Below are 64,777 nucleotides of genomic sequence, written 5' to 3' on the forward strand. Positions count from 1 at the left end.
GTGGACCACTTTCAGTTTGTCATGGTGTATTTGCAATATATGTAGAACTTTTAATTTGATGGTATGGATTATTAATGATTTTTTTTTCTTTTTCTGATGTACATAATGCATATGATTTTTATTTTTATAGAAAATGAGTTGACGACTTAGAAGCAGCCCAGCAGCCCAACTATAAAAAGGTTTGAAGAGAAGGGTATAAGCGTTATTCATGAAGTCAAGTGCAAGCTTTGTTATGCAAAGTTTCATGTACCAAATTTTGCTCGTTATCAAGAAAAGGTTTTGAAGTATTCCATGCCTCGTTGAAGACAAAATGTATCTTGAATTGAGCAACTTTAAAATTCAATTTTAGTAAAGATTCACATTTGATATATTCTAGCTTGTAGGACAACTTGGAGTCTTGGACTATTATTTGCATATTTTGTATCAAGTTTTTGGATAGTTTTTGTAGTTGGCTTTCGAAGATACTCAAATATGTTGGTTTTCATATGTACATATTTTTAGCAGTCCTTACTTGTGTATAACAGTGCTGATGCACTTTTACATTAACATTCAAAGCTATTAAATCACCCTTTTACATTAATATTCAAAGCTTTTAAATCATTGCAACTGGTGCATACTTGTGTATAACATATTTTCCTATTTTTGTGTTGTATTAAAGAAACCATAAACCAAAGGAATATGTAACGTTCACATCACTATGAATTCATAAGGCATCATCAACAATAAAGTAAATTGCTTCAAGTTGAATAATTGATGGTCCATTACAATCAAAATTTGATCCAAAAAAGAACAAATTTTATTAAAATGTACATTTTGATTACAAAAGCCATAATAACAAGAGTTCTATTGAAATAAACACTTTGATAACAATGTCAGCCACTTCCACACTCGGCGTGTCTCTTGCTTCTTGACCATACATTCCCCCCACAGTCTGCAATTTTCAGTCTTAGCTTGATCACTTTAACTTGTCTTGTGTTATACAGTTTGCCCCGGTATGAAGGCTCTTCATTATTAAGTTTTTTGTACCAAAGCTCTAGAAACCCAGGTTTCTCAACATATGAAATGCAATCGCCTAGAGTACCTTGCACTTTGAGAGTCTTTCCCCTCAAGTTATTGATGATTCAAAATAATGCAAGAAAGTATACCAAGCAGGGATTGATGAAACCTACAGGCAATATCCAATAAATGCCAATCATTCATATTGTAAACTTCTCTATTTTCCAACAGGTTTAACTATTATGATTTAAGTAAAACACTAATGTTAAACTGTAGCATCTCTGTCTACCCATTTACAAAAAATATCACAGAAGATATGATTAGCAATTATAATAATCGACTCTGATGAACCAATTGTGTAGTCAAAGAAACCAATTAAGAGAGAAATAACCCCAACACCAAAGATAGCATAGAAATTATTCATCATCATGGTTTAATTGATACTATGATTAGAATGGTCCACCAAAATCCAAATGATCATATCATAAATCTTGACCTCAACTGTGCTCTAGTACTCCTACTGCACTAGATAGTGGAAACTGCATCGTAATAATCATATCATAAATCTTGACCTCAAATTTTCTGAAATAAACATAGAATAAGAGAAGCAGCACCAACGCAAGACCCCTTAACTCTTCCTCCCAAAATGGAAAGAAAGTATTACAATGTAAAAAACCAAAAGAAGAAAAAAAAGATTCTGCAGGTGGGATATAACTGAACACAAACTGATAAATTAGAGTACTAGACATACTAGAACACACATACTACACCTTTAGAGAGAACTAATTAAGGCAAAGAAACCAATTGAGCCACTTGATTAAAAGCCAAACCACCAAAACCCCAACACCAAAAAACTAAAACCCAATTAAAATTAACCTTTATCAGACACCCCAGATGATCACAGATACCAAAAGCACAGAAATTTACATCTAAAAATCAATCAAAACCAAAACTGCCAACATAATCATTCAAATCAGAGATAAGTAGCCAAAACTGCATTCATTGAGAATAAAAAAAATTACACAACCTCAAACTAAGTCTACAAAAATTAGGTCTACAAATTGCACAATACAGATCCAATCTACATACAAGTTTAGAAAATTTAGGTTTACAAGCACAATTCAAATCAAAACCCTATCATTTGCCCAGAATTTCCCAAGCAAACCATAAACCTTGCAAAGCTTAAACACCCACCAACTGTTTTTTTTTCAAACAATCCCAAAGCTCAAAACCCAAAAAAAAAAAAAAAAAAAACACTCAGAGAATAGAAACCAAACTCAACATGACGAAATCAAGTTCGAACTTGACCTGATGGATACAAACGGATCCTATACACTGCGATTGGCACTTGCAACTGCCCATATGTCTGAATTACAAGTATGGACCTTCAAGATTATTGTTCATTATACTAATTTGTTTTCCTTTGTTTTCCAAGCAACCAAACAGAGCTTATAAAAAAGAAATAAGATTGAGAAAATTTACCGAGCAGTGGGTTCGGTGATGTTAGGCTGGTGTGAGACACGGTCGAAGAAACAATGGTGGCTTGGCACACGTTGGTGATTGTGGCAGCGGCGACAGCAAGGTTGAGAGAGAGAGCAAAGAACGGCGATGGAGAAGAGAGATTGAGAGAGAGCGAGATGGGTTTGCTGAGTTAACCCTTTTTTTAACCATAGTTGAGCTTCAAGAGTTAAGTGTTTTAAATTTTAATTGACTTGGCAGTTTTTACACTCTTGATTTATTTTAGATGCATCCGGACCCTTAACTGGACACTCTCCATTTCAAAGGGAAATGGAGAGGATCCGGATCCGTTGGATTTAGGGAGGCACTGAATTAACCTAACCTCTGGATATCTAGATTTTAGATAATATCCACCTTGTTTCTTTAAGTAATGAAGGTTACAAACCCAGTTCACATCATGATGAGTGAGTCTTGGGTTCATCTTTTCATTCAAGGCATCTATGGAACCTAGCATCCTAAAAATGTTTGGGTCGCACTTGATAGGAGTTAATCTAAACGCCCTAAGGTAATCCTTGGCAACGATTCCTATTGGGATTTTCATCCCTCCTTCTATGAATGCTATCATCGAGATTACTACCTCTCCCGTTTCCCTTTTTTCATACCATTCCCCTTTCGAACAGTATTTGACAGATACCGTCGGTGGAATTTTGTACCTAGCCTTAAATTGTTCTATTTTTTTCGCTTGAATCTACTAGCGATGCAAATCTGCCAATGTTTAGGAGCGAGGTGTGGGTATAAGGGAAGAACTAAGGAATTATATGAGCTGAGGAAAAGTAAACACCATAGAGAGAAAAAGAGAAATAATGAAAGATGGAGTCTGGGAAACTTACTTTAAGTACGACAGAGTCACCTCGGCCTAGTTCTTGGTAAATGTGAGGGCGTGTAGATTGCAAAAAATTGGCAGATATGCTGAGCAGGTGTTGTAATGTGTGAAATGGTTTGAATTGTTGGTTTTTATACCAGTTGAAATCGTGAAGGCATGAAATTTCCCGCCTATGTCTATATGTCATCCTCAACCGTTGGATGCGCATCATGTCATTAAGCGTGGGGGATAGAAAGACATCAGAATTTAATTTAGGGACGCTTCGCATACCGATACGTCAAGAATGTGCTAAAGGGCAGTTCAAACATCATTATCCCTGTCAGCAAAGATGTATGGTGTACACAAGCTGAACAGTGACAGATGTCGAGATCCTCTTTTCCTCCCGAGGTAACAAAATGAGAATCTCGAGGGGCTATTGTATGGTCATTGAGCCCAGAAATATATGTGGGTTGGCCCAAGAGTATTCTTCAGGCTAGGAGCCGAGTCCGAGGATACAGGATGGTCCGAGGCTGTATGAATGTTAACTCATAGGAAAATACTATATAAAGAAAAGATAATGTCTAGATAAATATGTCCGAGGAAGATTGTATCCTCGGCTAGGTGAAGCCGAGGTAGGAGAAGGGTTGTTTGGTATCCACAGGCTATGTTCTAGAAATTCCTATATGTTAGGGAAGACACGGTACACGTGGAGGATTAGAAGAAGGGTGGTGGAATATCTAAGATAAAGCTATTACCACCGCCCCCGCATTGAATGCTCTGCAACTGATATTCTGGCCACATTAATGGGAAAATGAGACCTGAACATCAGGTTTGAAACTTGGCTCCTATCTCTAGAGACTTCAGGGAAGATGGATGGAATAAGTATCTAAACCAACGGTCTAACCATGAGGTGGAGGATGAAAAAGGCGATAAGGAGGGAGTATAAAAGAGAGAAGGGACCTTCAGTAAAAGGGGGGGAATTTTTGGAGATGAAAAGAAAATGTACATTGTAAATTTGACTATCTACAATTGTAATCTATCTTGAGAAGCAGTACTATAAATTATCCTCGGATTGTGTCCGAAGAGAAGTTTTCATTCATATTCATATAAACAACTCCTTATAAGTGTTATTGTGACCAAAGCCTATCATTCTTTGTTATTTAAACATTATTAGAACCTAGATTTCAAGCCCACTCTCTATAAATTTTATTGTAAAAGGGCTTTTTAGGCCCACTCCCTTCTGATTGTGGGTCCGAGCTCGAATTGTGTCCTTACAACCTTGTTTCTCAACAAAAAAAAAAAAAAAGGGTTATATCATAACCTCCTCCTATCTAATGCATACAAAATATATGTAGGGGTATTGGGCCCAGTAATTTATGAAGGACGGCCCAACGAAGTCTTTTGGGCTAGAAACCCAAATCCGAAAACATCAAAATGATCGTGGAGTATTTAAATGTCCCAAAACGTCCGAGGAGTAGATTTATCCTCGGAATGTTAAGCCGAGGACATAGGAAGAGAAATTTAGTGTCCCCGAGTTAGGTTATAAAGAGTCCTACAACTATAGGGATACACAGTATACGTGGAGGACAATAAGAAAGAGCGGTGGAATGTCTAAAGTAAAGCTGCTACCACCGCCCATACATTAAAAGCTCTGTAATTGATACGCCGATCTGTATAGATGGAAGGATGGAACCTGAGCATAGAGCTTGGAACTTGGTCCCTAATCCCAGCGGGCTTTAGGGAAGAATGGATGAGACAAGTATCCAAAAATCAGGATTGCAACCAGAAAGTGGAAGATGATGAAGAGAAGGAAAAGAATATAAATAGAAGGGAAGGCATACGAAGAAAATGGAGGCTTTTGAAGAAAGAAAAAGTGTATGATAATCAATATTTGTATCCAAACTTGAGAAATACTATTATAAACTATCCTCGGAAACAGTCCGAGGAGGAATTCTCAGTCTTACTCTCTGCAAACGATTCTTTGTTTTGTTCCATTGGGCCCAAAGCCCGTTCTTTTTGTAATTGTCTAAACCATCCTTGAAATCTAGATTACAAACCCATCCTCTACAAATTCATTGTGAAGAAAGGCCTTTCAAGCCCATTTCCTCCCAGTCGTGGTTCGGGAATTTGAATTGTGTCCTTACAATTGGCGCCGTCTGTGGGGATTTAGTCTTTAAGGAAGTTTAGGACATCATGGTAGGATCAAGACCACAACGCAGCGCGGAGTCCGTGGGCTCTCAGCGTGAGGATCACTCCTTGCATCCTGATCATGGAGAGAACCGAGAAGGAAGTGTACATACTACACACACCATCAGAAGTGCAAGTCATTCGCAAGGAGGAAGCAGAGTTCCTTATGAAAGAAATGCCAGGGCCATGCAGAAGGAGATTGACGGCCTAAAGAGGAGATTGCGCCACGAAAGGCGAAAGAGAACTCCTCCGGTCTCTGACCCCTCTTCAGAAGGATCCGAGGATGACAATTACGGGCAGAGATCCAGAACTCCCCCAGGTGAATATGTCTCTTCCGAAGAAGACAATCTGCATGGGAGGCGTGGCGAAGACTACCCCCTAGGGGCTTAGGAAATGACGCAATGGGAAGAGCGTTACACCAAATCTCCGGGTCACCCTTCACGCGCATTGGAAGAAGGGAGGTTGCCTCGGCGCTTCACACAACCGGCCTTCACTCTTTACAATGGTCGGACGGATCCTGTGGAGCACGTAAGCCATTTCAGCTAGAGAATGGCAGTGCATTCCAGGAATGAAACTTTGTTATGCAAGATTTTTCCTTCTAGCCTAGGGCCCGTAGCCATGAGATGGTTTGATGGCTTAAGGGCAGGCTCCATTGATTCTTTCAAAGAGCTTACTAGAACATTTGGTTCTCGCTTTATCACGTGCAGTAGAGTTCCTCGTCCATTGGATTCTTTACTATCCATGGCCATGAGGGAAGGGGAAACCACCGAAAACGTATTCGGACCCGGTATTGGGAAATGTTCAACGAAATTGACGGAGACTTTGACGATGTAGCAATAAGGACCTTCAAGGTCGGCCTACCAACGGAGCATGACTTGAGGAAATCCTTAACGAAGAAACCTATCAGAAGCGTACGTCGACTGATGGATCGCATCGACGAGTACAAAAGGGTTGAGGAAGATCAAGAATGTGGAAAAGGCAAGGCGAAGGTTATCCCACAAGAAAGGAGGGATTTCGGGTCGGACGGATACAACAACAATAGGCTGCACACGCGGGATTTTTCCAGCAGGTGCTGGTCACATACCCCCACAAGTGGTCAACACCGTCTTCGGGGGAGCCGGTAGCAATGTTGGAAAATAAGGCATGAGCCTTTTTCAAATGGCCAAATAAAATGGCGGGGACCCTTTGAGACGCAACCAAAATCTCCACTGCCATTATCACCAGGAGAGAGGTCATACCACCGAAGATTGTCGCACTTTGTGGAATCATCTGGAACAATTGGTTAAGGAGGGAAAGCTGAAGCAGTTTCTGTACCAACCGAACGGGCGAGGAAACCAATCAGAGTGGCAAACCACGACGGTCCTTCATCCGGACCTCCTGCGATGTACTATCAATGTCATTTTTGAAGATCTGGTAGTGATCGGCTCGGGCCTTTTCGGCAATGTCGATGGCTCGAACATTGGCCGAAGAGTCACGAGATCGGCCAAAGAGGATTAAGGCAAGTATCCCGCGTCCTAAGTTTCTGCGAAGAGGACAAGATGGGGACCATCCGGCCTCATGATGATGCCTTAGTGGTAACCCTCGAGAATAGGGAACTATGATGTAAAGAGGGTAATGGTTGATCAAGGCGATTAGCGCGAGATATCATGTACCCCGACCTATTTAAAGGCTTGAAATTAAGAGTTGAAGATCTCATGTACCATATGACTCACCCTTGATAAGCTTCGAAGGGGAGAGTCAGTCGTTCCGAAGGGACAATTAGGATCGCCCGTGCAATCGTGGTCCGGAGGTGGTAGACGTAGATTTCATCGTGGTCGATGCTTATTCTCCCTATACGGCTATTGTGGCGAGACCTTGGCTGCATGCGTTAGGGGCTGTTTCCTCAACCTTGCATGTCAAAGTCAAATTTCATTCGGGAGACCAGTGGTGGAGTTACTTGGGAGTCGGTCCGTGGCTCGACGGTGTGTCACGCGGTGCAATTCTGCGTCGACTCGAATCCGGACTCCTCGGCCTCGGCTAACGGAGAAGCATAGCAATCAAAGTCTCTTCCCACAGCCGAGGTAGATGAAGCGGTATGTGAAGAATTGGAGAAAATTCTCATAGACAATGATCCTGAGAAGTTCTTTTAGGTTGGAGTTCAATTGCCGCAGGAAGAGAAGACAGAACTGATTTTATTTTTAAAGAAAAATATGGATGTATTTGCTTGGAACGCGTATGAGGCCCCTGGGGTTGATCCGAACTTCATATGTCATCATTTAAAGGTCAATCCAACTATAGTACCGAGGAGGCAACCACCTCGGAGGTCCTCCAAAGAACATTCTGAATCCGTAAAAGAGGAAGTGCTCAAACTCAAAGAGGCAGGTGCTATCAAAGAAGTGTTTTATCCTGAATGGTTAGCCCATACGGTGGTGGTGAAAAAGAAGAATAGGAAGTGGAGAGTTTGTGTAGACTTCACAGATTTAAACAAAGCTCGCCCGAAGGACTCATTCCCAATGCCTCGGATTGATCAATTGGTTGACGCTACTGTTGGACATCCTCGGATGAGTTTTCTTGATGCTTTCCAAGGTTATCACCAGATACCTTTAGCCGTTGAGGACAAGTAGAAGACTGCATTCGTCACTCCGACAGGAAATTATTATTATAAGGTAATGCCCTTTGGTTTGAAAAACGCAAGGGCTACCTACCAAAGGATGATGACGAGAATGTTTGAGGCCCAGCTAGGAAAAACTATTGAGGTATACGTGGATGATATGGTGGTAAAGAGTAAAGAAGTTTACGCATCCGGAAGATCTAAGCAACACTTTTCGAAGGCGAGAGAGTATAAATTGCGGCTCAATGCCTCTAAATGCTCTTTTCGGTGTGGGATCGGCAAGTTTCTAGGATATATGGTGACTCACCGGGAATTGAAGTGAATCCTGCTCGTGTTAAGGCAATAAACGACTTTTACACCCACCTCGGAATCCTAAAGAAGTGCAAAGGCCGATTATGACCGTCGCTCTCAACCGATTTATATCTCGGTCCGCGACACGGATGCGTACCTTTCTTTCAATTATTGAATAAATGGAAAGGTTTTGAATGGACCGAGGAATGCGCAAAGTGGCTTTCCAACAACTAAAAGAATATCTCTCACGACCACTGCTATGTCTCGACCGAAGTTGATGAAATTCTCATGTTTGCATATATTGCGGTGGCCAACCATGCGCTTAGTTTGGTTCTTATCCGAGATGACAATAACATCCAGACCGGTTTATTATGTAAGCAAATCTACGCACGAGGCCGAGCCGAGTTATTTGCCATCGGAGAAAGCTATCTTGGCGGTGGTACATGCTACACGAAGACTTCCCCATTACTTCCGGTCATACGAGTTGTTGTTCTTACACAACTCCCTCTTTAAATCAATTCTCGCGAAGTGCGATTATATGGGAAGAATTGCCAAATGGGGAACTGTCCTAGGAGCTTTCGATATCAAGTATATGCCTCGCACCTCTATAAAGGGACAGGTCATCGCGGACCTTGTGGCGGAATTTGCTGAGCCTTCGTTAGAAGACTATCAAGAAGGCATGGGTAAAAAATCAGTAGGCATGATTTCGTGTGAAGGACCTCCATTATGGAAAGTCCATGCTGATGGAGTAGCAAATCAGAGGGGATCGGGTATAGGACTAGTTTTGATATCCCCAGAGGGAATTACTTTTGAGAAATCTTTGAGATTAGGATTCTCGGCCACCAACAACGAAGCAGAGTATGAGGCCGCCCTCGCAGGGATGAACATGGTTCATAAAATGGGAGGAAAGACGGTGCAAATGTTCTCGGATTCACTATTGGTGGTAGGCCAAGTAGAAGGAAAGCTAGAAGCAAGGGATTCCAGAATGCGAGAATACCTAACCCAGGTCAGGTATATGCAATCTAAATTTGAGTCTTTTTTACTATTGCATGTATCCAGATGTGGCAATACCCATGCCGACTCATTAGCCACGCTCGCAACGTCCTCGGCACAAAGTCTACCATGAGTTATCCTCGTTGAAGATCTATTGAAACCCACTGGGACGGATGGTAACTCCATTCAAATTCTTCAAATTAGGACAGGGCCTAGTTGGATGGATCAAATAGTAACATTTCTCAGAAATGACATCCTGCCTGGAGAAAAAGCTGAAGCAGATAGAGTTCGCAGGAAAGCCACTCGTTTCTGGTTATCCGAGGACCAAAAATTGTACAAACGTTCCTTTTCGGGACCATATTTGTTATGCATACACCCCGAGGCAACAGAGCTACTTTTGGAAGAGTTACACGAAGGGATTTGCGGAAGTCACATAAGAGGAAGGTCTTTAGCTCACAGAGCCCTTACTCAGGGCTATTGGTGGCCAAATATGCAGAGAGAAGCGCAAGATTATGCAAGGAAGTGTGACCAATGTCAAAGGTTCGCTCCAAATATACATTAACCAGGTGGAGTCCTGAATCCTCTATCTAGCCCATGGCCTTTTGCTCAATGGGGCTTGGACATTGTTGGACCCTTCCCCAAAGCAACAGGAAACAGACGGTGGCTTCTCGTGGGAACAGATTATTTCACCAAATGGGTTGAAGCTGAGCCATTATCAAATATCAGAGACATGGAAGCAAAAAAGTTTGTGTGGAAGAATATCGTTACCAGGTTCGGCATCCCTCATACTCTCATTTCAGATAACGGTTTACAATTTGATAGCAAAGCCTTTCGGAAATACTGCGCCGTGATCCGGGCATTACGAATAGATATTCCACTCCGGCTTATCCCCAAGGAAATGGGCAAGCCAATGCCGTCAACAAAGTAATAGTGAAAGCGAGACTCAAAAAGAGGTTGGGTGACGCCAAGGGGAGGTGGGTGGAAGAAGCTGCCACATGTCTTGTGGACGTATCGAACTACACCACGAAGATCCACGGAGTGAAACACCCTTCGCCATGACTTATGGAGCCGAGGCAAGTAATACCCTTAGAAACTGGGTTCCCAACCCTGAAGAAAAGCTACTTTATTCCAGATAGCAATGATGATCTATTAATGAGAAACTTAGACTTAGTTGAGGAACGGCGAGAAAACGCCATGGTTCAACTAGCTTATTATCAACATAAGCTCAAGCGGGGGTATGATTCTCATGTGAAACTTCGACCTCTTGGACCCGGGTGACTTAGTATTAAGGAAAGTTTTGGGCACGACGAAGAATCCCGCGTGGGGAAAATTGGGGCCCAACTAGGAAGGACCTTATCGTATTACTTCGGTCGCGGGGAATAGGGCCTACAATGCGGAAGATTTAGACGAACGTGTTGTACCACGTCCCCGGAATGTAAATAATCTACGAAGGTACTATTACTAAATAAAAGGCACTTCGGCCGTTTTTTGTTGTAAACTACATTACATTCATTATCTTCGTTTGTCTAAGTATCAAGCCGAAGTTTGGTATGCACAGATCCTCGACCACATACCTCGTCTAAATTGATATTCTTTACTAGGTGTTAAACGGAACCTAAGTTACGTCTCGATCCTCGGATCATCTACTTTGGGAAAATTAACATTTCAATTTATTCATCTAAGTATCAAGGTCAAGCTTGGTATGCACAGGATCCTCGGACCACATACCTCGTCTAAATTGATATTCTTTACTAAGTGTTAAATGTAACCTAAGTTACGTCTCGATCCTCGGATCATCTACTTTGGAAAAATTAACATTTCAATTTATTCGTCTAAGTATCAAGCCGAAACTTGGTATGCCTGGATCCTCGTACCACATACCTCGTCTAAATTGATATTCTTTACTAAGTGTTAAAGAACCTAAGTTACGTCGATCCTCGGATCATCTACTTTGGGAAAATTAACATTTCAATTTATTCGTCTAAGTATCAAGCCGAAGCTTGGTATGCTGGATCCTCGGACCACATACCTCGTCTAAATTGATATTCTTTACTAAGTGTTAAAATGTAACCTAAGTTACGTCCGATCTCGGATCATCTACTTTGGGAAAATTAACATTTCAATTTATTCGTCTAAGTATCAAGCCGAAGCTTGGTATGCCCGGATCCTCGGACCACATACCTCGTCTAAATTGATATTTTTTACTAAGTGTTAAAAAGAACCTAAGTTACGTCCGGTCCTCGCATCATCTACTTTGGGAAAATTAACATTTCAAATTTATTTATCTAAGTATCAAGGCGAAGCTTGGTATGCACAGATCCTCGGACCACATACCTCGTCTAAATTAATATTCTTTACCAAGTGTTAAACAAAACCTAAGTTAGGCCTGGACCTCAGATCATTTACTTGGGAAAAATTAAACACTTCTTTTCTTTTTGTCAAAAACATCAGATCTTTGCATGTCTAAATCAAAAGACTATATGCCTTATTTTTACATAGTTCAACTAGAGATCCAAAATGAAGAATCAAATACTTAAATGCATCATTTAATGCAGTTCCCGGCATAATTAAACCTTCCTGGATTATCAATTTCAATTCAAGTTGTTGCTATTAACTTTGGTAAAGAACAAAAAGATGGTATTTATGGAATGATATGATCAAAACAAAGCAAAAAAGTAAGAATCATCTAAACAAACATTCGTGCTTATATTAGATTCCAAATAGTACTTTTTCAATCACACTTAGAAATTACACTTAAAGATAAAATAAAATAAAAATAAAATAGAGAAAGGCAGCAAGCATTCATTGTTTTAGCTTGATCTTCAGAGGGCCTTTGGGGTCTTTAGGAGATGGAAGCTGAACCGAGGACTCAACGGCAATTCCTTTGCCTTTGGGATCATCTATCAAGGTTATTGGATTAGCTTGATCACCCAACTCATCCTTCGAAGATTCCTGAAGGTCACTTGAGGGTTGTACGTCTTCAAGCGCCTTTTCTTGTACTGGATCAACTTGCTTAGGAGCATCTTCGGGGAAGAGTTGAATCTCCACCAAATCACCCCCTTATCCTCGCATGATCCCCTGGGCGGCCTTCTTGCGGCTTCGGGAATGGTAGAGGCTCGAATTGCCGGAGGATAGTAGACACTCTCCGGCTTTCCAAAGAATGGAAGAAGCATCAACCCCAGCTTGGGAAAGTGCCTCATTCCACACTTGGAGGCGTAATGCCTACATACCTCGGGAACCCGAGCCTTGAAAGTTTCGGTGACCTCCTTCACACCTATATCATAACCGTCTTGTTCGGCTTGGTCCCTTGAGATCTCGGCCTCTTCTTTTGCTTTATCAGCCTTTTCTTCTCCTCATGGCTTCCTTTGCCCTTGATGGCCTCCTCTTTGGCCATCTCGGACTGCGTTCGCATCTTTCTTAAGATCCTCAACGAGCCTTCGTCTGTCGAGAGGTTATCATCGGCTTGACGAAGCATTAGACAACGATCCTCGGCTTGTTTAGTCGTTGTTTTCGCATCGCCTTCTAAGCCCGCCTTATCACTCTCGGCCTTAGCCAATTTTGCCGTGACCTCTGCCGCAGCTTTCTTCTTGTGAAGGTCCGAGATCTTTTGGGCGGTTTCACGCACGCTTCCTCGCCCTCGGAGACTTGTAGGAACTGATGGCAATCTCTTCTGCCCTATGGGCAGATTGAACGGCCTACGAACAAAACATATAAAATTTAGACACGTATATATATATAGGAAATAAAAACAAAAGCCAAGGTTTTAGAGAAAGAAAACTCACCATTGCAAGCTCCTTCTTCAAAGTCATGAAGACGGTGTGGTCCCTTTTCTTTCTAAGCTCAACCATATCCTCGGGGAGTAATGCGCTCGCTCCAATGCATCTGCGACGCATGCAGCTGTCCCTTCATCGGAATTTCTAATGGACGCATCCACGGTAATGACCTCGTCGTCCATAGACATGTCAGGAAGCCATACAGGGGCGCGCATGGCCACCTGTTGGTCGGTTCTTCTTTCCGACCTAGTCTGCATGGTACGGGCCTGCTTTCCACCCTTTTCCACCTCGGGCTCCTTGGAAACAGAGCCCTTTCCTACTTCCACCACTTCCTTCCCTTTCGACTGATCCCTTTTTCTTTTGAGATCAGCTATGTTGGTGCGTTGAGTTTGGGAGGATGGGGGAGGAGGAGGAAGCCTAGTTTCAGGGCCTTTGTCAGCACCCTTTTCTTGAGTCCGAGGGCGCACCTCTTTTGAAGGTTCTTGGACTCTAGGGCCCTTGTCAGCGCCCTCAAGGACATCTTTTAGGTTGGGCTTAATCTTTCGTTGGATGCCCATATTGTCAAGTTCTTCAGTAGTAACCTTTGAGATTTGGGTAGAAGTGCCGAGGATGGAAGTTGAATCTTCAGGAGAGTAGGGTTGATTAAAAACTTCAAACTCGTCCTCGGAATCTGGTACCTCAACTATTTCTTCTTCTTCTTCCTTTACAGTAGAGTGGGAAGACGCAGCTTCACCAGAGGTTAATTTTGTGGAGAAGGGAACTGTGGGAATCCCAACTGGAACGAATTGTGGTGGTTGGATTGGTTGGGTGACCAAAGTACCTTGAGGAATGGTAGTCCCCTCCGGTAACAAGAAACCCTCCACGGCAACGCTAATCCGAGGAAGACGAGGATCGTGGGCTTTAATCACGCACTTCGGCGCCTGAAAAGCTTTAGATATCGGAGTGTAGCCGAGGATCAGATGAGCCGCACGGAGTTGGCCGTCGGTATGCACGAAGATCTCGGCTTGTAGGATCCTATCCAACCGCCCGAAATCAACAAGGTTAGGATGACGATCCGCTGCGTGTGGATCTGCAGAGTTATCCAAGTAAAAGTGGGTAAGAATAAGTAAAAAGACGAAAGATAATAGTATGTAAAAGAAACTTCACCTGGAGTCCCTTCCCTTGTCGGACAGGGGAGGCCGTCGTGCCAATTTCCTGATACGATCAGGAAGTCGTTTTTTAGGCCCTTATTTGATTCAGGCAGACATTGAATTAGCCTAACTTCTGGGTATCTAGACTTTAGGTAGTATTCATCTTTTTTGCTTAGGTAATGGAGGTTATAAACCCAATTCACGTCGTGGTGAGTGAGCCCTAGGTTCATCTTCTCATTTAAAGCATCTATGGAACCTAGGATCCTAAAGACATTTGGGGCACACTGGGTGGGAGCCAATCTAAAGGCCCTAAGATAATCCCTAGTAACAGTTCCCATGGGGATTTTCATTCCCCCTTCGATGAACGCAATCATCGGGATTACAACTTCCCCCGTTTTTCTTTTTGTATAATACTCTTCCTCGTTACAGTACCTAATGGATACATCCGAGGGAATTTTGTACTTAACCTTAAACTGCTCTATTTTTTCGTTTGAATCCACCAGGGACGCAAATCTACCCATTCTTTTTGAAAAAAGGGGGTGTGAAGAAAACTAACTACGCCGAGGATGAAAGATACAGTGAAAAAGAGAAGATGGGAAGGAAAAGAAACAAAAGAAACAAAAAGCTGATAAGGAGGGGAAAGAGTATTGAAGAACTTACTTTTAAAAAAAGAAGAAAGCACGGTCACCTCGGACAGGGTACTTGATAGACAGAGAGAGAGTACGGGGAGATGGAAAGTGTGGCAGGTACGTTATGAGGTTTCTGTAGTGTGAAGGATTTTGAAGAAAATTAGTATTTATATGTCAAAAGGTGTTTTGAAGCGGGCGAATTCCCGCCTCAACACAGGAATCGCTCTCGACCGTTGGATATGTGTCATATCAATGAAACGTGGGGGACATAGAAGCGCCAATAATTAATTCGGGGGCGTTTCGCATACCGAAGTATCGGGAACACGCGATGGGTAATTCAGAAGTTATTTCCGTCAGCAATACTCCAGGATTCTGCAGGGTAAAAAGGTCTTTTAAGTCGAGATCCTATTTTCTTCCCGAGGTGAAAAAAATAAAGAATCTCGAGGGGCTATTGTAGGGGTATTGGGCCCAGTAATTTATGAAGGACGGCCCAACGAAGTCTTTTGGGCTAGAAACCCAAATCCGAAAACATCAAAATGATCGTGGAGTATTTAAATGTCCCAAAACGTCCGAGGAGTAGATTTGTCCTCGGAATGTTAAGCCGAGGACATAGGAAGAGAAATTTAGTGTCCCCGAGTTAGGTTATAAAGAGTCCTACAACTATGGGGATACACAGTATACGTGGAGGACAATAAGAAAGAGCGGTGGAATGTCTAAAGTAAAGCTGCTACCACCGCCCATACATTAAAAGCTCTGTAATTGATACGCTGACTGTATAGATGAAAGGATGTGACCTGAGCATAGAGCTTGGAACTTGGTCCCTAATCCCAGCGGGCTTTAGGGAAGAATGGATGGGACAAGTATCCAAAAATTAGGATTGCAACCAGAAAGTGGAAGATGATGAAGAGAATGAAAAGAATATAAATAGAAGGGAAGGCATACGAAGAAAATGGAGGCTTTTGAAGAAAGAAAAAGTGTATGATAATCAATATTTGTATCCAAACTTGAGAAATACTATTATAAATTATCCTCGGAAACAGTCCGAGGAGGAATTCTCAGTCTTACTCTCTGCAAACGATTCTTTGTTTTGTTCCATTGGGCCCAAAGCCCGTTCTTTTTGCAATTGTCTAAACCATCCTTGAAATCTAGATTACAAACCCATCCTCTACAAATTCATTGTGAAGAAAGGTCTTTCAAGCCCATTTCCTCCCAGTCGTGGTTCGGGAATTTGAATTGTGTCCTTACAATATATTATCACAAATCCTGGTCTTATGCATTTACAATATTTTAATGTGAGTGGTTCACTGGTTTTACCTTTTACCCACATGAACCAGCCTTATTTTCAACTTTTTGAGAATTCAAAATTTGATTAGGTGAACAATATATTATTCGACAGAAGTTTAGGTTAATTAACTAATTGAATTAGGATTGAGTTTGATTTTTTCCCCTCATATTTTAATGATTATTTTGTTGATAAGGGAAAGGATAAGTATCTTTTTGATTTTTTTGTGAAATTAATACAGGATATTTGTTAGTGAAGATTTTATTTTCACAAATCTGAAGATAGTATCGATGATGTTTATTCAAAATCAATTCATATAATTCATCATTTACTTTTAGAAAGAGTTTGAATTTGTTAAATCAAGTATAAGCTAGACAAGTTTGAGATTAGATTGCTAAAATCTAATAATTGAAAGGAGTTTGAGACATATGGATTATATTGACTCTTTAGAGTTCTTTTAATAACTTTCTTGTGAAGTTCTTAAAAAATTATCTCTTCACAATGAAATAAGTGGATTGGATTTCGGGATCGGATGTGGGCGAAATTCCCGCCAATAAAATAAGTGGATTAAATTTTGTCACGTCGAATAAGGCTATTGATCAATTGATTTATCAGTTTTCAGATTTGATAGAAAACGGATAAGTAGGAAAATTTTGGCAATTCATAATTAGTATAGTATATATATAATAGCTATTAGGAAAAGTGCATTGGAGTCTTTGACTTGATAAAAAGTTAGAAACAATTCAATTTTTCTAGCATCTTCTCAATCTGTGTTGTCTCCTTCACTCTGCTTGCATAGAGCCATTGAATTTTATGCTCAATGCCAAATCTAATAGCTTGGTGGTGCCTATGAAAGTTTGATTGGATTCCTCCGAATCTTGATTGATTAAGTTGAATATGGATGCTGAGTTTTAGGGACTAGTTTGGTGGTAGAATTAGATGCTCTGAGGTGGTATCCTTCCTAATTTAAGTGGTTTGGTGGAAATCAACTTTGGTCGTAGTTGATATATGAAGGAGAACAAAGTTTGGTTCCAAAATCCAAACTAGTTTGGACGTATTTTTTTTCTCATTCATCTCGTGGTAATTTATAAAACCTTCAATATGTACTATTTAATCAAGTCATACAATTCATTGAAAGAAGATAACTCCTAACCAGTTTATAACAAATATTTTTTCTATGATAAAAAAATTAATAGAAAAGCTATGAAATAGAGTATAGCTTTTCCTCCATCGACACACGTTGGGGAAACACTGCACCCAAAAAACATCCACAAAAAATTTAGACGAAAAGTCCATTTTCAAAACAAGTAGGCATCAATGTTTGCAGACATACCTACTAAATAGACAGACTCCCATACTTAACTCTAATTGTATTTGATCATTGATTTGGACAAATGCTTAATCCTGCAAAAGGTTCCAATATACGGCATATATATATGCATGTACCACAACCATCTTAATTTTGACTACTTAAAAATAATTAGCGTATACATTATCCAATTATTGCGTTGGTTTGATAAAATCAAAAAAAGTTACGCATTCCCTAGGTTTGTTTAACAATGAATGTGGTTTATTTATGAAATATTTTTGTACGGGCCCTACCCCCTGACAAGCCCAATTGTCCTAAGGCCCGTAAGGACTAACTCTTATAGGGGTCCCTTGCCGACCACACGTTGTAATGCTCGTGCTGTCCAAGAGGTCCGATCTAGGAGCGTTCAAAGCAGCCTGCGGCGTGTCCTGCCAAGCATACACTTACCTACGGAGTTGGTCCCAGCGCCACTATCATTTTCTCCTTCCCACCACCCGGCGTCCACTTAGATGAAACGGTATTGGACCTCTTTTCCATTGCCTAGGGAACGCCCGTGCTAAGTATCAAACCCAGCGGTGGAGCCAGTTCCAATGCCACTCATTTTCTCCCACTCCCAACTAAACCCCCAACTAAACCCCCACTTAAGGGTAATAGTATTGGACACCTCCCTTCACCCATCAGGAGAATAATCATGACCATTCCACTAAATTTGGCTATAAATAGACGAAGAAGAATCAGTGATAAGGGTTGGCAATTTCAGAGAAAGAAAAGACTTGGGACCGAGAGTAGTGTTAGTTCCCCCTGAGGAAAAGAAGGGAGAGACAGTGTGCAAGCCTAGTACACGGGCCTGCCGGGCATAACATCACCCTTTGTAGGAAATTCAAAAACCCACTATACAAATAAATTGTGAGCCCAAATCCCTGCGAGGCCCACGAGCCCAATTTTGGGACGCACAATTTTTTTAAAACTTTTTATGGAAAATGAAGAAGTAATTGATATTTTGACACTTTTATATTTTTTTTTATAAAAATGATATCAAAATTATCCTAAAATTGTTGATTAATTGATGTTCTAAAGATACCCGTTAAGGCTTTAACTGAACATTTTAATAAATAAGAAACTTCATTAAAAATGGAAGGGGAAGAAGCTTCCCCCATTTATCTCCCAAGAACATACCAAAAAGTTGTGTAATTACAATGGAAACGGTACCTTGTACATGACAAATAGAAACTCAACTAACAATTATGTGAGTCGCTTGATGAGTATATCTAAGATTAAGAACTTGATAAAAATGCCAATCGTATGGCGAAACACAAAAACTGACATAATATCCTCTATAATAGATACAATAGATATTGAGGAAGAGAAGCTGGTCAGAGAATGAGTTAGATAACATGGAGAGCATCTCCTTCAAAAATAATATTAGCAAGCCCAAAAAACTAGCTTTGGACACTGCCAACAATATGGCCCTTGCTTGTTGACCTAAATAAGAATGAATTTCTCAATTTTAAAGCAAATGGAGATGGTTCATTTCATTAAGAGGGTTTGATTTTTACAATTTCAACATGGTGCCAATTGTCACGTTATTTAAAGTGAATTTTTTTTTTTCCTGTGTGATAAAAAGATGAGAACATGGGGTTAGTCACTTCCCACCTACGATATAAACATTGGCATCAGTGTCATGAATGACCTTGCGACCTTAGGAAATTGTAACTCGAGCAATCGAATTTAAACGCATTAAGCAAGATGAAGAAGTTCAACCACTGTATCCCTCACCCGGGTTTATTTAAAATATCATTTTAGAGAAAGATAGAGAGAGATTCATAATGATGTAGCATTATTTATTTGCCTTTAGGGAGTAAACAAGCTAAACTAAAAATAAAACCAGTAAGGTTGTGTTTGGTTCGATGTAAAATGTTTTCCGAGTATAAAATATTTTCAGGTGAAAATATTTTTCGAAAAAGAAAATATTTTTAGGTGTTTGGTGGCATTTTAAAAAATACTTTGAAAAATATTTTTGGGTGTTTGGTTGTATTCTTGAAAATACTATAGAAAACACATTTTCTACTTGTTGCTCACATTTTCTCACATTTTCTCAGCTTCCAAACAAATATATAATATCATTTTTTAACAGATAAACACAAAACAAACAAAACCTAACAAAAAAAAAAAATCATCAAATCCGGTCAAATTGAGAGAAGAAGGAAGAGAGACCGGTGCGATTGGGTTCGATCTCGCAACGGAGGGGACTGGGTTTGATCTTGCGGCGGAGGCAACTGGGTTCAATCTCGCGGAGTGGTGGGTTCGTCGGAGTGGTGGGTTTGACGAATGGGTTTGTCGGAGTGGTGGGTTCGTCAGAGTGGGTTTGAGGAATGGGTTTTCTGGGTTTCAGGGATGGGTGTGGTGGGATGCAACCAGACTTCCAGCGAGGGTGGGTTTGAACAAATGGGCTTACAAGAACAATGACGAGAACGAGAACAATGGCCCCGATGAGCTTTGGGTCGAGAACGAGATCGGTCTTGGGTGGTGACGATCGGTCTGGGGTGCGATCTCGGTGGGGTTGGGGGCAGTGGTGCGATCGACGCTTCAGCTTTTGGTGCGATCTCTTCTTGCTGTTTCTCTCTCTCTCTTCTATTTTCCTGTGGTGGAAATCATTTGAAGGTAAAATAGAAACTGAAATTCATTTCCAGCTGGAAAGGTTATTTTACGGTCAACGTAGAAATTAATTTCTGTTTGACCCAATTTTTAGTGCTTACCAAACTCATAGGCCGGTGTAAAAGGATTTCCTGAAATCCTTTTCAGCCAAAACAAACGCAGCCTCAATTTGTTTTTAAAAAAATTTTAAAACTTGATAGGCCAGCCAAGCCTAAATAAACGAGGTCCGATCCAGTTAACAACCCACCAAATCGCCAATATTGGGCTGGGCTTTGCTGGGCTGGTATCACCAAGTGAGACGTCATCCAAATAGACACGTGGAGCCAAAAGCTTTCCATTCATCACAATTCCCGCTTTCAAAACCCACGCGCCACTCAAAACGTGCTGACACCTCATAAAAAATAACCGTCCGATTAATCAACTCAATGATCACGTGCCTCACAAAGATCCACGCACAATTAGAAACCGCCAAATAAAACAGTGTGAATCCCGAGTCTGCGAAAAAACATGAATTGCCGAGTCACACCGATTCCAACCGAGTCAACGCGGAACCTGTGCGAATCGGTGGCCATTTTTCGCGTTCTTCTTCAGTATCAAACTCTCTCAGCCTCTCTGTATCGCTATATTCTAACAACAACAATGTCGTCCTCAGCTTCTGCTTCGTCCGATAGCGACGAAGAAACTCTTCGCCGAAACCGAATTCTCAAAAGCAAGCTCTACTTCGATGTTCCTCTCTCCAAGGTAAAACCCTATACATTCATATATTTAATATTCCTAGAATCCTATGTGTGTGTTTTATTGGACTAAGGTTGTTTGATCACAGGTTCCTGTGATTTACGCGGCGTCGTATGATATAGCATTTCTCGGCATAGAAAAGCTGTAAGAACAAAGAAGCTCTTTGGATTTTTCATTTTTGTGAGATTTTTTGTTTAGTATTTGATATTTGCTGATTTAGTGTTTTTTTTTTATCTAAATTTTATATTTTTATGATAATGAATTTTAGGTAGTATGACACCACTTCTTATGCTCAATTTGAAAATTGAAAACTGGGGCTATTAGCTTAGTAGTGGGAGTTCTGTTTTGGGTTCAGTTCAATCTTTATTTCTGGTTGGGATGGAGATGGGAAATGCACAAATTCTGAATCTATTGAAAAAAAAAAAATGGAATCTTTGAGGCAAAGGTTTGGCATTTGTGAGCTCTTGAAATTGGTTGAGATGATACAGAATGAGTAAGTCTAATGACAAAACAAATTTCACAGCTTCTAAGATGGCAAGTTGTGATGGGTGTACCATAAAAGTAACAACAATGCTAAAGACGCAACAAAAATTTCAGCATTTGTGAAATTTTTGTGAAAAAATTTGCATCCATATCACTTGAAAGTAGGGAATTTTTTTATACAGTATGGAATTAGTTCTACACTTGAAAGCATTAGTCTTTGGTGCTTCATGCCAATGATTTTCTCGGCCCGTTTATTTTCTGGAGAATGACTGCAAGTCCTATTATAGCAGTTTATAGATCGTCGGCAGAAAACCAACTGTGTTGGGTTCTAAAATATTGGTCATTTGGTGTGCATCAGATTGGAAACTAAGTCATCTTATTCTAAGAAAATGACCTCTGTTGTTTTTGGTAATGATTGAGTGGCCCCAAGAGGATGGGCGATTAAGAGATTTGACCAATAATTTGACAAGTTTACTTAAAATCTTTTTAGTATGTCAACTGTGGGCTTAAAACCGTGTGCATAATACTTTATAATCAGCAGTACACTGTTCCTTTATATGTTAAATAGTTGTTGCTAAACTTTATTAATTGTTGCCCTAGCTGTAGAAATAGTATGGCATGCTTTATTGCATAATTTTTACGTGAATATGAGTTGATCATTTGTGGCCTAATTTGGTCATTGAAAAAAAAAATAAAATCTTCATAGCTTTGTTCTTAAGTGTGGATCTGAGTTGTTAATTATAATCTTGGCCTTGTTTCTACATTTAATTTATGTAGGCACCCGTTTGATTCAACTAAATGGGGTCGCATATGTCGATTCCTTGTCTCTGATGGTGCTTTGCACAGAAGTTGTATTGTTGAGCCTCTGGAAGCTTCAAAGGATGATCTCCTTGTGGTAATTTCCTTGTTAGCATGGACATTGGGAATTTGGGATTGGACCTACCAAATACTTCAAAGCATGCTATTGTTTATTGTATTTCATGATCTTTTAAACTAATGGTATAACTTGAGATGTACAACTTGAGTAAAAAGAAGTTTTTGGGATGCCCATTAGTGTAAGATGAGTAGTATGCATTATTTCTAGTATCTGTATGTTAACTGATCAGTTCTTGTTGAACAGGTGCATTCCGAATCATACTTGAATAGTCTAAAGAGTAGTGCAAATGTAGCCATGATAATTGAGGTAATATGTAGTATCCACCCTTGTCTAATTTGTTATCTATAAATACTTTCTTATGAGTGCTAATTTGTTTTATTGAAGATTGTATGCTTTTCCTAAATTTTATTAATGATCAAAAAACGTGATTTTTTTGGAGATGACTTCTATGAACTTGTTAAAAAGATAACACTGATTTAGTGCTAGGTGAAAGAATACAAATAGTTTTGGTTCCGCATGACAGTGGTTTTATGACATCCATGACCTCCCAATTAAAGTCTTGATGTTTTTTTTTTAATGATTTATTGGTTTAAGTTGGGGTTTCGTAGTTGCAAACTATTTTGTTATTTGCTCAGATCACCGGTTTATCTGAACTACCATACTATAGGTCCCTCCTGTTGCACTATTTCCCAACTGTCTTGTGCAGCAGAAAGTTCTTCACCCATTTCGCAATCAGGTAAAGTCATCATCCACCTGGGATTTAATTTTATAGTTCATGTTATTGTTTCCTGCAGAATTGGGTTATGTAGATCATTGCTGCAGGTGGGAGGGACTATTTTGGCAGCAAAGCTTGCAAAAGAACGAGGATGGGCCATCAATGTAGGAGGGGGGTTTCATCACTGTTGTGGAGAAAAAGGAGGTGGATTTTGTGCCTATGCAGACATTTCTCTTTGCATACACTATGCCTTTGTTCAGTTAAACATATCAAGGTACCAAGAGTTGCAGTTCAGATGAAATAGTTGCAGCCCTTGTAATTATAAGTTGGGAATTTTAATTCAAATTTGAAATTAAATTGGAGCTGGGATTTTCTCCTTGTTGTTGCTATTTCTACAGGGTGATGATAATTGATCTTGATGCACATCAAGGAAATGGCCACGAACTGGATTTTGCCAATGACAGTATGGTTACTTATTTTTCCTCATGGTGGTTCAGTTTCACTGTCTTTTGGAATATTGATGATAGAATTTTTACTAACAGGACGAGTCTATATACTGGATATGTACAATCCTGGCATATATCCATTTGTAAGTTGCCTTCTGTAAATTTTACTAGAGTTTTTGGATCAAACCTCTGTTTCCTCTCTATTTTCTCCTTTAAAATATTGATCTCATTTGTTTACTATATGGTGCCAGCTACCCTGCTGGAACATTGTTTAGCAGATGTTCAAGGGTAGGGAGAAATAGTGTACCCTACCTTTGTGTAGTCCATTGCCTTGGGACTAGAGAATAAAGCATGAGATCTTTTCTTTTCTTTTTCTATTCAAACTTATTTATTGGTCTCTGTGATTAATTTTCGGCTCCATCTGTTCCTATATTACTATTTGTGGATTATGTATTAATTTTAGTTAAACATATACTGATAACTCCTACATCATTTCTTTCCTCTAAATCTTTTTGTTCATTAGGATTATGAGGCAAGGAGATACATTGATCAGAAGGTTGAAGTAGCGGTAAGCAGTCATGATCTCATGGTAAAATTAGATTGTAGTTGCTTTTGTTCTTGACCTACTGTAATTGTTTCTTTTACTGAATGTGAATAGAGTGGGACCACAACAAATGAGTACTTGAAGAAATTAGATGAAGCACTGGAGGTATATATATTCCCATTTCTGTCTTCAACATGCCCTCTTCTGTCTTCGTATGTAACACTATGAGGAGATATTGGCCTATCAGTGTGTGCTACGTTAAAGCTTCCCATTATTAATGACCTAGAGCCTCCTGGATTACATTTCTTGCATCTTTGAGGTTTTTTAATGTGGATATTAGGTTGCTGGGCATACATTTGATCCTGAGTTGGTGGTTTACAACGCTGGAACTGATATTCTAGATGGAGATCCTTTAGGCAGATTGAAGGTAATTTTTCCTTGGATCCGTTTGGTCAGCACAAAGTTGATATCTCCCTTAAGTGTGTATAAAAAACAAGAATAGGTCCTTAATATGTATATGCATACAGAGTTGTTACATTCACCGATTTCCTATAGATTGTAAGTTTGCTTCTTTGTGCAGATCAGTCCTGATGGGATTGCCAATAGGGATGAAAAAGTTTTTAGGTTTGCTCGTGAGAGGAACATTCCAATTGTCATGCTCACATCAGGTCCAATCTCAATCTCTTTCTCGAATGTGTTATAGGATGGAAGAGAGTGGCTTATTTTAGCAAAGCCCACAACCTTATATTATCCTCTGTACTTTTATATTTATGTGGGTTGTAAATGGGCAAAACTATCTTGGCCTAGATAAACTCCTCCCCCCCCCCCCCCCCTCCAAAACCACAAAAAAGAAGAAGAAGAAGATGACCCAATACTTGCAGAGGGTTAATAGATTTTCCTGATTGACCAGCACTTCTTTGTGTGCATATAGCACTTAGAACCTGTGACTGTGAAGGTGTTGTCTTTGGAATTTTCCATTAAATTAAATAATTTGTTGTGTCACTCCATGGGTGATCCACAAATGTTGCCATTGTAGGATACTTTCCCCTGTCTCTTGTCTTAAAAGGGGAAAAAACAACGTAATTAAATGGTTCACCAGGTCTTTGTAGCTGGTTACTTTCTCGTCTATTGTGATTTAAAAGAAAACTAAACTCAACTCAGCCTCTTGAAAAGTTTGGTATGTTTATGTGCTCATTTAGCCTTGCATGTGTTCAGGTGGTTACATGAAGTCAAGTGCCAGAGTTATAGCAGATTCCATGATCAACCTCTCAAAGAAATCCCTGATAGATTTGGGTAAAAACGCCTGAAGTATTCATCACTGTTCATGGCATGAGTTTCTGGGAAAATATGCATCCAAAAGCAGTTTGTGTAGTTGATCACTAAAACTTATAGTTGTAAATTATTATTACAAATTGTGATTAGTCCTCTTTTTGTCTTCATTCTGTTGATATTTACTGGTAGGACTGTATATTGAGAGTGAGCAACATCTAGTAAATAAGTGAGAATTGTAGGCATTAGAGCTCTGGCATCCCAAGTCGATTTTGAACATTCTGAAACACCCCCCCCCCCTCCTCCCTTTTCCTGTGTCTGTAATGTAATTCTGACAATTATTGTCTTAGTGAATGGAAATGCTAAACTTTAAGATAGTCTCTCTTGACTCTTGTGGTGATAGCTCTACTCTACTATTGGTTTTGTCTTGATCAGACTTTCCAATCTTGACTGCATATGCTACAAATATTGCCAGTGTTCTGGAAATACTTTCAGTACTTTATCATGTGAGTGTAGTGGTTGTGAAAATTTTTTAACGCTCCGTTTGTTTCTATGGAAAACCTTGTGTAAAGATAGTTTTCCTTATTTTCCAATGTTTAGTAGCATAAAAAAATATTAGTCAAAAGAAAACAATCTTTGGTCAATATAAAAAGTATGGCTTATTTTTAGAGATTGTTTTCCATTAAATTTTTTTGGAAAACAACTCTGTCTCACAGCAAGCTAAATAAGGAAAGTTAAGAGGTTGTTTTTCAACTTATTTAAAGTTGCTACCAAACATTAGAAAATGACATAGTTTTATAGAAAATGTTTTTTAGAAAATGACTCATTTTCTAGAAAACATCATTATTGAAACAAACAGACCACCCCCCTCTTCTCTCTTTCTTTGATTGGATTATGATCCATTTTAAAATTTGGAACGTATTTTTGTGGGATCGACCCAACATGCCAGGCTATCTTTGTAGGATAATATATTATGATGGAGAAACTTATTCTGCCCGCAATTGGATGCTTGTCACATTTTTAAGAAATAGACTCGTGGGCGTTATCTGCAAAACATGCAAATCAAACGTGCTATACTTTTCTGTCTCAACGTGTTAATTTATTGGATCTCACAGTCACAGATCTTATGTAATGTTGCAGCAATTTAGGGCCACAGCAATAATGTACATATTTAAATTGAACTACAGATCCCATTCCACCTGATTGATCTACTCTGAAAGTTTTTTTTTTTTTTTAAATGAAGAGCATGCAATAGGGGCATTGCATCAAAGGATGGTTTGCATGGCCACAAAGGATTTTGTATGATTCTTAAGCAGGCTTTGAAGATTCTAGTTGAGCAATTCAATTTCAAAATAGTTTCTGAAAGTCTGAAATAACATGGCACAAACTAGACCAAGATGAAGAAGCCAACAACTCTGTCAATTTGGGTGACCCAATAAGACGAAAACAGTAATAATAATAATAATAAAGGGAAGGAAAGAATAGTGATAAACATTTTCGATGACAAAATGGCAAAAATTGCAAGTTGCAACAAGGGTTGTCACATGTGAGGAGGGTCCCAACTCCCAAGGGTTCATAATATGATATCATAGTGAAACATTATTGTCAGCTAGTAATCAAAAGAAATAAAAACTTTCCTTATATTTCATGACATCACAACAGGAGTCACGACTGATGTCTGTTTTTAACTAACCCAATAATGGCCTCAAGCAAAGTCATAATCTTTGGACAACCCCACCCGGCTTGGCAGTATTTTATTCTGTCTTCTTTAACTCAGGAAGGTTCATTTCTTTTTATCAAACATGACTCAACTGATCATTAATTACAATGTAAAATGTCTCCCATTATGACTCAACCGTTCATTAATTACAATAATTTATTGAGAGTTTGTTTGGTAATGCCGTCAGTGTAACTTTGTCAAGGATTCAGGCACACAGCGAAGGGATTTGCAGTGTGGGAGCAGGTGTATGTATATAATTTTTTTTATAAAATATTGTTGGGTAAGCGTTTTGCATGCAAATGTTTGTGTTTTTTTTTTTGAGAATTCAAATGTTTGTGTTTGAAGTACTTTATGTGAGTGTTTCATAAATGTTATTGTTAATGTGCAATGAATGCTTGTAAATGACTCAAATAAAATACCATGATATGATTCCATAAAAGTCTAAAAGATTATTCCTATAAAAAAATAACAAAAAATCTAAAAGATTATAATAGAAATTTTGTAGAAAGTAGCAAAAACAATTTTGACTATTTAATCCTCCATAGTCCAACATCACACATTTTTGGTGTGATAGTCACTCCACAAGTATAAGTGCTTGTAAGCTGTAGAAGGGGCAAGGACTAGGACTAGGGTTCAAGTTTTTAAAATGGAGTTTCACATACATATACACTTAGATTAGGTTATAGTAGAATTTTTATTTTATATTAAAAAAATCACTTCATAGTCCATCCCAATCATCAAATTATAAAATAACAATAATAATAATAATAATAATAATAATAATAATAATAATAATAATAATAATAATATTTTTTGGAGTCCATTGCTTATCGAGTAATTTGAGACCTTTGCCATTCGGGAAAGAAAGGGCCTTGTACAAAGGTTCATCGCCTCCTTTTTCATAATAACTAATAATTGATCTCCAAATATGGTGTGCTTTCCATGATGTAGTCTACTGATTTTGCCGAGTATGTTTCTAATCCTTTAATGAGAAATATAATTATCATTCTCAAATTAGTCTTGATAAACAAAAATCATTCTCCAAAAAAACAAAAATCATTTTTCCCCCTTACTGTGATATATTATATAATATATATGATGAGAGATCCATGACTCCATGCCAATACTCTATACTCTATAGAACCATAATGGTAGTCGGATGGGCCATTAGACCCTAAAACCTAGTTCTAGTACAAATTTAGACCTGACTTGTGAGTATGTCTATCTTGTATGATTACCTAGAGATAATATCTCAGGAAGTCTATTGCAACTATTGACCTTATCATGCTGAGTGATTAAAGTAAAGGGAGCCTTATTGCCTATAAATTGTAAGGGTCTTACCTAACACTGGCTTGATTAGATTTTAACCCCTAATCACAAGAGAGGCACGACATAAGCCCCACAACTGAAATTGTAGAGATTCATATTATTGCCCCAACAACTCTCCTAAACATAGCATTTAATGCAATCCCATCAAATTGCATTAAATGTTATTAGACAATCATCTATATATTGCTTTTCTTTATAATAAGAGATATATGAAAATTTTCGCGCGTCTCATGTTTCTTCAAAACATGACTAAGAAAAAGAGTACTAGCGTATAATCTACAAGTATGGCATGCTGATTTGTAATAATGGGGATGGCCATATTGCAATTCAAAAAATCCCCATAAATAGTAAATTTGTACACACAAAAAAAAAGGCATGCAACCTTAGTTGAGACACTACCATTTTTATTTATCTTCTCCCATTAGTTTACGAATGAAACTACCAGAGCCACTTTGGTCAACTTTTTGAGTTATCTTCTGCCATGCTGATTTTCTTTATTATTGTTTGGACCACGTTGAAGTCCTTGTTGTAGCTTCGTCCCTCCTATGAAAATTTTCCCACCCACAATATCTTAACCTATAGAACATAATCCTTAATTGCTTTCCCCATTAAAATTAGTGTTCATCCCCCAAATATATCTCTCTTTCTCTCATTATTTTGGGATTTATTATAGAATTTATCTTTAACTATAAATAACCATCCTTAAATTTAATTATATTTGCAAACCGCTTTGTAATTCAGTGACATCATATAAGAAAAATCAACATTCAAATCCTCCTAAGCCTATTAAGAGAATGAGATCAGAAATCCAACTAATCCCTGTGATTCCATTGACTCTTTTATAAAAAATAAAAATTTATGAACCCATTGACTCTTTTTTTTTTTCTTTGGTTGAAAGGATATTGCATTAAACAAAAACTAACCGGCCTCTTATCTTTTATGAACCCATTGACTCTTATCTTGATTGGATGCTCTTTCAAATTACTCTCTGATTGGACCGGACCATAATAAAAAAAATGAAACACACACACACACACTGCTCTTATTTATGAGTTACAGAGGGTACAGTACTCTCACAGTTGAGCCTATCTTTTATTATTATTTCGCTGGAGGAGGAAGAGGAGGAGGTTGTTACACTGTACACTCTCCTCTCTCTGTCTACTTTCCACTCCGTCCCTTTCTCTCTCATTCCTCATTTTTCTGCGCCTCTTTCTCTCTCTCTATACAAATCGTAAAAACGACGTCGTCGTCTCTTTGCGAAAAAAGGCACAAAAAGGCTCTTATTATTATTCACCAGTGTCGACGACTCGCTTATTCTGCGCCTTTATTTTTTCGTTCTCCGCAATGCTGAAAAAGTTTCCATTTTGGGAGCTCAGTCTCTCTCTCCTTCTCTGCTTCGCTCTCTTTTCTTCATCTTCAACCTCACTCGCCGACTCAGACTCAGACTCTGACTCTGTCTCAGATCGCCTCGACCTAGACCACTCCAACTCGTCCGAGTCCAATGTCTCTCTCTCCAAACCTAAAGAAGGCAGCTTCGCTCACATGATCGATCAAGCTCTTGCCAACGAGTTCCCCGAAAACGATCAACCCGAAGGTCCTCTTAGATCCAATCTTCTCTCTCTCTAGCTAGCTCAAATTATTTTCGAAATTTTCAAATTTTTTATTTTTTTGAATTTCTTGTTGGCAGTGGCTGATTCTGGAAGCTTCAACAACAGTGTAGCTGAGCAACAGGTTAGTTTGGCAATTTTTTTTTTTCGTTTCCTTTTGAATTTTAACTAGTTTATTACTATAAACAACTTCAATTACGCTACTGAGTTGCATTGTTTGAATGATTTTCAATTGAAAAATCCTGATCTGTTAAACGCTATGTTCAGTTAAGATTCCAATCATAACAATTACAATTTTATTCAAGATCATTTATTATTTTAAATTCGTGCTCTCAATTAGTTGGATACTCTAGATCTTATCTCTCTGTGCTAGTTTGAATTTGAATTGTATCTTTTTCTTTATCTGTTCGTGTTGATCAGGCAACTCTGGAAACTGTAGCCAGAGTTAGAACAAAGAAAAATGACACAAAAGAGGAAAAGTATGCGTTTTTTTTTTTAATTCATTAATTTATTTTTCAATATTAAATTCGAGGATTCATTTGTAGTTTCTCACTCAAATTCACCATCGGTTTGTGCGTTTCTAACTCTATGTTGTTGGTTTCGACTTTTAGGTCATTTCAACTGCAAAATGTTTTTAATCTTGATAACGATAATCGAGCTGAAGATACACCTACATTGATAGATCGGAAGGTAAGATTGCTTCATTTAAAAACAAAGAGAGTATTTTGTTTTTTTTGGAAACGTATGCGCTTTGGATTTAAATGAATAATCCGTGTGCTTTAATTTTCAGGACAATGTCTTTATTATATCTAATTTTAAATCGAAATATCCAGTTCTGCAGCTAGACATAAGGTAAAACTTGTGAATTAGTTTCGATTTTGTGAAGTCGTGTTTCCGCACATAACTCGTAAGCTTATCTGAGCTCTTTTTTTTTTTCTAATTATTTCTTTGTAGATTGATATCCGATTTGGTAGTTGTTATTGTGTCCGCAACATGTGGTGGCATTGCCTTTGCTTGTGCTGGACAGCCGGTCTGATTATATTTTTGATCTATACTTTATTCATGACAAACTGCAATGCTAGAATCTGCTCAAGTGTTGCATTTCACTCATCGTCTGATATTATTGTTAATCATACTAAATTTTTTCAGGTTATTACTGGATATTTGCTAGCAGGATCGTTTATTGGACCTGGAGGGTTCAGCTTCATCAGTGAAATGGTCCAAGTATGTTGCTTGTTCTTTAAAACCTATTGGCCCTGCTTTCTCTTATTGATTCCTTTAAATATCTTGAAAATGATGGGTTTTTTTTTTTTGGGTCTTGGTTTGATTATTATCACATTAATTCCTTTTGAAAGTAGTTAAAGCCTAGACATTTTTCACTTGTTCTATAATTTTTGTTTGCAATTATTTAGGTGTTTGTAACTCATGTCAAAGTGCCTATGTCAGAAATTTACTAAAGATCATGCGTTTTTGTTACATTGCTATGAAAGAGTCAAGGGCACAAAAATTTAAAAACAATCATCAAGCATCAAATAGTGGCCTCCATCATATAATAGCAACTGAAAATAAAGATGATTTGCTCATGTAGTTATTTGCTAGGCTCATATGCTCTTATTGTCACAAGATGCTCTCTGGTAGAGATTATTCATCTTAGTATTCTTTTTTTTATCAGATGTCTCTACAGGTCACTTACTTTTTTGCACTGATGAATGCACATAGGTTGAAACAGTGGCCCAGTTTGGTGTAGTTTTTCTTCTTTTTGCACTGGGCTTGGAGTTCTCCATAACAAAGGTCAAATTCTGTTCTTTGGCCTGTTTCATTTTCTCTCTGTTAGTGAAATTGTGATTCAAAGTCTGTAACTGTGTGATTGCAGCTTCGCGTTGTTCGAGCAGTTGCTGTTCTAGGGGGCCTGCTACAGATTTTCTTATTTATGTGCCTCTGTGGCATACTAATATCGGTATGTCTACAAATTCTAACAGAATATTCACAGAAGTTTGCTCCTTTATACTTGTGAAAACTACTTGCACCTGATTATGTGCCATAGAAAGCTTTGATTGAACAAAGTGATAAAGAACGATTAGAAATGGATGACGAGTTTGCTGAGGATTCTTGTATCATATCAACTTCATCTCAAGTCCATTGAAGAGTTATTTTGCTCTTTAGTTACATATCTTGCGTTATATTTTGTAATTTTTTTCTTAAGCTTTGGATTTGGGCTCTCAAGTTATAGCTTTTTGTTGAAAGGCAGCATTGATATAGAGTAATTTGATGGTATTGAGAGGTTTCCAGCATAAGAAGTAGGCAAACCAGTAGATGGTGGTGATAATAAGTCCATGCATTCATTCACTTCGGTTTGGTCTAGTTCCTTAGTTGTGTAGTAGTATCGGATCCCCTTTTGATTGAGCCAACATGAGGACTATTTTCTATTATAGCAGCTTGAAGCTTTCACTCCATCTAATCCTATACATTATTGATGATTTCGGTGTGTGAAGCCCCCAGGCCTTGAGTCAAGTGATACAGGAGTATGGTTTGGTTTGGGGTGGGTCTTAGGTCTGACTTCTAACAAACAAATGGGGTGAAGAAATTTATCATATTGTAATGCTGCACTTTCATTGGATAATGCTAATGCATTGCTTTGATTCTCACATTGTCAAGTTTTGAATATCTAGTAGACTGTGTTACATGATCTCATTAACAATGCTGTAATTAGTGAATGCTTTTTGCAGTTATGTGGTGGTAAAGCTTCCGAGGGGGTATTTGTTGGTGCATTCCTTTCCATGTCTTCAACAGCAGTGGTAAAACTTTATGTGAATTGTCTTATGCATGCATGTGCTTGCAGTTCTAGATGTATCTACGTGGGTGAATAACAGGCATAATGCTGAAGTTTCTCTCTTTGGGCCACAGGTATTAAAGTTTTTGATGGAAAAAACCTCTACTAATGCCCTTCATGGCCAAGTTACCATTGGCACCCTTATTCTGCAGGTATTTAGTTTCCTTTCCTTTTCTTTCCCCCCTTTTTTTTCCCAAATGATGTTTCTTTTATGGACTCCCCACTTTATGTGTAAGTGTTTTGTTTCTATCACTCAAATGATTGATTTGAACAATAATTTCCTCTTTCAAACTCTCTTTTAAGTCTTAAGAATTTTTTGCCCTCCAGGACTGTTGTGTGGGTTTACTGTTTGCTTTGCTCCCAGTTCTGGGTGGGACTTCTGGTGTTCTTCAAGGAGTGATGTCCATGACTAAACTGTAAGTAAAGGACTTGTGAAGCACTACAAGTTTCCAACTTCCTTCCTTTTTGTCTAAGAAGTGTCATTGTGTTTAATTAGGAAATAGCTCATTTGAAGATGTGTTTTTGCTACTTAGTGTATTGAAAAAGGACTGTTAAGGGACTTCATGGTTTCTTAAAGCTATAACACTTCATAAAAGAAAATACTTCTAAAAAAAAAACACTACATAAAAGAAAAGGAATAGAGTGAGTATTTGTTGATGAAGTTGATGGGGAATTGCATACAGAAACATTATGAAGCATGCATATAGCTATTCTGCAGAAATGTTTTAAATATATGCATATAACTATTCTGCAGATGAAATGAAACTCAAAACTTTTGATGTTATCTTCATTATTCTAGATAAGACCACTTGAATTGTTACAAGTGAAGGTAAAAGTCATTTCTGCTTGAGATGACGATACTATATGTGGATATGAAGAAGAAATGGTGAAGGAAAATCTGTCTTTGATGAGCTGAAAGTATTAAGGATTAGAGTTGGGACAATTATGACTGTTTCTTTTTTAGAACTTTTTCCTCTTCTTTTTACTTCCTTCATTGTCCCTTCCCATTATGATATCTGTTAATACAATCTGGCTAGGGACGTAACTTTTTTCACAACTTGCATAGGTGGTAAGTTGTGATTGGTGAGCAATAAGTCTAACACTACTTTCACATGGGCCCACAACCACCACCATTTTTATTTCCTACCAATCGCTACTTGCCACCTCAACAAGTTGTGGAAAAAAGTTATGTCCGTAGAGTTATACTCTGTTATGAGATCCTACTTCTTTTCTTTGCCAGGTTGTTGGTGTTGATTACGTTTTTGGCTGTTCTGTCAATATTATCTCGTACTTGTGTTCCTTGGTTGCTTAAACTGATGATAAGCCTATCATCACAGGTATGCTTACTAGTCTTCCACATAATGTTAAAGATGGGAACCCACACACACATGTTTCCGCAAGATTGTTGAACATATTTGTGCTTGAGATATTGTAGTCGTTTTGATTTGTTCTATAATTAAAATTTTATCTGTGCAGACCAATGAACTATATCAATTGGCATCAGTTGCATTCTGCTTGCTTGTAGCCTGGGTTAGTTATGCGTCCTAATTTTTTATTTTGTCTAGAACTCTTGCTTGCACTTAGACTTTTTTTTTTTTTTTTTAATCTCATTCCATATGTATTTGCAATTACTTCATGTTTGGATAAACAGATTTGGTGAGGCTTATTGATGCATTGACCCCTCATATGTTTGATAGCAGTTTCCCAAAATTGCCACTAATTTGATTTGCTATTCATTTTTTCATTGATAAGGTTGATATGAGGAAGTGGGGATTTCAATATTTTCATTTAATGACATGTAATTTGGCATGAACAGATATGTAAGTGACAAAAGACCAGATCTGTTATAATAAACAAGCAAGAAAGAGAAAGAAAGAAATAACCCTAATCCACATGGGTCATGGCCAACAAAAAGTACTAAACTCTTAGCAAATTTTGTAAATCAACAATAACAAACCCAAATACCTATGCAAGCTCTTTATAATCATCAGCCAACTTGCTCTTGAAGTTATCTTAGGCTTGAAATTAAACTCATGAGTTAAACAAGCCCGGCTTTATCACGAAACATGAAATCTCAAATAATTAAAACCCATAAATTGCCCAGTCCACATTTTATTGAATTTCTAAATTCCCTTATTGACTAAAATAAAGGATATTAAATATTATAAATCTGAAAATTTCATAACAAAGCTTCTTCCTTGTCCTTGTTGCTGCCGCATCAGAAAAGGTTGACACTCAATAGGGAGTTGTTTTCCTCCATGCTTCCTATTATGAAAAAAACCACAATCGGATCTGTACTTTGTCCATACTTTTTCATAGTCTTAGTTCAAGCATTAAAGCCACTCAATTGCAATGACTGGATTTTAAACCTGTTGTAATAGATTGGAATGATAGCCTATGAGAAAAGGGTTCTCAGCTGCTTGAAACCAACTTAGGTTATTTAATTATCACCCAAGAATTATCTTCCATTAGAAATTTGTGATTGTCTTTATCTTCTATGCTTAAGATAAAGAAAGTAGCTTTATATATTCTTGTATCAAGGACGCATGCATGAGTTTTTGACATTTGACATTTGACATTTGACATAAGAGGGTACCTCCAGAGAAGAAATGTGAAAGGATTAGAATAGACATGTGAATGGTACGTTTGACACAGCTGAAGGCTATAATTGTAGTTTCCATGTTAATTATGTTGGTTGCTGCAGAAATATTATATATATTGGGTATTGTTGCTGTTGAAAGGCTGTGAGTCATGACCTTGTATTACTTGCGCACACTATAGATAGATTCTAAGCATGCAACTATTGTCTAATTGTACATACAATTTCAGTGTAGTGATAAGCTGGGGCTAAGTCTAGAACTGGGTTCCTTTGCTGCTGGAGTGATGATATCAACAACTGATCTTGCTCAACATACACTAGAACAAGTAAGAATATCTAATATATGATCTGTTATCGTAATTGCTATTTTGTGTAACATCATGTTTTGGAATTTTATCTTCCCCCAAGTCTAGTAATGATGGTTTCACAACTCCTCCTCCCCCCCCCCCCCTTCTTTTTCTCTCTTCCCCTATTTCTTTTCTGTAATACTGTGTAGGATAATATTTGATAATATGTTGTGATTCATCTTCATCTTCATCTGTGTAAGATAGCATGTTGCTAGGTGTTATTAGGTTGGCTTTGAGAAATCCCACAATTTTGTCATCTGTGCAGATTGAACCCATTCGCAATTTGTTTGCGGCTCTTTTTTTAGCCAGCATTGGGATGTTGATCCACGTTCAGTTTCTCTGGAACCACGTGGATATATTATTAGCGTCTGTTATTTTGGTGATCGTTGTAAAAACATTCATTATATCCACTGTTGTCAAGGGATTTGGTTACAACAACAAGACTTCGCTTCTTGTAAGACTCCAATATCTCAATGGTTATATCATAGTTCTTTGAAACAAAAATTATTTTCAATTTTTATGGAACTTGGGTGCGTTTATAGGTTGGAATGTCTCTGGCACAGATAGGGGAATTTGCTTTTGTTCTTCTCAGTCGTGCTTCTAATCTTCATCTAGTCGAGGTTAGTGTTACAGATTCGGTTTGGCATTCTGATGCTTAAAATTTTAAAAAGAAAATTTCCTATTATGGATATCAAAAATGTCTGCTGTCCTCATTGTTACTAATGAACACAGTATATCCCTATGGCCATGTTTTCTAGTTCTTTGTACTGATAATTTCTAGCAGGAAAGTAAGTGGAAATTATGAGCTGATGTAGTGCTGAAACTTTGAACATTTACAGGGGAAAGTATACCTTTTGCTTCTTGGGACTACAGCTCTTAGTCTGGTATGAAGTTGTTTTGATTATGTTTTAATTGACTTAAAGCATAGTATATGGAGTCTATTGATGTACATTGGTCTGTTTTGTCATGAAATCATGCAATTTTTCAGTGTTTGTTGAGGAATTATAAAGTTGTGTCATGCGATTCAAATGGAATTGTTATAAGAGTGTCTGACTGTGTTGTTAAATCATTTTTAATGGTTCTTTTTAGAGGAACGGCAAATTTCTCGCACTTTTACGAATGAAATTCTTTATTTATTTATTCTTTTCCTGGAACCGAACCATAAATGATGGATTAACTATTTTCTGAAACCATTTTGAAAGAGTTTGATGATGACAAAATGCAACTCAGCCCAGAAATGATTTTAATGTTTACTTTTCCCTCATGCTGCATGGAGATGGGCTGAAAACTCAGATTTGAAATGATAAGCACATGCTGATGTGACAATCTTATAGAAATGAGAGGAACAGGCCCTGCAAGGGGCTTGGAAAATATATTTATAAAAGCTTAGTTTGCAGTTTTCTGTACAATTATACATTTGTTCCTTTCTTCTTTCCCAAACTTAACCAAAACAAAATGTATCTCTTCTTTTCTGTATGTTAAAATGAAGATTAGACATATCCATGATATGTGTTTGATCCGTTGATGAATTTCTTCAACAAAAGAGAGTGTGTTTGGTCTTTGTTGGTTACATGTAAATAAATAAACACTAGTTTCACTTTCTGGCCATTAAGTGTCAAAGTTTTGTTAGTCTCGATAGAAGCATCCATATTACTTTTTTGATAAAAAAGAATCATGCATATAAGAAGGCACCATCTGTGGGAATCCATATTACTTTTGTTTATTCTAGAAGATTAGGTGTTACTGTGTTAGTGATAATTTTGAGATCACGGAAATGAGAGCATTTGAGATTTGAGAGCATCAGTGATAAATATGATCGTGTTCGTGGCTGCCGTAATTATCTTCCTTATAGTAATCATGTTTTTTTTCACAAAATCTTCTCTAGGTGACAACTCCTTTTCTTTTCAAGCTAATTCCTGCTGTAGTGCACCTTGGTGTGCTATTGCGGTGGTTCTCCCCTGACAGTTCTGTCGAGGTAATTGCCAGTTTACATTTTATTGTCTAGGTGCTTTGCAATGATTGAACATAGAAGTACCAATTCTATACTTTGTTTCACTTTCATGGTAATTTTTTACCTTATCCTTCCAAAGGTTTGTTGTTCCAATGGCTTTTTTTTTTTTTTTTGGTGGAACTTTAGATTGGATCTAAAGGAGATAACCTCCGCACGGAAAGTGGAAAGCAGCGTGTTATATTGATTGACCCAGGATCTCATGATTCATGAAGTCTGTATATGAACTGAAGGGGGATTTCAGTTTTATATGACAAGTTATACATTTAGCACTGGCTTTCGCGTTGCACCGAAGTTGATCAGAGTCTATTCTGTGTACAAAGCTTTTCCATGATCTGTTACCTGTTACTGATCAGACTAGAGATCAACAAATCAATTTGAACATATGAAATTTAAGAACGGGAAAGAGGTGTAAACTAACTGTTGAAAGGACTAACTGATGAAAGCTCTATCTGTGATATTCATTCGTCTCCACCATGCAACTTGTGGAGACCATTCTTTCTAAATGTAAGTTGTAACATAGTTTCAGTTTTGTAATCTAAAGTGATTGATTTCAAATAGTACAGAATTTTGAATGTATCAAGAGACGTCTGTGTTATTATACTTTATAAGATTTATTTTTGGAGTTTCAATTTTGTAATTGCAAGTGAAAGTTTTCATTCATATACAATGCGTAGAATTTTGAATGTATCAATGTATTTTTGTTTCAGCATAAAATCCTTTTCTGATACACAAAACAGCGAGCTCCCAATCTGTATTTCTAATGATATGCAAAGTTTTGCCACCAGGAAAAAGATTCAAAAGAACACAACTACATAAGAACCTCTTTTTTCTTTTTCCCAAAGAAACATGAGACCAATTACAGGAAGATCATCCAGTCCTCACAAACATGTCTCCTGAAAGGTCAATAAATGGGCGCCTCCCCCCACTGTCTAGGAGTAGTGAAGAGAGCACCTTCTCTCGGCAAAGCACTTATTTCCTGCTTGGCCAAGATGTGTTAAGCGGAACCTTCTTAAAAATTTTCTTTAAAGGCGGATAACCCAAATATGCATAGAGCCCATGCAATCAAATTGGAAATTTAACTAATAACAACGACATGCACCATTTTTTATGATGCTAAATACATCGAAACCAAGATTGACAATAATGCGCCAAACATTGAATGTCCTATATTTATTTATAATTGCATGTTTAAATAAGAAATAATAAAGAAAACTTAATATCATATATATTTAATATTCTATATCTATATTTACTACCTCACTTTGAAGGCTTCACAACATCATTATTGTGGGGAGTAAAAGGACCCAAGTGGGCATATGGGCCTTTGGGCTGTAGTAAGGAGGGCCGACCTGCTCTTAAGCTAAGAATCTGTTAGTACTGCGAATCGGTCCATACGTCGAGGGTCCGATGACACATCCGAGGGTAAGTTTCTCCTCGGATAGAATCAGGAGAACTCGAAACTTCACTATGAAGGTCAAGGCAATATTCCGGAAAGACTGTTGGTTAAAGGGGGGAAACCCTGAACCTTCGAGGTACACCGGTGTTAGAAAAATACCAAAAGCAAAGGCTGCCACTTCCACATTAAAGACTCTGCACCTACCTCCCTAGCCGCATTAATGGGGAAGTAACCCCTGAACAGTAGAATTGAAACTTCTGGTCACTATTCAAAGGCACTAAAAAAAGAAATATCTAGGAGGGAGGGGGTTGGAGCAACACGTGGATAAAGCATCAGGAAAGAAGTATTTAAGGGGGATGAACGCCAAAGAAAGGGGGGGGGTCCAAGAAACAAAAGAAAGAAAGAAGAATTGTAACCTTTAAGAAAGAAAGAGAAATAATACAGAAGTAGTCCTCGGCTCACGTCCGAGGAGGTCTATTTGCAATTATCGTTCATTATTTACAAGTGTTTGTAACTTTTAGCCTGTTATCAAGTTCTCAGTACTTCTAACCTAGGTTTCAAGCCTACACTCTACAAATTTCATTGTTTAAGGCTCATTGGGCCTGAGCCCGTGATTATCTTTGGGTCCAGGTGCAATTGTGCACTTACAATTATTTTATTTATTTGATTTTTAAACCAAATTTTACCACTACAAACGTCTCTTATATTTTTGTTGTGTACTTCAGTCCAATTTGGTCCTATTCGGTCTACTTTAGTCCCATCTAGTGGTATTCAGTCAATTCTGTCAATTTTGGTTCTATTCAATCCACTTCAGTTCTATTCGATCCAAATTGGTCCTATTCGGTCCATTCTATTAACATTGGTTTCATTCGGTCCACTCTAATCATATTCGGTTCTATTCAGTCCACTTTGGTCTTATTCGGTCCATTCTGTCAACTTTGGTTCTATTGGTCTACTCCAGTTCTATTCGGTCAATATAAGTCTTATTCAGTCTAATTTGTCTACTTCTGTTCAATTTGGTGTATTAGGTCCATTCTGTTTACTTCGGTCCAATTTAGTTCTATTTGGTCTATTATGTTTTTTTGGTCTTATTCGGTCCATTCGGTCTTATTCAGTCAATTTTGGTCCTATTTGGTCTACTTCTGTAAAATTTGGTCTTATTCGCCACTTTGGTACATTTAGTTCTATTCGGTCCAATTTAGTCCATTTTTCTGCGCTTACCTAATGGAAAAGATAGGTTCAGGTTGAATGTGTGACAATTAGTTTTTATGAAAAATAAATGGATAAAGTTTAGTTTTAAAATTGGTTGTAACCTTAGGATACAAGCTTACTCAATAAAATAAACATTACTACATATTTTAAAAATCTAATCGCTGAATTACATGTTCTTTATACTCTTAATATACATGTTAAATTTTGTATCAATTTGATATTATTCACTATATGATCTATAAATTTATATTTTATGCATAATTTTAAATTACAAAAACTTACAATTTAAATAATTTATTAATGATATAACTATTGATCTTTAATTTTTTAGAAATTTTTGTAAGTATGAATAATATAAGAAGAAGATGTAATCTAATAGTGGATTTGTCAAAATTCACCTTTAATAAAAAGGTATTGAATAAGGTTGTAAGCTAAGATTACAACTATTTTTGTAGCTAAACTTTGCCCAAAATAAATAGTATAGCAAAAACATAAGTAGCATGTCTTTGTTTCGTCTAATAAGAAGTCATTTATTTTGAATTAGAATTATTGGTTTGGACAAATTTTAGCTAAAAAATTGGTTTTAGCCTAAGGCTACAACCTTATTTAATAAAATAAATATTACTGCATATTTTGAAAATCTAACCATTGAATTGTATGTTCTTTACGTCCTTGATATACATGCCAAATTTTGTGTCAATCAAATATTATTTACTATATGATCTATAAGTTTATATTTATATGCATAATATTAAATTACAAAAATTTGCAATTTAAATAATTTATTGATGACATAGCTATTAATCTTTAATTTTTTTATAGAAATTTTACAAACATGGAGGATATAAAAAGAAGATATAATTCAATAATGAATTTATCAAAATTCACCTCTAATAAAAAGATATTGAGTAAGATTTAAAAATTATATATTTTCTCACCTTGCATGGAATAAATAATTACAGAATATGAATAAACCCAAGAAAATATTTTTCTTCTAATGGAATTAGACTATTGGAGAGAAAAAGAAAAAACAAAAGTCAATAAAAAATTATTAGATCCTTTTCATTGTTTTTATTCTTTGTCATTCTTATATTTGTCTATGTCCTCAATTGATTCTTCCCTGGAAACTGGGGTGCTCATACATTCATAGATCTATAAAACAAAATGTTAGGGGGTGTTTGGTACTATTGTTTAAATTACAATTTTTAGTATTTAAACACCACAATACGTATTTTTAAATAAATTTTTAACTCATACGTATTTCTACAACACTTAATCAACAATACTAGCAATCCCTTACCAAACGCTCTTATACACTAGATTTCATGTAACACAAATGGTTCCAAGTAGAAGCCACGGAGAAACATAATGTTACTTTCAATTCTTCCAGTGGCATCGGAGTTACAAAAGTGTTATTTCGAAATCAGGGGTTGCACTTGGAAGTGTGAAGAGTGAGCTTTGTGGTCAAACCAGAAGCAGCATGAGCAGGGAGGGACTCAACAATATTATTATGAAATGAAATAGGCATTGAGTAATTAGTAGAAGAAGGCCACTCAGAATAGCCAACTTTTCCATGATCAAGCACCTTTGTATTTGTTCTCTTCGATGGAAACTCAAATGAAACAGAAGCTGCTTCACTACTAGGATTGAAAACACATGAATTGACCAGTTGAGGCCTGAAATTGTTCCTCCCTAGCTGCCACAATAAAGGGTACAAATAGTTACATGATATTGAATAACCTGTACGTGAATCTATAAAATCTAATAAATATGAACTGCAACATAGATATTTTTCAAATGGAGAAAATCATTTTCAACTAATTACATCGAAGAGGCTGGGTCGACGCTTTCTTTTGTTGTGGTTGTTATGCCGAAGAAAGTATTTTTGTGCATGACTGGCTACTTGGGTTGGAGTTTTTGTAGTCACAAATTTCCTAGAGATGCCCCTCCAATCTCCCTTACCAAGCTTCTCGAGCCCAACTAGAAACATATGGTGCTCCTCCTCAGTCCATGGCATGCCTGAGATATTAGTGTTAATATAAATTTTATTACATAAGCATGAAGTGTCATCAATTATAAAAAGAAAAAAGATAATTTAAGCATATTTCTTGTCATGTCCAATTTGTAAGTATTTTGCAATGAAATTGATAGTAGTTTTAGCATTTTTTATTAATGTGTGATCAAAATAATTTACATCTTTTTCCCCCTCAATTAACAAAATCCTTGTAACTAGAGAAAATCAAAATATGAAAAAGATAACTTGAAAATAACAGTAAAATAAATTGAAAATTAGAAATAATATTGTACATATGGTCTCGAAATGAGTAGACTAGCTAATTTTGTTAATTACAATACATTACTGCTTCTTTTCTTATTTCTTCTTTGGTGTAGGGATTTCATAATATTTATAGATATCTTGAAACATAATGTTTAGAGTTAAAATTATGCGGTTAAATGAATAAATTTATCATATTCCAATAACTTAAGTTTTTGAGACAATTAGTAATTTTGACAAGGTATCAGAGTATGAGATCCTGAGTTTGATTATTGTCTCCTCCACTCTACTCTACCTTCCATTTAATATCTCACAAGTGAGAGAGAGAGAGAGAGAGGAACTTATGAGAAAAATGTGTTTTTTGGAGTGGTTTAAATAAAAAAAATGATGGAATGAGCTAAAGGAAGAATTTTCGCTAAAGCATTAACTACGAGATGGAAGAAATTTCACTTTAGGATAAAATTAGGTCATATATATCTTAGATTGAACACTAGGAGAACGCCTCATATATTATATAATACGCCCATATATTATATAATACGTACCAAAATAAGGAGATGAAGATCCATGTATAGAGAGACAAATGAGAATGAGAGATAAAAAGATTGACAAACTGATTCTTACCCTTCTTTCTTTCTTGATTCCTTGCAATGAGGCCATCAGAAACATATCCATTACACACTTGATCAAACTTTTCATCCATAGCAAGGATAGAAGATGATGAAGAAGAGGTAGTTGATGAAGATGGCAAGCACTCCATGCTAAAACTCTTCCTCATAACAAACGAAGGCGAAAAAGAAGAAGAAGAAGATATGTCAAGTTGCACACCAAAAAGCCTGAAGTTACCACTCCTTTTACGAGTGTTGCAAGTCCTTGAATTGTGACCCATATTCCCACAATGTGAGCATTTTCTTGCCATTCTCGCCTAGACAAAATGACAATCTTTCACTTCACAAACTAACCATTAGCACCCGCAAACATAGACTAAGTTAGAAGAAATACTTTTTTGACAACTAGTCTGCTATTTAGTGGTTTATATAAAGATCGACAAGGTGGGTACAAAGTCAAAAGCAATAAATAGGGATATTGTTTTTTTATTAAGAGCCAGAAATTACAAGGTAATTCGTGAATGATAAAATATCACTTTCAAGTAGGCTTATTATTGTGATTATAGTAATTGTGCGTTAATCACAACATTCCACTTTAATAATTACGAGAATTTTTGTGTCAATAAGATTTTTTTGTAATAATATTATTTTTGAGCTCGAGTCATCTATCTTTTTCTCTTTCTCTCTATCTAATAGGATCAAAATTAAAAAAACTTATCCCTAAAATGGCATCTCTCTAAGTGCGCATGACCTAAGTGGGGTCCTCATGAAATGAAATTATTCTAATTAGTTGAATGCATACAACTATAGTACGTATAGACATTGGAAAATACGAATTACTATATATATATATATATATATATATATATATATATATATATATATATATATATATATATAAACTGGCTTTGCAAGCTGAAACATCAAGAAATGAATGCCCTTTACCGTGTAGTAAAGAAAAAGGGTCCAAATTCTATTTAACTTAAAGGACGTCACTATATTAAGTTGTTAACTAAAACTAATTTTCCTCTCAAACGAAAAATAATAATAATAATTAAACAAGAAGGTGCATGCCTACCAGTTTCGTTTTTATTTATTCATTTTTTTATGTTTAGCATTTTATTTATTAGTACGGTGTCTTTGAATTAAAGCAAGAAAGTAAAAGCAAGAGCACGTTTAACCTATGGGGTGTCGATATAAAGAAACATAAAAAAGATGGTTGTTGAGGAGGGAGTGCAAAATCCACTGCTTCTTTGGTATATACCCAAAGTGAACTATATATAAATAAATTTGGAAGGTGAGAGTAAAGGTGATATGGATCGATTAATCAACATTTTATTTGGATTGTGATTAAAAAGGATCCCAAGGTTTTTACTTTTGGGTAAAGTAGTAATAACCGAAGTTGAGTTCTTCACCAACTGCTTTTGAACAATTTAATATATAGAAATCACTCCCACTAATTTAGTACTAGAAGTGTAGAACCCTTCCCATTTGGCATTATTCGTTATGGAACCTTTTCCAAAAATACAAAAGAATATCTCTCTCAATAGTGTTCATTATAGTAAATTTCCTATAAAGTGTGCTTCTTTAAGTAGAACTTTATAACACCACCCGTCCGAGGTGCTTTAGTAATAGGATGCCCTTTGTGAGTCAAAGGTTAAGAGTTCAAGCATCAACACATTCCATTAATTTTGCGGATGATCTTATGTTATTCATAAGTAAGGTTCAAATGGACCGGAAGCAATGAACTCACTTGCGAGTTGCCTTTTTTTTATTCATTAAAAAAAAGTATAACTACGTAACCAATTATAACAACTAACATACGAATCAAGCTTGGATTTCCTCTACGAGTGCTCCCATTAATTAATTAACTCCCTAGTAATGATGTTATTACCTAATCCAAATAAATAATAATAAGGCACGATTCATACCCAAAATTCCACAAATTTTCCTTTTTGCCTCTTTTCTTTTGTCACACTTAGTACTATAATTGTATAAATATATTTGGTTAGCATTTTTTCATTCACTTATTTGTTATTGTGCTTTTTTTTTTTTTTTGAAGTACCTTTTTTAAAGATGTGATTATACTTTTTGTCAATTTTTAGCACATAGATCTTTTAATAAAATTTCATATAATAATAATATATAATAAAAGCTATTTAAACGTATGTTAAAGTCAACAATTAATGGGTATGCATGCACATCCTAAGTTCCTAACCATAATGAATCTGAAAAAGAATTCAATTTTGCAGGAAAATGAGCACCGGTCTCATCCTGATCATGATTAGGTAACTTATAACTAGCTTATTTGGCACGCTACAAAGGTAATTTTTTATCAGTACTTAGGTGGGGTTTGTCTTGCATTTTTTATGAACATAATGCAATTTGGTGGTAATTAACACATACCCATTTTATATAGAACCCAACCTCTGTATATGTTGTACATAACGTCAAAGAATGATATCCTGAAAACATGAATTTTGTTAGAATAATAGTTTAATAATTAACTTCATTTTTTTTTTCCTTAACAACTAAAGCTTTTGGAAACAAAAACACTAATTTATCAAATCTAATTACATTTTTTTTGGGTCATGCACATATTAATGTGATGCTAATCTCAGTTGCCAATCTGAACAACTAATGATTGGGCCATAGCTCATAAGGGAATGTGTCAAAAGGTAATGGTCCCATTATCCAAAAACAAAAACAACTAAAGTATACACAAATAAATTGTTGCATTAACAAAACTTATGTATAGTACTTTAGTTGCTATTCTTTATATCCTCCTCTTAAGATTCTGCTATGTGACCACTTAATTAACTAAAAAATACATTTTCATCTCATGAGAAAAAAGTCACATGGCAGAATCTTAAGAGGGAAACTTAAGAAACAACACCTAAGTATTGTACCTAATTCTTGCCCTTGTTGCATATATACTTGCTAGCTAGTGAGCTTGAATCCTTTGTTCATGAAACCGCAAGAAAGCATATATGCTAATTCAGATGGCATACACTAGTAAATACATTAATTAATAGTTAGTACTAAGATCCTATGAATGTTAGGGAATTTCTAATTGGTAATTTAATTCCCAACAACTTTATATTCTTCTTTCTATGGATATGGGTCAAGGGAGCCAATCTCGTACCGAAGGTTGTATCTGTTTGACTAATGGAACAATATACTTCGGTACCGGTCAATACCAGTGTACCATTTCAGTTTTACCGTTATTTTATATATATGTGTGTGTGTGTGTGTGTGTGTGTGTGTGTATTATAATAAATATAAAAGTTTACCATAAAATATTACCTCAATTATCTAAAACAAAGTATTTATGATTTTAGACTTTAGCATCAATTAAAAGAAAAAAAATACAATATAAAAAATAGAAAGCTTAATTGTTCATTACATACTAAGAAAACAAATAATACTAATTAGTTAATGCAACTAAGTTACCATTCTGTCTTTAAAAAAATTCAAAAATTACAAAACTAAAATAAATAAATAAATTTATACCGGCTGGTATGTCTAGTACCGGTCAATATTGCCCGAAATTGGCCTGTACATGACCGGTATTTAAACCGGTACGAAATATTGACGTTTCGATACAAGTATACGTACCGATACGATATATCCCGGCAAGTACTAGTACGACATCGACTACCTTGACATGGGTACCATATCCGGATCCAGTCCACATACACAATACTACAATGGAGTTTTCCCAATGGTTTATTGTTGGTAGGATTGTTAAGCTTATAATATGTGCTTGAAAATACAACAATATAGTAGGATGTTGGGTTTAACTAGTAGGATGTTAGGTTCACAGTTTTGACTTGAAGTCATGGCACCTTGGTAGGTGAAAACTGGTGAGATTCATCTAGGGTTGTTTTTTTTTTTTTTTTCTTTTTTCTCTCTTGACTCCCTAGTAATAATTATTTCCTGTACCCATTTCACGCGGCTACAAGAAAGATATATAGAAGGAACATAAAAGATAACTCTTTTTTTTTTTTTCCTCCTGATAAGGTTTACAACACAAGATAATACAAAAGGAATACATCATATGATAGCGCCCTCACAAGTCCAAAGTTATAAATACAAAGTCATGAATGTTCTCGAGTGAACATTTTGAACGTGCATGCAGAAGAAAAGAATTGAAACAGAAATCAACTTTTTTTTTAATATATATATAGGAAACATGTTTTAACATGTTCACATACAAGGAATCCACGGCGCCCTAATGATTAATATGGTGAAGAGTCATTTTTATTTTTATTTTTTTTAGTTTAGAAGTGCACACTTGTTTCACATAGGTTTCCACGATTAATAGCGTTCAACTACAAAATCGATCCACTTATGTCATCTTGCACAATTAAAAGATTGGAAAATATTTAACTGGTAAAGGTTCATATCAACTCAATAAATAAATAAAAAATTGCACCCAACTCAAATAAACTACTTAATAAAAAAGTTCCCATTAGCATTGCATTAAGATTAATATATATACAAATTAAGAGTTAGATTAAAGTTTAATCCACATACTTGAAAGCTCGCGATGGTTTTGTGGATCTGATTTCACCTTGTTTGTTTGGACTTGGTTCCTATTCTCTCTCTAGCTACGATCTTAAGATTAAACAAAACCTAGATTATGTCATCAATGCATATAAGCTTGGTGCATTCTTTTTGAGTGATTTTGGGCAACTAATTTTTATACTATAAGTTAACATAATAATTCTTCTTCCCAATAAAAATTCTTATATCATGGTAAAGGTAATTTATGGCCAAAATGGGCTTTTATCCTTTTCGCGAAAAAAAATCAGCATGTTGCCCCCTTTCCCAAACTAATTAGGGAAATGCCCCTCTTTTGAAACTCAATTTTCAGTTTTGCCCTTTTCGCGAAAAAAAATCAGCATGTTGCCCCCTTTTCCAAACTAATTAGGAAAATGCCCCTCTTTTGAAACTCGATTTTCTGAAAATCGAGTTAAGCCCTATAGCGATGTTTTTAGGAGCCTATAGTGACGTTTTTAAGAACCTATAGCGGTATTTTGTAACTTGAGCTCCATGAAGTTGAGTTATAGGTAAAAACAAAAGAAAAAATTGCATGTAACTCGATTTCATAAAGGTCGAGTTACAAAACGCCGCTATAGGTCCTTAAAACATCATTATAGGGCTCCAGAAATTTTTTTTTAAACTCGATTTTCAGAAAATCGAATTTCAAAAGATGGGCATTTTCCTAATTAGTTTGAGAAATAGGGAATTTGCCCCTTTTTTTGTGCGAAATGGACATTTGCCCATTTTCGCCGGTAATTTACACATGGTATATATTTATGATTCTTTATTCATAAATTAAGGGATGAAGCATCCTTTTTCACTAATATTGGTTCCTACTCAATTTGGCGTGTCTCATACATACTTGATATTACCTATGAGAGTATTTGTAACATGCATACTTAATATTAATCCATCCACTAACCTAGGAGTGTTGCATACTTGAGAGATTAATCTACCTACTAATCTATTCATTAGACACTAATTTTAATAGAGAGAGATGAACATTAAAATTATTTTCAAATTAGAGTTTTGGATCAAAGATTTTGTAATTTAAAATATACGTTACAAATATCATCGTAATTAAAAGTGGATTAGTAGTAATTAACCCATAATTAAAAACAAATCCCACCCTCTCTAAAAACAAAGCAATGTCTATAAACCTGATATCTTAAAAAACAAGGCGACAACTAATTTTCTTTCCCAAGTGTGATCCTCAAGACATTGTAAATTTTTTATTTTTGTCAAAAAGGAGGGACCCACAAGTGGTCATTGTCCACAAAACAAATTAAAGGATACAACTACAAGTCTACAACCACAACAAACATAGGATGCATGCATATGCAATTCAAGGCCTCTTTTGCATAATAAGATAATGTAATTTATAAGCTATTGTATAATTAGTAGTAAAAGCATTATGTTATTAAATTTGATTATGGGTTATAATGTCGCCCAAAGTTGAATGACTGAATCATGAAGATTACATCACAATCCATTCCTAATTCTAGAAGACTAGAACTAGGTTGGTGGAGAGTCTCTCTCTATTAATTGCATGAGCATATTTTATCTTTCTTGAATTTTCTTAGACCTCCTTTTTGTAGGACTATGAGAGAAGCTTGTTTCTACTTTCTTTCCCAAGTTTTTAACTTTATAATTAATTTCACTTTCTATTGCATCATAATCATTAACCATAAATCAGTCAACTAGACAAAGAGATGTATTTTTCCATGACTTCAACCTCCAAAGTTTCACAAAAACGTGAAATACACTTTGGTATATATCATGGTGATTCTAGAAGAAAGCATATAATTATCAAAAAGAAGAAGAAAGCAAATGAATAATTACAAAACTTTTGTCAATTTATTTTTTAGTTTATTATCAAACAATGTTGAGTAGTTGATAATTAATTAATCTCTCTAATTTTTTTTTAAATTAATACATTTTGGATTACTATTTACTAGCAGTATGTCCGTGTGTTGTATATAGATTAATTACAAATTATATGTAATAAAAAAAATTCACAAACATTATAAAAACTGAAGAATAGAATTATATGAAGTTAAAATAAAATATAGACCATAACTTTTATTTTTAGGCGAGATCCATGATAAAAGCACATCATATATATACATTAGCTTTTACATATATAACGCAAGCATAACACATTGACCATTAGTCCATTACTTAAATGATATAGTAATTAAAGATTATATGCTATCGTTGAATCATTGTCAAGAAGCATAAGAGTAGGATCATGTTTAATTATATACGCAAAATCATATGTCAGTTTTTGAAACCTGCAGAACCTAGTGTTAGTTGTGATGTCAAGCTAATCCCTAGTTGACAATCAATGATTATACAAATGAGAAATCTCATTAGACTAATCCTTTATTGACATCAAAACTGCAATCTCTTCAAATTACATAAATAATTTATTCGAAAAAATTTGCACCATGGAGGTGGGAACAAGCACAAAGCTCTTTGGGCCTCTACAAATTTCTTGTAATCAAAGTTAAAGCAAGGTAGGCCTAAACCATCGCACCCACTCGCAATTGTTGAAGCAATAAGCTCATCTTTCTTGTAGATCTTCTCTCGAGGGCTTAAATAGATCAACTTTTTAATAATTTTCCTTCTCATCATCGATTCTATTTCACGATTTTTCAATTGACACATTCTAATATTTTCAACGAAAACATTCCAGTTCAAATCTTTCTTTTCTCAACTATTATATTATCATAAAATAAAATCTCATCTCTTCCTCTCAAGTCATAACCAACTCAAAGAAGATTAAACCCAGCAAAGCTCAGTTCACTCAAAGCCCAAAATACCACATTGCAACTCAACTAAGCCCATGCCTATCGACCACCCTTAGTTCTGGCCCAGAGCTAACTTCTAAGTAAATGCTTCGTTTTTTTTCCGTCCTCTTTGTTTTTGGGCTGAATGATTGCTTTGTTTCCCTAGCTTCTGTTGTGCATTATTTTCTCTATTGACCATATGTCGTTGCAAAGTAAGAAAGTATGTCTTTCTTCAATTGTACATTATTGATAAGGAGAATCATAACTTTTAAGAATTACTAACTTGGCTGTTTATGTGCGCACCCAAACTTCTCTAAATGAGTTGGGCTTAGGATTGGGTTCACAACTTATTTGTATAGTGGATTGAGAGTTTCTTACTATGGGTAGTCTTTAGTCAAGCAACACAATGACACCCTCTCTTCTACGAACTTCCTTTCTTTTTTTATTGCGTGTTGATCTCCCCCCCTAGTGGTGCTATCACTCTCTTACTATCTATTTTTTCTTTTGAAATGCCAACCCCTTCTTCTCATTCTATTCTCCTATTTATAGCATAAGATGAGTGGGGGGTTATAATTATTTCTGATCTCACTCATGTAGATGGGATCCAATTTCATCATTTCTCATCAAAAGATGTTTTGTTGGGAATGGTGATTTAATGGCATTAGAACTAGTTTCAACCTCCAAAAAGGTTATTCGGCAACAATACTCCTCAAGGAAATACTGAGCTGCTAAGCACATAGACTACCCCGAGCAAGTGCATTCCCGATAAAATTATAAATTGATCGACATGTGCCTGCTTCTAATACACTCAAGGCTAGACAGACCTAATATGGTATTCGGGCTGAGATTGGGCCTTAAAGAGTGTCTGAACCAAGGTCCAAAGCCCAATGGGTGTGGGGTCGTGCAGCGTACCATGAGGCTAGGGCCCAGGATCCAATGGGCCTGGGAGTATACCCCGTACAATAGCCCCCCCTTGATTCTTGTCCGGCTACCAGGAACAAATCAAGGATAGCATGGCTGGCGCTAATGGATCCTCGAAAAGTTCAATCGTCAGCTCCTAAGTGAACGAAATGGCCATTAACGCTTTCTCAAAAGGAGCGTTGTGCCAGGCTGTTGTATTTAATCGTAATTATAACCTGACGGTTTGTGAACCGAGGCCACATGTGTAGGGGTTACAAAAAGAATTTAGAAAGTTTTCCTGCCTTCCTTTTCATTAAATGCCTCAGCTCTATAAATAGTCTCTTCTGAGTTTTCATTCCGCTTTTATTTTCTTCCTTATTCAACTCCTTCTTTGCCGAGCATCTTTCTCCCATGCATAAATTCTTTAGTCAAGATCACCCACTCCTAGAGCCCACAATAAGTTTCTCTACCCTTTCCTCTTCTTTCAATTTCTTTTTCCTTCTTTAGAGTTTAAGAATGGGATACTCTCATCTTCTTTCTACTGAGGCATCTTTGGCTAACTTTAATGCAATTTTTGACATCCCTGGAGATGTGGATGTGGGTTATTGTCACGAGGGCGACATTGCTCTCTGGTGACGCTCTAGGCCCAACACAGTGTTTTTTTCTTTGATGGCTATTCTAGAGGAAGGGGTTAGGTTTCCTGTGGACCCTCTTATACTTAATACCCTTAAGTTCTATGGTTTGTGTCCTAATCAACTACCTCCCAATTTTTACCAAGTTGTAAGTTGTGTCAATAGATTGAATCGGATATATGGGTTACAATTAAACCACCATGACATAAATTTTATGTATATTTTGTGTGGCAATATTAGGTCTAATTATTATTTAAAGGCTAGGGATGTACGGGTACGGCTCATATCATGCCTTCCCGATTCTAACAGAAATTTTTCGGGGGAATACGTTGAGGTGAGCGGCAATTGGCTTCCAACGAGCTCACCTGCCCACTTTCACTGCGTGACGTTGGTCAGTACCGAGCACCTTTAACTTTTTAATCATGTGTTTACCCGTGATTGTTTTGCTCAAACAGGCACTAACCAGTTTTTGTATTGTTTTAATGCAAACGGTAAAAGGTTTAAGCCTGGCATTAGAGTAGTGCACGTGAGAGATTTGAATTTTGTGCTCGGGTCAGAAATATTTGTAAATTCTGACAGGCAGCTCCGAGCGTCCCACCTTATTCTCGGTTGTACTCCTGTTTACTTAACTTGGCAGCCTTTCGAGCAAGCTTTGCTAGTGGACAGTCCTTTGCTGTCGTACATAAACGTGCGGCACTCCAACCTTCTTCCTCCTCAGTTAATTGTTAATGAAACTCAGGACTTCGGCCCCTGGTTCACTAGCGTAGAATCTTTGGTACCTGTAAGGGACGCTTCTGCAGATCTCGTATCTCAAAGCTGTAGAGTCCACATACTCGTTGAAGAACCTGAAGCCCCAGTTCAGACAGCCAAGCTAGCAACAGCTGAGTTTGTGAACTCCTCAAAAGTAAAAGCCGACCAAGGAGAAAACAAAATGGTGGTCAAGCAGAAGATGGGCCTAGCTCGTTTCGTGCCCGGTGCCCATCCATCGGGGCAGCAACAGCCACCCCCAATCAGAAGTCAAACTCCTCATTCCCCCCTCCTGCCCGTTCCTAGAAAAGGCAACAAACAACTTATCAACCATCTAAGGGTCTGAGGGATGCTCCACCAAAAACCTCCCCAACCCGAGCAACGGGAGGAATAGTTATTCGAGAGCTCGGTGGCACTACTCAACCCATTGTCCAAATAGGGTTAAACGTGGCATCCTCCTCTCGTCCAGCAATGGGTTGGCAGACCACCTTCAAGCTTAGGAGTGAGCCCTTTCCCGCAATGGCCAACGTCTAGCTCAAGGCCTCCTCTTGCCCAAGGGCGTGCATTTCTTCGCAGAGGCTGCCGATGAGTCTTTAACTACCTGGCTGCAATGACACACTATAGCGGTAACATTCTTCACTTGTTTCTATCTGGACTAATATACTTTTACTTAGCCCTTGCACACATGGTGTTACTGTGTTCTCAAGCTGCGCAATTGGCCTACATAATGGATGAATGGCTAAAGGAGGCAGCTGAGGATGCTAACGGGGAAAGGCGTTGAAAGATGTTGCCATGGCCACAATAAACAACAAGAATGTGGCCGCCGCAGCCGCTGAGAGGAAGGCTAAGGATTCCGAGAAGGCTCGGGTGCTGGCAAAGAAGAGGCTAACTGAGTTGGATGTGAAGCTGGGCAGCACGGAGCTTAAGCTGGCGAAAGTAGAAAGCCTTAATTTAGCACAGAGGGATGAGATAGCAGATTTGAAGGCGGCCTTAGAAGCATGTGAGGACAGGTGGTACAACACTGGCTTCGTGGACACTGAGAATTCTGCCGAGTCGATCGTCCATGAAGCACAGAAACTCTGTTTCGAGAAGGGTTGGATAGCTGTTCTTCAAGCCATGGGGATGCCAGAAGACTCTTCGCTGACGAATCCCGAGCAGATACCCTTCCCTAAGCCTCCGCCAATCCAAAACCCTACCAAGGCTAGTGACGAGGATACTCCCAACATGAGGGAGCTAGTGTGGGAAATAGATTCCCATGTGGAGGCCATCGACCTAGAAGTTACTAGCACTCTTGATGTTGTACCCCACATGGCCTCACCGCCCTCGTTAAATGTTAGAGCTCAATCCGTCGGGAACGCGCTAGCCCTGCCATTCTCCGCCACTCAGCCTGCAGTCGACGCCTAAAGCTCGTCTGCCATGAAAACTGACCCGACCACCCAAGCATGAACATACTTCTTTTGTTTTTCTTGTGTTTTATCTTTACTTTTACTTTGCATGGTTTGCCCAGAGTCACCAAGATGTGGTGACTAAATAATTTCTTTATCTAAATTTTAGTTTCTTTGGTCACTACAATAGGGTGACAAGACACTTATTTCGATTACATTCATAAATAATTTTCATGCTAAGATTAAAATATTCTTGTTATACTTTATTCTTTCACTTATGGCTGTCATGAGATTGAAACAAGATTCATCCTCGAAGGGTGATTTACCTTGGCCGAGAGTCTACCCCTTAGAAAAATTATACAAGGTTTTTGCCCGTTCGGTGTTTAGGATTGAACCGAGACCGGCTCCTATCCTTAAAGACACCTAGAACAAGGCTTTCACCTGCTCGGTGATTAGGATCGAACTAGGAATAGGTTGCAATTATATTTTTTAGAATAAGGTTTCCACCTGCTTGGTAACTAGGATTGAACCGGGAACAGGTTTCTATCCTTAGAGATATTTAGAATAAGTTTTCTACCTGCTCGGCAACTAGGATCGAACTAGGAACAGGTTTTCGTCCTTAGAGATGTTTAGAATAAGGTTTTCACTTACTCAGTGACTAGGATCGAATTGGGAGCAGGTTTCTTTCCTTAGAGATGTTTAGAATAAGGTTTCCACCTGCCCGGTGACTAGGGTCGAACCGAGAGCAGGTTTCTGTCTTGAGATAGCTGGCAAGTTAATAATGATATAGTTAAAAGTATGAATGTACTTGCACAAATAAACATAGATCACATATTGCATTACATTATACACGTACGACACAAACATCGATCACATATTACATACCAACTGTTAGTGGTAAACATTTTCAAGTTATGAACATTCCATGGCCGAGGAAGCGGTCTCTCATCTAGCTCTTCTAAGTAGTATACTCCCGCTCCAGCAATGGCGGTAATTTTATAGGGCCCTTCCCAGGTAGGGGCCAACTTTCCTGCATTAACGTCACATGTGTTTCCCACCACCCTGCGTAGTACCAAGTCTCTAGCACTAAACTTTCTCTTCTTCACATCCCTGTCATATTGCTAAGCAAGTTTCCATTTATGTTCAACTAGTCAAATGGTTACTGACTCCCGATATTCCTCTAATAAATCCAGTTGTTTCACCATTAACTTATCATTCTCGACAAGTGCAAATCTTGAAACCCAAGCGCTACACAAATTAACCTTGGCTGGTATGACTACTTCTACTCTATACGTCAAAGAAAAGGGAGTTTCTCCCATGGACCTTCTAGGAGTTGTCATGTATGCCCACAGAACGTTGGGCAATTCCTCGGCCCACTTACCCTTAGCGCCGTCTAGTCTTTTCTTTAACCCGTTCACAATCACCTTGTTGGTGGCTTCAGCTTGACCGTTACTCTATGGGTATGCTAAGGCGGAAAACCTGTTTGTGATGCCGAGATCGCTACAGAACTTCCAGAAAGCCTTGCTATCAAATTGCAACCCATTATCAAATGCCAAGGACTCTAGCACTCCAAACCTTGTTACTATGTTTTTCGACACAAACTTCTTGACATCTACATCTCAAATATTGGCCAATGCCTCGGCCTCCGCCCACTTAGTGAAGTAGTCCACAGCTACCAAAACAAATCTTCGGTTCCCTGTAGCCCATGGGAATGAACCTACAATGTATAATTTCCACTACGCGAAGGGCCACGGGCTATTGATAGGATTCAAACTCCCTGCCGACTGAAGGATCAGAGGGGCATGTTTCTAACATTGCTCACATTTTAGAACATACTCGGTAGCATCCTTGTACAATTTTGGCCACTAGAATCCTTGAGTCATTGCCCGATGGGCTAACGTATGCCCTCCCACGTGGCTACCACATAGCCCATCATGGAGCTCGGCCAAGAGCTCTCCAACCTTGCTTGGGGGTAGGCATCGCAAATAAGGTCCCCCCAAAAGACCTCTAGTATAACTCATAATCTGTTGACAACCAATATTGTGCAACCATGCGACGCACTTTGTCTGCCTTATTCCCCTCCGCTAGTAGTTGATGTTTAGCCAAAAAGTCTATGATTGGACTCATCCAACATGGTTCAGGCCTCGTCACCATTGAAACAGTTGTCTTCGCATTAATACTCAGTTCTGTCACCACCTCTACCTTGATTAGCCAGGGTACCTCCTCGATCAGGGAAGATGCCAACGTTGCTAGAGAGTCGGCCTGTCGGTTCTGACCCCTGGTTATTTGAACCACCTTAATCTTCTGGAACAGGTTTATAGTCTGCTTTACCAATCGTAAGTACTTCATCATCCGAGCGTCTTTGGCCTTAAAATTTCCTTGCACCTGATTGACAACCAGCCGAGAATCCAAGCAAACTTCCATATCCCGGGCACCAAGATCCAGGGTAGCCCTCAATCCGGCAAGTAGGGCTTCATACTCAACTTCATTGTTAGAAGCCCTAAAACCCAATCTGAAAGAATGCTCTAACTTTATTTCCTCCGGGGTGATAATGATAATTCCACCCCTTGCCCCCAGTTTACTAGACGCATCGTCCATAAATACCTTCCACAGTTTCACCTCCACATGGCAAATTATCTGCATCTCCTTTCTCGGGGAAAACTCTGCAATGAAATCAGCAAGAACTTAACCTTTCACCGAACTCCTCAATCTGTTCCCCACTTGGCTATTCGGCCTGTGAAATCAGATCTTTTCAACAATGGCTTCAAGGGATACTCAGTTAAGACATAGACCGTATGGGCCTAAAAATAATGGGGCAACTTCTTCGTAGCATGTACCAGTGCTAACACCAACTTCTCCAAGGGCAAATACCTCATCTCGACATCGACCAATGTCTTGCTGACATAGTATATTGGTTGCTGCATGCCTTGACCCTCAACAACACGGCACTCACGACATGCTCTGAGACCGAAAGGTACATGAACAAGTCCTTACGAGGCTCGAGGGCTGACAGCATAGGTGCCTACACCAAATATTCCTTTAAGTCTTAGAAAGCCCTTTCGCACTCTTTGTTCCACTGGAAACCCCTCCACTTTTTCAATAATTGATAAAATGGACGGCACCGGTCTGCAAATTTGGAAATGAACCGGTTTAGGGCGGCTAGCATGCCAGTCAACACCTGAACTTCTTTAGGGTTACTCGGCAACTCGAGGCGCTCGACAGCTTGGATCTGGTCGGGGTTAACCATTATTCCTTGGCACGTGATCATATACCCCAGGATTTTCCCAACCTCCACTCAAAAATCACATTTGTCAGCATTGAGGTGCAGCTTATGCCGCTAGTATACCTCGAACACTTCCTCAAGATCGTCAATGTGCCCCCTCTCCTGTTTGCTTTTAACCACCATATCTTCAATATATACCTCCACTGTATGCCCAATCTTGTCCCTGAACATCCTTGTCATCATCCGCTGATAAGTAGCTTCATCATTTTTTAGCCCAAACAGCATCACAGTATAGTGGTAATTGGCCTCAGGTGACATGAACGCTGTCTTTTCCTAATCCTCGGTAGTTAGGGAAATTTGATGATAACCCTGAAAAGCATCCAGGAAACTCATCCTCTAGTGCCCATACGTAGCATCCACCAACTGATCGATTTTCGACATGGGAAAGGATCTTTTGGGCATGCCCTGTTCAGATCAGTGAAATCTAAACAAACCCTCCACTTCTCATTCTTCTTTCTCACCACCACTGTGTTCGCTAGCCAATCTGGAAAAAAAAAACCTCATTTATTACCCCCACCTCTTTCAATCTGTTGACCTCTTGCTTGACTACTTCAACATGTTCCTTGGCTAACCTCCTCGGCCTCTGTTTCTTGGGAGAAAATGATGGATTTACATTAAGCTTCTGAACTATAAACTCAGGATCTACCCCAGGCACTTCGTATGGGCTCTAGGCAAATACATCCACATTCTGTACAAGCAGCAACAACGTCTCCACCCTATCCTCGTCCTTCATACCGGAGCCAATTTGGAAACTCCTATCTTCATCTGGCAGTATCTTCACTCTTATTAAGTCCTCAGCACAACTAGCCCTCATCCCATCTTGGGTTCCTGTAGTTGTTATAAGGGAGGTTGCATGGTTGGTTCCTTTTGCTTAATCTCCATGTTAACAGCAGCTACCAAGCATTGCTGGGCTACTTGGTGGTTTCCTCTTACTATGGCAATACCATGCTCGGTGCAGAATTTGACCTTAACATGTAGGGTAGATGGAACCACACCCATTGCATGAATCCACGGCCTTCCAAGAATCGCCGTATACAGAGAAAACAAAGTGACCACTATAAAGGTTACCATTACTTCCTTGCCTTCCATGTTCATGAAAAGCATTATCTGCCCTTCCGGGATTACCATCCGGCCATCAAACCCTACCAGGGGTGTGTTGTATTTAGACAGATCCTCTTTCTTTAATCCTAGCCCCCTGAACAAGTTGAGATACATCACTTCGGCACCACTTCCCTGGTCCACCAACACCTTCTTCACTATAAAATCATTTATCCGGGCTGTTACCACCAGAGTGTCGTCGTGTGGCTAGATTGTCCCTTCCAGGTTGTCATCATTAAAAGCAATAGGCTTCCGAGTAATCTTCAACTTCTTCTTGGGGGGTTGATGGTCCGGACAGCTCTTTATTGGAACCATTGCCAGTACCCCTCTTCTCCCAGTCACTAGAGTACCCCTAGAAGCTGCATGGATGGCCTCTATTACTTCTAAAGGAGGCGAGAGGGGATTCCCCCGAGGCCAAGTGCCCTAACCGATCTCCTGGTTTCTTGGGTCGACAACAAACTCTTTTAAGTACCCCACCCTTACCAACTGCTCCAAATGATCTTTGAACACCCTGCATTGCTCGGTGGTATACCCCTTGTCCTTATGATCAGTGTAGTACAAGTTTTGATTTCTCCTTGATGGGTCACCCCCTATCTTGTTGGGTCACCCCCTATCTTGTTGGGCCACCGGAAGTACAGCTCGTTCTTAATTTGATCAATAATTCTATGAACTGGCTCCCTGAACGTCACATTCACTTCCCTCGCTCGTGCACCCGGTTCTTGGATTCTTAAATCCTTTCGAGGTCTTGACTAAAAGCCCCTTGCCAACGCTGGCTCGTGACCGGGGCCTTACCTGTATTCTACTGCCGATCATCCTCCAATCTTTTATACTCTTCTATGCGCCTCATCAATTGCCTCATATCCTTGGAAGGTCTCCTTGTCAATGAATCTCATAACTCGAAGTCCTCGGGCAATTCCATGCTTGCTGCGATTTTTTCATTGCCCCCTCCAATCTCATTATACAGTTCCTAGTACCGCCCAGTATAGCTACGAAGAGTCTCCCCAGCTCCCATCTTCATCGATAGTAGTGCATCCACGGGCTGCAACTCCAGCTACAGGTCATGAATCGGACCCCGAATTCCTAAATCAGCTTACCAAAACTATGAATAGAGCCCTTCCTCGGTCCATTGAACCATCTTAAAGCAATGGGTCCAAGACTTAAAGGAAATACCTTACACATTAACATGTTGTTATGACTATGCAAAGACATCATCTGGATATAATGGCTTACATGCTCTACTGGATCCGTTTTCCTAACATAAAAGTTAAATAGTGGTTTAGTGAATCTACTCGACATTGGTGCTCGTTTGATATCTCTTGAGAATGGTGATCGAGCAGCTCTACGTAGCGTTAGGCTCATAGCATCCATGGCGGCGTTGCGGGGTTGTTGCCCCTCCATGGAGATTGAGTCCCAGTCCTCATACTCCCAAGATCGGTCCCGGTGTCGATGAGAGTCAGATTGATAGGATGCCTCTCCATAACCACCTCCCAACTGGTCGACCCCTTTACATGCTCTTCATGGTCCCTTCTCCGATGCCTACCCCTTGCTTCTAACTCCAAATCTCTTATCAACCTACACAAGCACTTAAGCTCCTCGTCCCTCCCATCAAAACACTCATGCCCCGAGGCACCTGAAAATATCTAGTACGTTTAAAACGACCCTTCTCCAATACCAGACTGCTCTCCCCCTTGTTCATATTCCTTGTCTTCACGCCTTTTTTTTTCTCCTTTCTTGCCAACCGGATCCCCAAGAAGATCCTCTAGAGCCACTCTCAGCATAACTTTCTGATTGCCTCCTGGATATTCTCCTTGCCTATGATTCTTGGCAGAACTACAGCTAGGTAGGAGATTCCCATAGACGGTGCCAATTGTGCGCACCCAAACTTTCCTAAATAGGCTGAGCCTAGGATTGGATTCACAACTTATTTGTATAGTGGGTTGAGAGTTTCCTACTATGGGTAGTTCCTGGCCAAGCAACACATGACACCCTCTCTTCTATGAACTTCCTTTCTTTTTCTATCACGTGTTGCTCTCCCTCCTAATGGTGCTATCACTCTCTTACTATATGTTTTTTCTTTCGAAATGCCAACCCGTTCTTCTTATTCTATTCTCCTATTTATAGCGTAAGATGAGTGGAGGGGTTATGATTATTTCTAATCTCACTCATGTAGATGGGGTCCAATCTCATCAAAAGATGTTACGTTGAGAACGGTGGTTTAATGACATTGGAACTGGTTCCAACTTCCAAAAAGATTATTCAGCAGCGATACTCACCAAGGCAATACTGGGCTGCTGAGTACATAGATTGCCCTGCTGCAACTTAAATAGTGCTCCCAAGTGCAGGATTGTCGCAAAGTAATAACTCGGAAAGTCTGAGGTCGAATCCACAAGAAAAAGTGAATTAATTAGCAAACCACAAGAAAATAAAACTCAAATAATAAAGTTTAACTGAAGAGATTTTTAATTGTGTAGTAAAGGTAATTTAAATTGAGAGAAAATAACAATATATTAAGGTGCTAAGGTTTAGGGATAAACACATAACACATCTATTGGTAGTCTTAACTATATTTATTTTATAATTCAACTAAAATTCATACGAAGGATCATCTTAGTCAGATGATTTAACAATAAAAACTCAAGAATTAATTTTCTAAGGTAATTTCATGCAATTGATTGATTTTAGACAAAACAAAACTAGTGAATTAGTTTGCAGGGAATACTAAGCATTTAATGTGCCCGGAGTCTATGATAAATTAAAGTATTATACATAACTAAACACTTTTCTAGATGAATAAAACAATAAAAAAACATAAGCATTAAAACCAATAAATAATTGTTAAGAACGTACCAATAAACGGTTGGGTTTCACCCTTAGCAAGTCTTCTAGCTAGTCATAACACAAATAGAATTCTAAAAACTGTAAAGAAACTTTGAGAAAACCTAAATTATGTTCTACAGTAGCTCCCCTCTGAATTTTTCCCTAAAGAGCCTTTAAATAGGTCAAGGAATCCTATTACAAGTTGAATTTCCGTTTGGAGAAAATCCCAGGTTTTTAGGTTTCAATTAACCGACATTTTTGGCCCATGTAACTTCATAATTCGGACTTTTGGTAAACTAAAAAGTTGTAGCCCTTTAAGTTATCTTTCTAGCCCAACTTGAATCATCCCAATTGGATATCTGAGCCGAAAGTTATGCTCTAAATACTAACTGGTATGCAAGCTGGAATCCTAATCCGAATTGGACTTGGATTAGGTGCAAATTTCCTTTGATTCTTTGCTCCAATTGGACTTGAATTTAATTGGGTTGGCCTTCTTTGACTTCATCATGGCCCTTGTAAAATTAAAGTCCATTAGCTTTCTTTTTTACACAAATCCACTTATTTAATTTCATCATACTACAAAAAACAAATTCACGCATTAAAATTCAATTAAGCACAAAATTGGTCATTTAGCATTATTTCAAAGCCAACTATAAAATGCATGAATAAACTCAAAATAAGTATGATAATGCTTTCTAATAATGGTATAAATATGCAAAATTAAGCTATTATCATATCGAGCAAATGCATTCCCGATAAAGTTATAAATTGATCGGCATGTGTCTGCTTCTAATACACTCAAGGTCAGGCAGACCTAGTATGGTATTCGAGCTGAGATTGGGCCTTAAAGAGTGTCTGAACCAAGGTCCAAAGCCCAATGGGTGTGGGGTCGCGCACCGTACCATGAGGCTAGGGCCCAGGATCCAATGGGCCTAGGAGTATACCCTGTATAGTTTATATAATCAAATTCTTGAAAATAATGACTTCCATGGAAAATCTAACTTTACAGTTTTCGGTACAAAATGTCAATTTTTGTATGTTTTGCATTTGTAAGAAGTATTAATTTAACACTCAAATTTCACTCTTCTCTAGAAAAGTAACCAAGTTAATTTTAGAAAGAAAAAAAATACATTTATATTTCTCTTAAAAAAAATATGTTAGGTTCTACTTGTGTTAGCAAACCATGACAAATTAATACTGTTATGAAAAAATCTTTGGGGAGGTTTTTGAAATCTCAAACATGGTCCGTAATGGGTGGTCCATCTTGGAAGAGTTCAAGAGTGCTTGAAATAGTGTGGAGTCATAATTAGGGTCAGCCCGAGGCCTAGGCCACTCAGGTCATCACTTAGGGCCCCCTACTAGAGAAAGGCCCCCAAATTTTGAAGTAAATTTGAAAAAATATATTTTTGGAGATATAGATTTTTTTTCTTCTAATTTTAAGAAGTCTCGAATAATTAAATAATGCTAGAGATAATACAACTTTAAATACATGAGTCCTACAAATATATATGTCATTAATCACAAGAAATAATTTAGATAGGAAAATGCAAGAAATATATACTATAAGTTTTACTTCAAAGACTTTTACAAATTGATGTGACAATTAATATAATTTGTGGACATCAACAACTTATTAAATGCATTTTTGAAATATTTTTTTGTGATTGATGATATATCTTTGTAAGTCTCATATTGTTAAATTTATAATATCCCTAACATCATTCATTCAAATACTTGTTTTTTATCTTCTTAAAGTGTCACTAATCACGTTCATTACTACATCGTTTCTAAGTGTTTTATAGTAAAATTTGTTATAACTTTAGCATTTTTCCAAAAAAATAAGTTGTATATTGCAAACTAAAAAGAATAGAGTTTTGTTATAAAAAAAATAATGATATTAAACACTAGTTAAATATTATTTAAGTGATAACAAAAAAGCCCCATTTATATATATCGTCTTAGACCTCCGAATTTGTTGGGCCGCCCTGATCATAATGCAAGTTCTACTACCAGTAGCAATGAGAACCATGGGTATGATTCAATTGTAAAAATTTAATTCAAATAATGGATTATTCCTTGGGGTAGATGGTTAACCACTCCTAGTGGTTTTTCCTGTGAATCCGTTTATAGGTTTTCCACTTCATCATCAAATTAATGCGTGCTTTATTTTATTGTTTATTGCTTCATTTGGTGACTTGTTAAATCTGTAAGAGAACTAGGCAAGACCACTAAACTACAAAACCCTTAGCAGCCAACAATAATTTTATAATTAAGATTTTGACCCTCAAACATGGTTATAAAAGTAACTTAATATATTGTATAAATTCTTAAACATGAAAATCTCCGCATCTTATTTGATGTGCATGAAATGGCACAAGCACTTATATCTTTTCGTGTACTCCAACTAGAAAAAGGGTAAAGCTTAATCCGTGGGAAAAGAAGTGATAGCCTTTTGCCCTTAATGCATGTATAATGAGAAGAGTGGGATTTTTAGAGGACTGGGATAGTACTAGTAGTAGTTGGTAAGCAACTTGGTGCAAGTGTGCAGCACATTTTCGTGTGGCTTAAATGCCAACCCTGAATTCAACGGCAAGAACAAAGGAGATTTACTTTTGTGGAGACTTGTGAGCTCAACCTTAGAGGATACATGTGACCATGAAGCCTCATCAATGCATCAACCTTGTCAGTCATTTATATTATCATATTTCAACTTTTCTGAATTATGTAAATGTGCAAATCTAAATTAAAATAAAAATACTTTACTGTAAAAATGGGGAACAAAGCTTTTTAAGTATGACTTATGCTCACAATAAGTCTAGTTTCTAGATAAAAACACATGCTTAAGTTAGCTAGTTAGTGATCCTTTAAAATTTTTAAAGGTCAAAAAACTGCGTTATTAGGTCAATTTCTTGTTGTTAAAAGTTTCATAAAATAAAATAAAATAAAAAAATGTGATTGAATAAATCCTCCTCTATATCTGTTAGAGGTCGAGGACACTCCTCGTTCTCCTTATGATTTTTGCCCACATTATCTTCCAAATTGAAAGCTAGCTTTATTGCGTGTTGTACCATAATTAGCACACATGATTGGTATATATATGCGGCTGATTGTATTTTTCCAACATCATTTTAAATTTGATTAACATTAGTCTCTCTACATGTTATCTGCCTTCATAATTAGGACCATTAAACTGGCTTTTTTTTGATAAGTTAAGTGTATTAAAGCGACCTTTTCACGTGTTTAGGACCAGAAAGTGCATGCATTTGGTGTAATTAAGTTCTAATTAAGCCAGCTATATTTCAACATCAAAATGATAAGTATGGCTAAGTTTGAAAAGGATGGAGTCACTAGGCTAGCTAGACTAGCATTATTTTTCAACAAAGATTTTTCTTTACTTGCAAGTTGCAAGTTTCAACT

At 37.6% G+C, this 64,777-nt stretch overlaps 3 protein-coding genes and 1 long non-coding RNA gene across 4 annotated transcripts; 2 read left to right on the top strand and 2 right to left on the bottom strand.

Moving 5' to 3' along the window:
• Positions 1-709: 709 nt before the first annotated feature.
• LOC142628576 (uncharacterized) lies at positions 710-2,652 on the bottom strand. The gene is made up of 2 exons (XR_012843022.1): positions 2,479-2,652; positions 710-1,165 (listed from the first exon to the last, which is right to left on the bottom strand). It is a non-coding gene; the product is annotated as an uncharacterized LOC142628576 (long non-coding RNA).
• A 17,973-nt stretch (positions 2,653-20,625) lies between these two features.
• Positions 20,626-25,594, top strand: LOC142641453 (histone deacetylase 2). Its single transcript, XM_075815895.1, has 13 exons — positions 20,626-20,896; positions 20,979-21,034; positions 22,151-22,268; positions 22,494-22,556; positions 22,918-22,986; positions 23,073-23,239; positions 23,364-23,428; positions 23,508-23,554; positions 23,935-23,979; positions 24,070-24,120; positions 24,296-24,382; positions 24,536-24,623; positions 25,171-25,594. Exons 1-13 carry the CDS (start codon positions 20,663-20,665, stop codon positions 25,260-25,262), a joined length of 1,182 nt encoding a protein of 393 aa, XP_075672010.1. The 5' UTR covers positions 20,626-20,662; the 3' UTR covers positions 25,263-25,594.
• Positions 25,595-29,317: 3,723 nt separating this feature from the next.
• LOC142621285 (K(+) efflux antiporter 6) lies at positions 29,318-38,304 on the top strand. Its single transcript, XM_075794609.1, has 20 exons — positions 29,318-29,867; positions 29,961-30,004; positions 30,301-30,359; positions 30,492-30,570; positions 30,671-30,732; positions 30,835-30,910; positions 31,030-31,104; positions 31,600-31,671; positions 31,754-31,837; positions 32,607-32,675; positions 32,785-32,862; positions 33,038-33,126; positions 33,951-34,047; positions 34,187-34,240; positions 35,540-35,635; positions 35,922-36,110; positions 36,199-36,276; positions 36,496-36,540; positions 37,542-37,631; positions 37,794-38,304. The coding sequence occupies exons 1-20, from the start codon at positions 29,618-29,620 to the stop codon at positions 37,875-37,877; spliced, it is 1,770 nt and encodes a 589-aa protein (XP_075650724.1). The 5' UTR covers positions 29,318-29,617; the 3' UTR covers positions 37,878-38,304.
• Positions 38,305-41,463: 3,159 nt separating this feature from the next.
• LOC142622808 (putative transcription factor At5g61620) lies at positions 41,464-43,557 on the bottom strand. The gene is made up of 3 exons (XM_075796353.1): positions 43,175-43,557; positions 42,101-42,294; positions 41,464-41,971 (listed from the first exon to the last, which is right to left on the bottom strand). The coding sequence occupies exons 1-3, from the start codon at positions 43,467-43,469 to the stop codon at positions 41,699-41,701; spliced, it is 762 nt and encodes a 253-aa protein (XP_075652468.1). The 5' UTR covers positions 43,470-43,557; the 3' UTR covers positions 41,464-41,698.
• Positions 43,558-64,777: the final 21,220 nt, after the last annotated feature.

This window comes from Castanea sativa, chromosome 1 (genome assembly GCF_040712315.1).
Source record: "Castanea sativa cultivar Marrone di Chiusa Pesio chromosome 1, ASM4071231v1".
Classification (NCBI taxonomy): domain Eukaryota; kingdom Viridiplantae; phylum Streptophyta; class Magnoliopsida; order Fagales; family Fagaceae; genus Castanea; species Castanea sativa.

What these genes read in the sequence shown, in the direction of transcription:
- LOC142622808 (XM_075796353.1), bottom strand. Translation starts at nt 43,469, where the DNA reads ATGGCAAGAAAATGCTCACATTGTGGGAATATGGGTCACAATTCAAGG. An exon ending in GAATCAAGAAAGAAAGAAGG is followed by an intron (nt 42,295 to 43,174) that starts GTAAGAATCAGT and finishes CTAATATCTCAG; the next exon opens with GCATGCCATGGACTGAGGAG. An exon ending in GTCGACCCAGCCTCTTCGAT is followed by an intron (nt 41,972 to 42,100) that starts GTAATTAGTTGA and finishes TTATTGTGGCAG; the next exon opens with CTAGGGAGGAACAATTTCAG.
- LOC142641453 (XM_075815895.1), top strand. Translation starts at nt 20,663, where the DNA reads ATGAATTGCCGAGTCACACCGATTCCAACCGAGTCAACGCGGAACCTG. An exon ending in GTTCAGTTAAACATATCAAG is followed by an intron (nt 23,240 to 23,363) that starts GTACCAAGAGTT and finishes CTATTTCTACAG; the next exon opens with GGTGATGATAATTGATCTTG. An exon ending in AATTGTCATGCTCACATCAG is followed by an intron (nt 24,624 to 25,170) that starts GTCCAATCTCAA and finishes GCATGTGTTCAG; the next exon opens with GTGGTTACATGAAGTCAAGT.
- LOC142621285 (XM_075794609.1), top strand. Translation starts at nt 29,618, where the DNA reads ATGCTGAAAAAGTTTCCATTTTGGGAGCTCAGTCTCTCTCTCCTTCTC. An exon ending in GTTCTGCAGCTAGACATAAG is followed by an intron (nt 30,733 to 30,834) that starts GTAAAACTTGTG and finishes ATTTCTTTGTAG; the next exon opens with ATTGATATCCGATTTGGTAG. An exon ending in TCTGTGGCATACTAATATCG is followed by an intron (nt 31,838 to 32,606) that starts GTATGTCTACAA and finishes TGCTTTTTGCAG; the next exon opens with TTATGTGGTGGTAAAGCTTC.